Raw genomic sequence first — 61252 nt, forward strand, 5'->3', positions numbered from 1 at the left:
ATAATTAATTTTGAAAAATATATGGATTTTTGAATAGACCCAAAGTCCATATGGGTTTGGACCCAAATGGGTCGACCCAATTTAGAATTTTGATGGATTTTAAGATAAGTAAAGCGATTTCTAACTATTTCTAATTATGCTATTTTGAAAAATAAAATAAAATTTATATGTATAATGTAGTACATTAATGGGTATTGGTTTTACATATTTTAGAATAGAATTAGTTTTTTATTTATTTTGGATCCAAACCAAATCCCAATAAGACGAGAATGGTGTCTATTACATAACTTTATCATCAATATACGCTATCAATTTAATTTATAATATGACTACACATTACCCATACAACTATATCTATTACACACCACATCAAGAACTATACCCCATATTACATATAAACATATCTTATCCACATATACAATTTACAGTAACTATAACACAATTATATCACATACATACTTAACATACAACATTAACTTCACACCCTCTCTTTCTCACTTCTTATTTGCCTCAGCCTAAAACTCCCTTTCCACCTCTTTCTTCACCCTTTCTCTCCTTCTTTCGATTTTCTATTGCACAGTCTATTGCACAGAGAAGCACCATCAGACGGAGGCCATTGCCTGAAACGGTCGGCCTCACCCGAGCCCAACCCACTCTCCCTCTGTTTTCCATTGTTCATCTATTATGGTCGGAGGCCCAGCGAAAGTTGCCGCCCTCTTTTTTTCTTCTTACCAGAGTGAAGCTGATCCTCATGGTGGGAGTCGGTGAGTCTTCTTCCTACCCACTCCTCTATATGATGGATCTCTCTTTCTCCCTCTCCCGTGGTTTTCTTTTTTTTTTCTTTTTTTGATTCCTGATTTTGATTTTTTCCTCTTTCCTCTCCTCCACGATCCTCCGTTTGTCGAGCACCATCCTCTCATCTATCGCGCCCGTAGGAACAGTTTATCAACCGCTGGTGATGGGATTCTGAGCACGACCGCCGTTGAGCGATTGACCAGCTATTGTCTCTGTTACCGGCTGCTTTTTTTTTTAGAACCACTGAACGACCATTGTGAGCCGTTGCACTTCCGTTTGATTTTTTTCAGCGAAACAGGCCCTACCGACCGCCTATTTTTTTATGGTTTTTGTTGTTCTTGGCGGAACTCGAGCCACCGAGGTGGTCTGACTATTCCCTTGTCGGAAACAACCGCCACCCCCGTTGATTTCTTTCCTCTTCCTATTTTTTTTTTATATTATCGTTGATGTCTCCTTTTTATCTATCCTTCAGGATTTTGTCAGTAGGGAGCAGCAGCTCTCATCCAAACTCTTAGCCATGGTCAGACTGAGGCTGACTGCCACCAGTTGCCACTGATACACCAGCATTTCCGCAGCAGGCATTGTCACCACTGATGACCTCTGATTTCCTTAATCAGTAACTGCACATTTCTTGAATCCTCGTTAGCTATGCCACCTCACAGGACCAATCCACTTCCATCGCTGCGATCACACTTTCGACAAATGCTCGTACCTCACGAACTATGAGGTGAAAGGCTTCTTCTAAAAACTTGCTCTATCCACGATTTTGAAGCTTTAGGCATTTGCGATCGCACACTAAGTGTTCGTTGTATTGCTTGGGTAGTGGTCTTTGTGGTTTGCAAAACCTCAAGGATTTTTGGGTTTCGCTACACTCAATTTACCGTATCTATGAAGGTAAGATACCTTAACTAAACTTGTAGAGAACTTATGTATGTATTAATAGTGTAAGCAAATTATACCCACACACCGCACTTAGTCTTAGATATCTAGGACGGTATATATAAATTGCTTATGTTATGTTGCAACACCGTTATGTGTACACAACACACTTAGTTGTGAATATTTAGGACTGCTATGATTAAAGTTGGAGATCATGTTGAGCATGATTTGAATGTATAAGAATAAAAGTGTTTTTTGTTGAGGTTCAGGAGATTATGTTTGTCATGATTGTAGTTAGTGAAATATTGAATATATTTGCTGGAAGTACATGTTTAAGCATGCATGATTGATATGATAATATAACTAAATTGAATTGCTTGCAAGAAACAATATTTTTGTAAAACATGACATGTATGTTATGAACAAATCATGCACGAAAGCATATGTGATAGAATCATGTTATGATATGATTACGTAAGTATCATTATGCATGAACTAATATGTCTCGTACTCTCATGAATGAATCATGATTTAAGTGAATCATATGTGAATGCTATATATATATATATATATATATATATATATATATATATATATATATATATATATATATATATATATATATATATATATATATATATACTATGTGTGAGGTATATTATGTATGAGATGTTTGCTTTGCATATTCATGTGGTGAAACATGCATATATGACTTTTATTCTATGTGCAAATCTTGAAACACGTAGGAGTTGTATATGTTGAAGATTAGTTGCTTCGTATTATGAAATGTTCGTGTTCACGTACACATGCATGAAATTCATGTTTTATTTACGTATATTTCGATGTTCAATTTATGAAATACAATGCTCTTGTGGCGATGTTATGATGATATGTTTTTATATAATATGATTGAAATGTCACATTATGTGAAATAATGAATGCATCTAATAAATGTTTAAGCTCAAGATTAAGCTATGGTTCATAGAATCTTGTTGGTAAAATATGTGATTTTATGATTTAAATGTCATGATATATGATGTGATACATATTGATTGATGTATGAAATGAGATATGTGATAGAGCTTTTGAGATCAATTAAATATTTGAGTCTGGATAATGGCTCATGACCTTATGTTCGATCGATTGAATTGATATGTATAGTTGCTCTGAAGTGGTAACCTAAAATCTTGTGATTTGTCAATTGATTGTATACATGCTTATGCCCGTGTTTGTGGCTATCAACCCTAAAAGTGGTCAATTGTATTGATGCATATATAACAATAATATTCACTGGATAAGGTACCTATTGAGACAATTTTTTAGGGATTCTCTGTGAAGATATGCATGACCAGATCAGGTAATCCGGCTAGAGCAGTAAGTCTCTGTGATGAAGTGCATTGTCCAAGAGCAAGTAACCCGCGAAAACGGTATATTTCTGTGAGGAAGTGCATTATCCAAGACCAAGCAAGTCATTCGTCTAGGGCGATAACTTGTGAGGTCGTATGTTTCTCAGACTAGGTGATTCATCATGGATCTTGTAAATCTTTGTTATCATAAAATGAAATGCTATAATGATTTGTGATGATCTTGCGAGTTTGTTGAAATCGCTAGTATGAATCTATGAATTTGACTTTTCGGTTGTAGCATAATTATTACTGAACTCAGATGTAAGAATAATATCTTTATTGATTTTAGATCTTGATGTGAGGTTATAATTGAGACACTTATGTTAGCGTATAAGTGAATAACGCATTGCGCATATAAATGATTAGGTTGACTTATTAAGTGAATAACACATCACACCTATATAGTTATATTGCAAATAATTGTATTATGATTGTCTGATTTTGAATATCACACATGTATCATGATTGATGTATATCATGAATCTAACTAATTTACTTAGGAGGTATGTGCGTGTGTTTCACGCTGGAACGATCAAATATGATTTGACCTATTATTTATAAGAATTACGAATGCATGTGAAAATGATGCAATGACCTACATGTCTTAGATGCATATATATTCATGCAATGACTTGTATGTCTTGAATGCATATGAATTATGCTTTATGATGTGAGTTAAAGTTGAATAAAATATTAAATGATAGAATACTTTTAAATATCTTATGTTTAAATGCTTGAATGAATGACTTATGGGTCGTTGTCCCTTTATCGATCACTTGACGATTGATGAATAATACATCATGTTTTTACCTTTGAATACATGATATATTTTCTTCAAGTTTATGTTTATGTTGTCCTACCAAACTTATGGGAGTAGGTAATGCAGGTGAAGTATGATGAATAACTGAAGCGAAGGATTGGTCGAGTTGTATCCTCGAAGGTCCATTCTTAACTTACGATCTTGGTAGATATGATCTTTTTGTTTTAAGTACTTGATCATGTAGAGACTGAATTATCATTTTTATACTCTGATTTAAAATGAAATTAAAACTCTTTATATTTTAGTCTTATATTGTATACGGTTTGAAATATGTATATCCTGTACATTTTGATTTGATTGTTATCTTTAATGTAATCACGCCCAAAGTCTTAATCATTTTTTAAAATCATTTTCGCATTATAAGATTTGATTTACTTATACTTATAAAAACAAATTGATCTCAAAATTTTAATATTAAAAAAACAATTAAGGTTAAAATTTTAAGAACGTTACAAGATTGGTACAAGTGACTAGCATTTAAGGTCCAAAACTACGGCATAGCTGATTTATGATATTTAGGGATAAGGGAAAGAAAACTACATCTTCTGCAAGAGATGATACTTATGCATGAGACCAATTTTGCTGGGGCGATATCCGTGAAATGTTTTTTTTTAACTTCTTGGATAAGGAAAAAGTTCCATCACCAGTCCCCTTTTCTTTGGTTGCTTTTATTCATTTTTTATTTATTGGCATCATTTCCCTGAATATCGCCATTAAGTGTTTCACTATCTCGTTGTCGCTTGTTCTGTGAATCAAGGATGTTGGCAGGAAGTCATGACCAAGAGATCCTTCTATGCAAGCGTGCATGTACCACTCTGATCCATGATACTGTTTGATCAGGGCATTCGGAAATATGCACAAATTTGTAGCAACTTGTTTGTTCTAATCGGTGGTTGTGCATTATAAGATAAAATCAGGTGTCACATTTTTTTTGACATTTACACAGAAAAACTACCCCCAGGAATGGAGACCTACCCGTTCTGGCTCTGCCAATGTCCTGCAAAGTAAAACTCCGTGGGCTCACCCCTTGCCCCCCAAGGGAGTCGCCACTCTTTGGCTTGTGCAAAGAGTGACACCCATGAGATTTGAACCTAGACTGTCCAGTGTCCACCTAGCGGCCTAGGCTCCTTCCCACTGCGCCAAACCCCTTTGGGGCAAGTCTCAGGTGTCATATGATCGCAAAATTTTACAGTGAGTTAGATTGTGATGCGAGATATTGGGCCCATGATAGTCAGGACGTCTTGCCATTCAAATGGCCTGGCCCCTGTAGGATCTTCAAGGGACAAAGATGTGCTTATAAACTTTATATTGTAGAAATAACTTGATTTTCTGAAGGCTTCACTTGTGGAATGACACGCTACCCACACGCCAAAAAATACCTATAGTGACGGCTCCAAGTAGTCACTATAAATAGAAAAAACTGTCACTATAAGTTATAGTGACGACCTAGTATCCTACACTATAAGTCTTGTCGCTATTATTTATAGTGACTAATTGGATCAGTGTTATAAGCTTGTTTGGCCGTCACTATAGGTCCACACAAGTGACCTCTCCATCAGTATTGAAAACTAACAAGAAATCCACAAAATCAAATTAGGCATCTCAGTAACCAATAATATTGAAAAGAAAGGAAAAGCATACCATCTTCTGCAATAATCCTTTAAGGAAGAAGCGGGCGCCTTCTGAGTGCTCCATCACAAAACAATCCTTTCTATATATTAAATAGGAAAACACTGATACTCAACTTGGTAACCAAATAGGATTGGATAAAGAGGGAAGAAGGGAGAAAGGCACAAAAGGAATCTGCGATCGAAAAACAGGTTAGGATTGCAGAAAAATGGGGTTTGAGAGAGAGAAACCCATCGAAGGTTTTTGTTATGGAAGGAGTGAAAAAACAATACCATTGATGTAGCCTTTTTCACCTTCTAGTTAGCTTCTACTCTACTATAGATCGCCCTACTTGCCGCGTTGAAGAGAGAGAGAAATCCCTCACACCGGAGGCAATAGCCACTGTGCAGGGATTAGGCGCAACAACAAAACCCCAATGGTGAGGCAATGGTCACGGTTCAAGGATGAGGTATAACAGAACCCTAATGGGGAGGCAATGGCCGCGGTGCAGGGATGAGGTGAACGAAAGAGTAGGGGCCTTCACGGGGTTCCTGATTTTTTGCCTTATGTTACAAGAATTGTTGACAGCCAAAGCGGTCACTGTTAAATTTTTTTAAGTGACGACCCCATCAAGCCGTCACCAATAGTGTTTTTTGGTGTAGTGCCATTTGAGTAATTGTGTGGTGATTGCGGTTTGGGAGGGAGAAGATCTTGCCTAGGGATGTAAAAGGGTCAGATTCGGCCGGATGTAGCCAATACCAAATCTGACTAATCGGATTCTAATTAGGATGGGGAAAAAGCTAATACTGAATCCGAAAAGATACATGTAATCTGATTCGGATATCCATTGGGTTCGGTCATGGAATCCTTATACTGAATCCGAATCCAATTATCAATCAGATTCAGTTTTAGTTTCTTTAGCTGAATCCGACTAATCGGATTCAAAATTGGGTCTGATAGACTAATCGGATTCAAAATTGGGTCAGATATAGCCTGACCCATTGACCTTCTATTTTTGCACCGTTCGATAGCCTAAGGACAAACCCGCCAATTGTTGTGTGTAAAGGAATTCTAAAGGAACTTACTACAATTAGGGGTGTCAACAGGTTGGGTTTGATTCACACCCAGGTGGAACCAGACTTTGACCCAATTTTCAGGGTTGGTATTGAGTACAGATTCGGGTATAATCAGGTCCACTATAAGAAAAACATACCCAGATCCGATAAAAACTACATGAACCAGACCCGGTAAAGCCATATTTTTTATCATTTTTACATTGAAAATTTGGGGTCTTAATCAGAACTCGGGTCGGATCCGGGTCTGGTATAAAATTTCACAAACTATACCTGAGTCCATGTATTAATTGGACCTTCAGGTCTGAACCCCGGTCTTAATTGGATCTTATTATTTATCACCATACCCGGACCCTCTAGGGTTTGGTTCGGGTCTGATCCAGATAAACCGGACCCATTGACACCCCTAACTACAACTAAAGAGGCAAGGAGACTATCCAAACCTTGATATGAGACAAATTGACTCATACTGTGGGCCATTGTAGGTGGAAACAGGAGTCAAAGCAACTTCAAGGACTGATATTTTTGCTAACATGCACAAAACCGGGCTATCCAAATTAGCAGAACTAGGGATGTAAATGGTTCAGATTTGGATCAGATGTGGCCAATACCATATTGGACTAATCAGATGTTGGTTGAACGGTTTCAGATTTGGATGGTAAAAAGCACATACCAGTTCAGCATTTTTACATGTACACGAATTCGGATACCAGTCAAATTAGGATATTTGTTGGATTTAGTAGCAAAAAATCAAAAGCATATCCACATCCAATTATAATTAAATATGGTTTTGGCTTACCAAATGCAACTAAACAGAATCAAATTCAGTGTATCAGATAAAATCTGATTCATTGAAAATCCCTAAGCACAACCAAGATGAAAAGCATATAGAGAATGGACTGATCTTGTTCTGGTAATCTAAATTCCAACATAAAATTAAAAATTCTCCTTAATGAATGCCAGGAATTCCCCTAAATAGAGATTATTAGTTATTCTTTTAGCTTTGTTAATTTTTCAGCAGCAGGAAATGGCACACCCATCAGAAATACACATGGTTTTATTCCCTTTGCGTTTCTTTAAAAATAGTCATCTGTCACTCTAAAGGGCACAGTTAGAGCTTAGAACCAACAAGGGAGTTGGGAATTAAATTCTTGGATTTTAGCAAAAGGCTTGAGGCCACATAAGAAAATGATGGAGAAGTCTATTTTGACCTTCGAGATCAACCTTTTTCAGCCCAACTAAGGGAAGTACTAGATTATAAACATCAAAGTCTATGGAAGCAAATGGCCAGGGTAGAAATCGTTTGTCCTTCTGACATCAACAAAGGGTAGCACATGAGAACCTCATATAGTATGTCTCTTTATCACCAAGCAAGGCAGTGAAAAAAGTGTGAACTAGGATTCTAGAATTTAAAACTAAGCTCCATCTAGATATTTTCTTGGTCCTTTGGTACTATAACAAATGAAAACAAAGACTGCTGCTATTGGACATATAAATAAAATGTTAACATTCCAAATTCGTGAAAGAATGCAATAAAAAAGAACGACATGAAGTGCATGGTGGATGAGATTGCTGTTGCAACCACACTATAATAGGCAAACCAGTTGTCCCACAGTGTCTTCCCACAAGAACAAGCAAGCTGTTGCTACAATAGTTTTAGTGGTTACATTTTGGCTCTAGAATTCAATTGCTCATAGATGATCAATAGATCAGGCTGTTGATGTGTTTAAGTCTGATCATTTGAGTGGTTACCTTCGACAAGACATGTTGCTTCTGTCGAGTTTTTGAGCTAATTGCAAAGACTAGACATGGGTTGTCTGAAGGGGGGGAAGGGTTTATGGTAGAAAGAAGAGTCTCACACTGCCTCCCTCTCTCTCTCTCTCTCTCGGGTAGATTCAAAGAAGAAGAAGAGGTTGAAGAACCCCGGGTATGCTCTCTCTCTCTCTCTCTTGTTTCTGGGTTCCCTGGAGCGAGACCAGGTTGAGAGAGAGAGTCAAGGGTTTCGGGAGGGGTGATTTTGCTTTTTTTTTCTGAGGTTCGGGTCTAATGTTGAGAGAGAAAGAGAGAGAGAGTCCAGGGTTTCGGAAGGGGTGATTTTGCCTTTTTTTTGAGGTTTGGGTCTGCATTAAACCCGAACTGAACCGACCCAGCACAGTGCAGCATACCTGCACTGCGCCCGGTACCAGTACCCATGTCAACACATGTCGGGTTCGGCAGCTGATATGATGTGTCATAGAACATCACTTAACAGAGGAAGAGACCAGTTCCAACCAGTAAAGAAGCAATCCAGGGATAGTCTGTGTCAGACTATCTTAAGCAAGTATCATTGCAGATTTCTCTTGAATAGCCTGCCTAATAACATAATTCAAAATCATATGATGCCTGTAAACTCTAAATTTACCAAAAAGGGATCATATGAAGCCTGTAAACTCTAAATTTGCCACAAAGGGATCATATGATGCCTGCAAACTCTAAATATGCCCAAGAGAGTAGAAAGTTAAGTACAACCATGCTGTACAAGGAGAGTGATTTAGCAGAACCTCGCTTTTATTTTCTATGAAAGGTGGGCATTCCTCTGCCAAATGCAGCTATATCAGCAGACTAAATCCAGAATACCCCACAAATAATTATGAGCTCAATCCCAGTGCAGCCTTCATCAAATCCACGAATAATTTGCTGATCCATAAAGAAGGTTTTACCAGATAAAATTCTAAATCATTAAAAGTTCTAGATGAAACCAATAAATTTATGTGCCTCCTACATCAACACCAGAAACATATGAAAACCAAAATTTGCATCTGTAGAACTGCAAAATTGAGTTCACTCATGGATTTTAGACAGCTACATAAGCTTTCTCAATCAGAATCTAGATTTCCAGTTATTAGCTAAAATAGAACAGGATAAAGACTGATATCTTCCAATTTTTTATGCACTATCCTGTCCACTTCTCATCATGACATGATGAGGAATTTTCTGCATGCTACGAAAACATGGAACTTCAGACATGCATATGTTAACGACTAGGAGAGTGTCCATAGAGATGCTATTTCATGCAAGGTTAGAACGTCAACAATCAACAAGGCTTACAGGTAAATAACTTGCAACAGTTAAGTGTCATATCATGCAAATAACCTTTATATGATCATTCAATGCATTATCAACTCCACCACACATAGGACTAACTGTAGGTTGGTTCCAAAGTATGTACGAGCTGGCTCATCAGCAATATCCTGAAGCAGTTATAAACTACGCAATTTCTTCCGACACCCATAAGATATAGTGGTATTATAAGTAATGTCACATATCGAGAGATATGTCATGCAACTGTGGATTCTAAAATAAATACCTCCTTGTCCAAAGAGAGGAATGAAAATATACCTGATAGTTTCTGTCATGTCTCGTAGGACCTATGCATAAGTTAGATATGCATATATTAGGCTGCAAAACATGAAGCTTAACAGATATTCAACTTACCATGTTCATCCTTTAATCTTAATCCTTGGAGAAGTTTATATAGAACCACAACACTTGACATATGTCTACAGTGTTTCTTATTGTAATTTTGTTAAGTTGAAATGTCTCTCCTAATCAGTGAAAAAAAAAAACTTCCATCTCTATTCCCCTAAATCCTAAAATGATGGACCCCCCGGGGCCTATGCTAAGCGTTGGCTTCCGCAGAGGGGTGATGCCCATGGGAATCGAACCTTGACTGCCCCTTTAGCAGCCAAGGCCCAACCCCACTACGCCAAACCCCCCTTGGGGCACTCTCATTGTTCACTTGCTAGAAGCTAACTTTAGTCCGGAATAAGGCCAGGCTTCATCCAGTTTTTCACAAAAATCAGATGTTTGCTATGGGAATAAAATTGGCTGAACCATCAATCACATGGTCATAGCCCATCTCCAAACCATTTTGTAAGTAAAGAAAGTGAAGAAGAAAAAAAATAATGATAACATGTGGCAATCTTTTCAGCTGGTTCCAGTGCATAAAGAGGGTCAGCAATGTAACTCAACTCTCCATATCTCTGAGATTGGTCAGGAAAATGAAAAGGTGTTTTTTATGGTGAAATTCTGGCTACTACACTTCATGTATGTTCAGTGCAGTGCTGTAGTTGATCCCTAAATCGGCTTTTCAATCAAGACATAGGCCACGAGACCATCACATAACCAGCAGAGCATATAACATACCACCGTATTCTCAGATAAAATAAAGACAAACACTTCATGTTCTTCCATTGGAAGATATTCAATTTACTGAAACTGCTCAAGCATACCATTACGCAGGAGTTGAAATCTACTACATGGCAATGAACCCAATCGAAAGTCCTACATATGCAAACAAGCTCTCTCCAAAATTATGTGTCTTCAAAAGAAGAGGCAATACACCAAACACCATTTGCAGAAAAAAAAAACAGATTCTTTTATATACACAACCATTGATCATCCGACAAGTTCCAAATACTCAAAACCAATTGTAAAGGAAAACTATTTCACTGAAAATTATAATCAATATCATAAAACATGTCAATGGAAGCGGACCTAAAACACCAAACCATCAATCACAAATGACTAGTTGGTTCCCATATTAATCCTTGTCAAGAGAACCAACATACATCACGATGGCATACACTAAAAGGGAGAATTCGAAAAAAGTTTGCAATGTGGCCACCGTTTAATTCGTGTCATACGGGGCTCAATAGCTGAGAAATCTGGGGCTTAGGTTCGGAATTCATGCCGATGATGATTATGAGAGGGACGAAGCCGTAGTGGGTGATCACTTTGGCCTTCTTCATTGCCCACGTAGTCCATTCCTTCACGCACTTGGTCGTCGATCCGCCCTCCGATCCCTTCAGAAACTTCGCCGACTTCCCTTTGCCCTTCGAAGAAACCCTAGACGCCATTGCGCTCTCTCTCTCTCTCTCTCTCTCTCTAACCTATAATGTAGATCACAAGGGTCTCCCTCTTCCTGTACCGCCTGTCTTCCGTGAAAATTGCTTAATACATACTCTAGGGTTTGCAAACGGGTCGGATTCGGGCCAGATCTTTCCAGATTTGAACCCGAAATTTAAACAGTAGATCCAAATCTGAATCCAAATCAGATCCGAGGAGGTAAGGTTAAATTTGAATCCAAAATACTATGGTTGGTAATACTGGATGCAAAAAAATAGAACAAAAGCGTGCTATTTACATGTAAAAAAAATGCAATCGGTTTGGATTTTGTTTTAGATCAACTCTGGATCTGACTTAAAATGCAGATCCAAGTTTAACCTTAATCCAAAAGTAATCTGATTGAACGGATCTGAATATAATCAGAATGCATATTCAGTTTTTACTCAAAGGATTCATACCCAAAAATAACATATCAAACTCGGATCGCTTGTGTTAGTGTTTAGTCGAGCCCAGCTTGTGCCTGAAATAATCCATGTTAATTATATACACAGGGAAGGAAGTACTGCCGGTCACCAGAAATATCGAACAGCGTCTGACATGCAAATCACGCGTTTTTTTACTGAAATATCCTTTAGCGGCGGTTTCGACGCCATTTCAGCGAAAAAGAAATTTTTGCCGTTGATCGCGCATGCGATCAGCGGCAGGGTTCGTCTGACCCTTCTGTCCACAGTTGGGACATCCGACACTACTCCCTTTATATATATATATTAGCCCATGACAGTGGACTAGCAAATCGTCTATTGTTAATGGACTATTTTTTGGCGACTGATTGCACAAAGATCAACAGCGGAAAAAAATTCAAGTTAAAAGAGGCATGTTTTTAACTTGAATGCGCCTTGCACGTCCGACATGACTGTTACGGCCTTTTCCTATATATATATATATATATATATATATATATATATATAGAGAGAGAGAGAGAGAGAGAGAGAGAGAGAGAGAGAGAGAGAGAGAGACCCTATATGTTAATGGTGCTATTGAAGGCATCAAACTATTGAGTTGAAAATCATATGTTCAATCTTTATTGACTCAATTTTACTACATAAATGTGTCCAACATGGTTTGTTGTATAAGATCAAACTTTAAATCATGTTAGTTAGATTTGAAAATTTAATTTTTAAGTTGTGAAATTTTAGTGCATTGTGGGCTGATGATTTTTGAAGGCTTTAAAAAGCCTACTTACATGTCACAATAGCATTACTGGAAACTCATTTTCTACTAAACAAACATTGCAGATGACCATCCATCAGGTCTGATATGCAAAGAAAACTAAACATGAAAAAAAGGGGGAGATATGCTCAATAATTTTGTGCCTTAGAACCAAATATTGACCCGATATATATATATATATATATATATATATATATATATATATATATATATATATATATATATATATATATATATATATATATATATATATATATATATATATATAATCACTCAAACTCAATCGAATACGTGGTGTAACCCCAAGTGTTATTTTTTTTTCGAATAAACAAGAATTAGCGAGGTTTTGAACTATCGCTAATTCTCTATTTTCTGCCAAAGATTTAGTGGTCAAGACCGCCGCTAATAGTCACAAGAGCCCAAAAAAAAAAATACAACGAAGCATCGCTGTTTGATTGAGTGTGATCAACGACAATGTTTCGTCTGACGTATCATCAAACACTTTATATGTTTGATGATACGGGTTGCTATATACTTCATTCCAAGTGGGACTTTTGGAACCCATAACAGTGGATGGGCAAGACGTCGGATGGGCGTCCAACGTCCATCTATAGGAATTAGCGGTCCGCTAATGTTCTAGGTGGGAAAATGCCATTTAGTAGGTGATCAACCCGAGCTCAAGCGCGCTGACTGTCCATCGCTCTCATGATGGACGGTCAGCATGAAAAAAAATCATGCAAAAAATGCAAAAAGAACCCTTTAACGACGCTTTCAAAGCACCGCTAAAGGTCCCAGTTCCGCTGGGACCTTTAGTGGTGCTTTGAAACACCTTTAAAAGCACAAAAATAAAATCTGCATGTGCCCTTGCTTGGCTTTTAGCACCGTTTTGAAGCATAGCTAATGGTCAAACCGAAACTGGGACCTTTAGCAAGCATCGCTAAGGGGCTCAAAAAATGCGCAAAAAAGATGTTTTTTTTTGCTTTTCTGCTCATTTTTTGCGCATTGATCACCTATAGATTGCATGCACCAGTGAAATGATTTTCACTGGCGCTGAATCTGCGAGTGTGAAAACGATTGCAATTTTCGCCAGTGAAAGCCTTTACCAGCGGGGCTTTCACTAGCACGATTTCTGGTGCAGCGATTGGACCAATAAATGCGCAAACGCTGAGTCAGTAAAACCCTTTTTTCCTGTAGTGATGGTTTGGGTTTTTAGAGGGTATCCGACCTGATCAGAACCCAAATTCCTGACAATGGGCATAAAAAGTACCGACCTAAATATTAGTCGGGTTGACTCGAACCCGACCCCAGCAATATGCCACCTTGTTTGGGTTATGATTTTTTCCATATACCCAACCCGATCCGGCCTTTTTGTTGGATACTCGAACCAACTCGAGTGTTTCATGTGTATTCTTCATAAAAGTAAACTTTTGAAATTATAAGGATCCGGGATTGGGATTTCATTTTGGTGACCCGAAAAAACACGTACTCAAACCCGACAATTTGTTATTTAGGCTGGGTCCGGTATGCCCTGATGGGTCGGGTATCCAACCCATTGACAACCCTATTTCAGACGCGTAATATCATATTGTGGGTTTGAGAATGAGAAGCATTGGTTATATAATGCACTGTAGCAAGCAATTTGCAGCAACACACAATAAAAAAGATTGATGACAAAAACTGGCTACTGCATGTCTTATAATACAAGAGCTCCTGCCCTAAGGGGTTGCCCGCATGGCCTTGTGTATATGGAAGTCTCCCCTACCCCAAGTTCGAATCCTCTTGTGGGCACCCACAAGACCCTTCCTTTGATCCCCTAGTTTTGTTTTGTTTTTTTGCTTCTATGCCAGTCGATCTATGGATCCTACCATAACTTGCATGACTAATAAGGGCAACACCTATTCAATTTAACTATTTTTATATACTGCAAAAATGCAAAAATGTCTATAATACCAGGTATAAGGAATGCAAGGGGGCTTTGTGTTTTCCCTTGGATTATCCAATAAAAAATGCAATAGTAAGCAAGAAAAAACTTGATTGCAATAAGGAATGCAGCGATAAGTGGACCAAAACTTTCTTGGAAGGCTGTGACAGAAATAATGGAATGGCTTTGCAATTCTTTCTAGGGTTGAAAATGGATAAGGCATGAGCCAGACCATATTGATTAAAAATTAGATTTGAATTTAACCAGTTACTTCGAATGTGAATTAAAATAAAAAAATGATCGTACTGTACAAAAAATACGACCTGATTTCAGAAATGCTTTGCAATTTCCGCTATTCTTTCAATGTCCAAAATCGTAAATACCCAACTTCATTATTAGCTTTTTAGCTCTTGTAAGTGCAAAACTGTGAACTTCTAGCGATATATCGTTTTGCTCCTCAGGTAATGCAAACAACCACTTAAAAAGAGTTTTGCATGTTTTTCCTTTGAGAACATTACGAATGTCACATAAAATTTATGTGCGAACTTTATGTTAATCTTGAACTTTGAAATATCGCACATATGTCATGAAGTTCGCAAATAATTTTATACGAACCTCGTTTTACTCTCAATCTTCAAAACATCGCAAAAACGCATGAATTTCGCTCATATTTCATGAAGTTCGCATAAAATTTATGTGCAAACTTTGCTCAAACTTCGAAACATTGCAAAAAACTCATGAAGTTCGTAGATAATTTATGTGCGAATGTCATGAGTATAAAAATTGAAACACCGCAACCCATAATCTTTTCGCAGAATTTTTTAGGGTTATATGTAGTCCTCAACCTGCTTCTCGATGGTAAATTTTCTGGCAACTATTTTATAATTTTTTACTGCATTTTTTCGGTAAGCACAAATTTAACTGTTGAACCAATTATTCTTTTTTAAACACAATTTTTCTCCATTTGTTTTGACGATTCATATGCTTCTATTTCATTCTCTAGTTTTATTGTTTATGTTTTGTTGATCTAGGATAATAAACATGGTATGTTGGCACAATGATTGTCTTTTTTTGTTGTTTTCTTAACGATTTGGATTTTTTATCTACATGTTTGTTTACCTATATTTCATGTCTTGATATTATAGAAAATTCTTAATTTGTTTAACACAATATGCAAACTGAGAGGACTATGTCGGAGGGGTCTACACCTGTATCATCTTCTACTGTTAGTGCACAACAGAAAAAATAAAAATTGGCTCATGAATGATACTATAAAACAAGGAGCTTGCTTGACTCATGGATAGAGAGGGAACCACATCCAATGCCAAGAGTTTGGGTGTCCGACATTTTTTATAGAAAAGTACCCTTCATAAACTCAAAAAATTATGCTCAAACACTCAGCAAAAAAATAAAAAAAACAAGTTGGCCAAACAACAGCTAGTTGTTTCACAGTAGTCCATATCTAAGAAGGAATGTATGGAAAAAGTTGAAGGATTTGTGGTCACAATCTTGTCTTTCATCCTGAAAGTATCAAAAGAGCGAGAGGGTCACTCAGTGGCAAAGAAGAGTGGTCTATTGACTCACTTTGATGTTGCTGCAAACCTAAATGCCTGGATAGATAAGGCTAGAGATGCAGTTAGCTGTAGTGCCAGTGGCGAGATGAAGATAAAGGTACATCACCAAGTGGAAGATGAGAAACCTAAGGGTGAGTTTTAAAAAGTAAATGTATCCCAGGGTCTTGTGGCTATTTCTGATGTTGAGGAGGATGTTAAAGCTGAGATGGAAAGTGCATTGACCGATCATAAAAGGTATTAACCTCATGAGTTAGAGCATCTCATCTTAGATGAGAAAGTGTAAGCTCTGAAGAAGATGCTGCAGTGGGGGACAAGGTCTGTTGCTACTAGATAGGTATCAATCATATATTTATCTTCAAGTTTGATTCAATATTTAAAATGCTATATATATATATATATATATATATATATATATATATATATATATATATATATATATATATATATATATATATATATAAGGTTAATATTTGCTACTAATGAAGGTATGATACTAATGAGCTAGACATCATAGGTATAAGTTGTATCGACTCAATCTAACCACATAGATGTGATCTACATGATTTTTTTAGTAAAAACTAGTTTTGAATCATATAATTATGACAAGTAATTATGTTTTTAAAGGGGTTAAAAATCAATGGCCCACAATGTACCAAAATTTTAGAACTTAAAAGATCATATTTTTACATTAGAAAAACATGATTCAAGGCTTAATCCTTAGCAAACAAATCATGTTGAACACATCTATGTGGTTAGATTGAATCAATACAACTTGCATGGATGATTTCTAGCTCATTAGTATTGTACCTTCATTAGTAGCCAATATTAACCCACATGTGTATGCGTGAATCATGAACTATTATTTTTGTTACGACAACGAAGCCGTATATGACATTTCCAGAATTAGATTTTGATGATGAACAAGTGAATCAGCTGCATTTCAGCTAAGGCAATAAAGAAAGATGACAAGAATTGAAGAATTCAATGAAGAATCTTTGAAGACATATGTGCAAATGTAAATTTAGTTAAATGTCTTAGATTCTTGTAAGAGCCTTACTTAGAGTGCATATTTCAATTGCATTTTACCTAAAAAGTCTTTAGAAAAACTTTTCTAAAAGAACCCTTCATGAAAATCATTTTAGAAAACTCTTTACTTAATTTTTCATGTTTATTAGTTGACCAACAGACTCACCAGTCGACCAGCTTTTTTGTGCCAATTTTTTAAGGCAAAAATGTCAACTTTTTGAATTAGTCGACTAATCGACTCTTAGTCGACCAGACAGAATGTTTGTTTTCTGGAAAATTTAGCAGCAGTCGACTGAAGGTTTTTCTAGTCGACCGAACAAAATGTGTGTTTTCAGAAAAAATTAGCAGCAATTGACTGAAAGTTTTTCAGTCTACTGATGATTTTTATCAGTCGACTAACTTTTCTTCAGCCGACTAAGTTTTAAACTTCAGTTTTTTAAACGGCTTTGTTAAGCACATTAGTCGACCGACGATAACTGTCAGTCTGCTAATATTTGATTTCAGTCGACTAACTACTGTTCTAGTCGACTAATTTTGCTATTTTTTCTGTAACTTTTAAAAGGTGTGTCTTTACAATTTTCAAACGAATTGATCGTTCAAAAGTAACTGTTTTGACACCCTTTTATACCCTCAACATATGAAATCTTTCAACTATAAATATGAGTGCATTTCACACTCAAAAACATTAAATCCAATCGAATTACATTGAATTTACAAAGATCGAATTCTTTGCTTTTCACTCTTATTCATTTAAGTATTCGTTTTCTCACTCACTTGATATTTTCACTCCAATTTTTCACTCAAAATCCTTTGAGAGAGTGAATTCGCGAGTTGAGTATTTCAACGACCTTAAAAGCCAATTGCATTCCATTTGCATTCATAAGAAGAGCTCGTAAGTTGATTGTAAGTTGATTATTTTATTTTTATGTAAAAGGAAAGGACTCTTTGGTTTAAAAGAGTTGTTTGCTTTCAGTAGGGTTGTTACTAAAAGTGGTATCAGATTTGATTTGTATGCTCTTGTGGTTACACATGGTTGATAGTGGAAATCTCAAGCGGGTTTTGCTTGGGGACTGGATGTAGGTCTGGAAGACCGAACTAGGATAAATTTTTGTGTTCTTTGTGTGATTGCTTTGCGAATCTCAAAATCCTTCAAAATTCCAAAGACGTTATTTAAAAGCATTATTCACCCCCCTCTAGTGCTCGTTGCATCGATCCTACAACACTTTCATTTGGTGTCAGAGCAAGGTTTGCTATATCATGATTTTATCATCTCTAGCATGACAACAACATCGTCTTCTTAGTACAAAGAAGGATGCTCCTCAGTTCGTCCTTCTTTCTTCGATGGATCAAACTATGACTATTGAAAAGTGAGAATGACAATATTCTTACAATCTATGGATCTCAAAATTTGAAGAGTTGTTTCAAAAGAGTACGAAGCACCATCAATTGATTTCAGCCAATGGACCGATGAAGCAAAGAAGACTGCTTCACTAAACGCCAAAGCTATGAATGTGCTATATTGTGTCGTTGACAAGGTAGAATTCAATCGCATCTCTCAATGTTCTACAACAAATGAAATTTAGCATACGCTTCTCGTTACGCATGAAGGTATGTCAAAGGTAAAGGAATCTAAGATTGCTTCTTTAGTTCATAAATTTGAATTGTTTAAAATGAAGCAAAATAAGTCTATATTGGACATGATAACAAGAATGATCGATATTACTAACACTTTAAAATCCCTTGGAAAAGAATATTCGCAAGTGGATTTAGTTAAAAAAAATCTAAGGTGTTAACTCCTGAATGTGAGAGAAAAACCATAACAATAGAGGAAGCAAATGATTTAAACACCATTTCTCTTGAAGATTTGGTTGGCAACTTAATGGCATATGAAGTCCAACTTCATGATAGACAAGAACAAGAACCTAAGAAGAAATCTCTTGCTTTCAAGGCTATTTCTGACTCTGAAGATTCAAAAGAAGATGAAGATATTGTTCTCATCGCAACGCAATTCAAAAGATTCATAAAAAATGGAAGATTTCAAAGAAAGGTAAAGAAAACTGATTCTTCCAATCCTAATGAAGTCAAGTGCTTTAACTGCAAAAAGGCAGGACACATCAAGAAAGATTGTTCTCTTCTCAAAATCAAGCCCAAGGATCAATTCAAGAAGAAAAAGGCATTTTAAGCAAGTTGGGCTGATAGTGACTCCTCTTCTGATGAAGAATCAAATGAAAAAGTCACCAATATGTGCTTTGTAGCACAAGAAGACTTGGTAAGTCAATTTAAGTATGATGATTTATTAGAAGCATTTAATGATTTATATGCTAAATTTAAGAGTCTAAGTTCTAAAAACAAAGAGTTGAAAACAAAAAATTCAACTCTTGACTCTCAAAACAAAGTGTTACTTTAAGAGATAGAAGATCTCAAGAAGGAAAACTCTTGTCAAGCATCTGAGATAAAAGAAATTGGAATTAGAACCAAAATCTTACAAGAAGAAATATCAAATCTGAAAGAAAAATCAAATGATCTTCTTTCTATAGTGACCAAGTTTACTAATGGACAAGAAAATCTAGAAAGACTTATTGGTTCTCAAAGATGCTCTGTTAATAAAACCGGATTGAGATACAGTTTCTTTGATAATCAAAATAGACCAAATTATATAGTAAAGAATCAAAGTCAAAATTCTCAATCATTGGTTAAAAAAACTCAATTTTCTAGTCATAATAGAAATGCATTTAATCACGGTACTTATAAAACTTATAAGCCTAGACATGATTATTCTAGAAATGTTAAATCTTTTTATGGAAAGAATATTTATTCTCAAAGGAAACCAAAATTCAAATAGATATGGGTTCCTAAGACTAACGTTCATAGACCCGAAAATAAAAAGGGGTCAAATGCTTTATCTTCCAACTTTGTTATAGGTACACAAAATAAGGAGCAAATGAATCTTGGACAACAGTTGTTCCAAACATATGACTGAAAGGCCGGAGTTATTTTTTACCCTCTAAAGTAAGGATGGAGGAACCGTCACCTTTGGTGACAATAACAAGAGAAAAATAATCAGTATTGGTAACATTGGTAATCCAAAATTTCCCTTGATAGAAAATGTTCTTTTAGTAGATGGTTTAATGCATAATTTATTATCCATTAGTCAATTATGTGATAAAGGTTTTCTCATTTCTTTTGAACATGATTCATGCTTAATTTCTGATTTTCGTTCTAAAAAAAATCATTTATGTGATGCTTGTCAAATGGGTAAACAAATCAAGAGTTCTTTCAAAGCGAAAGATATAATTTCAACAAAGCGTCCTCTTGAACTTTTACATTTAGATCTATTTGGACCATCTAGAATTCAAAATTTGAATGGTAGTAAATATGCTCTTGTTATAGTAGATGATTATTCTCGATTTACTTGAGTGATTTTTTTTAAAAACAAAAATGATGCTTTTCTGAATTTTCTAAACTTTGTAGAAGAATTACAAATGAAAAATCTACATCTATTATTACAATTCGTAGTGATCATGGTGGTGAAATTGAAAATGAATATTTTCTAAAGTTTTGTGATTTACATGGTATATCTCATAACTTTACTTTTCCTAGAGCGGCTCCACAAAATGGAGTTATTGAAAGAAAGAATAGAACTTTGCAAGAATGTGCTAGAACCATGCTTCAAGATAAAAATTTACCAAAATACTTTTAGGCTGAAGTAGTAAATACAACATGTTATGTTCTAAACCGTGTTCTCATTCGACCATTTTTACATAAAACATGTTTTGAATTATATTATGATCGTATACCAAAGATCTCATATTTCAAAATTTTTGGTAGTAAATGTTTTTTGTTAAATACCAAAGATGATCTTGATAAGTTTGATTCAAAATCAGACGAAGCAATATTTCTTGGATATTCTTCTAGAAGCAAAGCTTATCATGTTTTTAATAAAAGAACATTTTGCATTGAAAAATCCTTACATATTGCATTTGATGAGAATTGTGAGCAGGTTATACCTCTAAGCGAAGGAGAAAAAGTCATACTTCAAGGAGAACCTTTGATAGAGAGCACTTCTCAAGAAAATATTTCTCTTCCACTGGTTTGGAAAGAAGTTCCTAATCATCCACATGAGCAGATTATTGGAGAAATAAAGAGTGGTGTCCAAACTAGAAGGCAATTGGAAAAACATATTGCAAATATTACTTTCATATAAAAAATAGAACCAAAGAATATCAATGAGGCTTGTGATGATGAATTTTGGCTTTTAGCCATGTCTGAGGAACTCAACCAATTTACTAGGAATGATGTATGGGATCTAGTTGATAGACCAAAGGATCATCCCGTAATTGGAACAAGATGGGTCTTCTGAAATAAGCTGAACGAAAATGATGAAGTCATTCAAAACAAAGCAAGGCTAGTAGCACAAGGCTATAATAAAGAAGAAGACATAGATTTTGATGAAACCTATGCACCAGTGGCTCGATTAGAGTCAATTCATATGATGCTTGCTTTTGCTAGTTACATGAATTTTAAGTTATATCAAATTGATGTTAAGAGTGGATTCTTAAATGGATACATCAATGAAGAAGTTTATGTAGAGCAACCTCTAGGCTTTGAAAATGATAAATATCCAGAAAAAGTCTATAAATTAAAAAGAGCTTTGTACAGACTCAAACAAGCACCAAGAGTGTGGTATGAAAGACTACGAAATTTTTTAGAACAATGTAGTTTTTCCATTGGTCGGGTAGACTCCACTTTATTTATTAAATATCTTAATTCAGACATTCTTATTGTGCAAATTTATATTGATGACATAATATTTGGTTCTACTAATGATTCTCTTTGTAAAGAATTTGCTAAAGCTATGTAGGAAGAGTTTGAAATGAGCTTGATGGGCGAATTGAACTACTTCCTTGGACTTCAAATAAAGCAAACTGAAGAAGAAATCTTCATCAACCAAGTCAAGTATACAAAAGAACTTCTTAAAAGATTTGGCATGGACTCATCGAAATCAAGAAGAAATCCTATGAGCACAACTACTTCTCTTGACAAAGATGAAAATGGTAAAACTGTAAATATTAAACTCTACAAAGGTATGATTGGATCTCCATTATACTTAACTGCTAGTCGACCTGATATAATGTTTAGTGTTTGTATGTGTGCTAGATTTCAAGTCAATCTGAAGGAATCTCACTTAATTGCAGTAAAACAAATTCTTCGATACTTGAAAGATACTTTAGATTTGGGTTTGTTTTACCCAAAATCATCTTCTTTCGATTTAGTTTCATATAGTGATGCAACTTTTGCTGGAACAAAATCTGATCGTAAGAGTACTAGTGGAACTTGTCATTTCTTAGGACATTCCTTAGTCTCTTGGTTTAGTAAAAAGCAAAATTCAGTGACACTTTCAACAACTAAAGTTGAATATATAGTGGCTAGTTTAATGTGTTCACAAGTTTTATGGATGAAATAAACCGTAAAAGATTTTGGTTTGAATTACTCCACAACAACTATTTATTGTGATAACACTAGTGCTAGAAATCTCTTAAAAAATCCTGTTCAGCACTAAAAAACTAAGCATATTGAAGTAAGACATCATTTCTTACGAGATCATGTGTTAAAAGGAGATATTTCTTTAAATTTTATACTCATTAATGCACAACATGCCGATATCTTCACTAAACCACTTAAAAATGAAGATTTTATTCGAATTAGGAGAGAACTTGGTATTTGCTCATTATTAGACTTATAATTTTTTTTGAAATTTTTGTTTTACTTGAAAATTTTTAAGACTAACATTTTTCTTGAACTTTGTTTACTGTTATTGCTTTGATAAAACAACATTACTTTTCATGAACTTTGATCATTTCTGGGTTGTAATATTTTGAACTTGAACTTGAATTTGCATTTTGCTTATGCTATGACTGCACTTACTCATTTTGATTATGACAAAGGGAGAGAAAAAGACAAACATGGAAATTGCATGAGAAAGTATTGAAAATTGCATAAGAACTTGATACCAATTTCATGAAAAAGAAATAGAAATGCATGAAGTAATGATGCAAATGCAAAATAATCAATATGTGATATATATGCATTGATTATGCTAACTTCTTATGTTTTGCAGCATATTGATAAGGGAGTAAAATCTCCATCTATGCATCTAAATACTCCATATTTGACTAGTTTTTCATCATAAAAAAAGGGGAGATTGTTACGACAACGAAGCCGTATATGACATTTTCAGAATTAGATTTTGATGATGAACAAGTGAATCAGCTGCATTTCAGCTAAGGCAATAAGGAAAGATGACAAGAATTGAATAATTCAATGAAGAATCTTTGAAGACATATGCGTAAATGTAAATTTAGTTAAATGTCTTAGATTCTTGTAAGAGCCTTACTTAGAGTGCATATTTCAATTGCATTTCACCTAAAAAGTCTTTAGAAAAACTTTTCTAAAAGAACCCTTCATGAAAATTGTTTTAGAAAACTCTTTACTTAATTTTTCATGTTTATTAGTTGACCAACAGACTCACCAGTCGACCAACTTTTTTGTGCCAATTTTTTAAGGCAAAATGTCAACTTTTTGAATTAGTCGACTAATCGACTCTTAGTCCACCAGACAGAATGCTTGTTTTCTGGAAAATTTAGCAGTAGTCGACTGAAGGTTTTCCTAGTCGACCGAACAGAATGTGTGTTTTCAGAAAAAATTAGCAGCAATTGACTGAAAGTTTTTCAGTCTACTGATGATTTTTATCAGTCGACTAACTTTTCTTTAGCCGACTAAGTTTCAAACTTAAGATTTTTAAATGGCTTTGTTAAACACATTAGTCGACCGATGATAACTGTCAGTCTGCTAATATTTGATTTCAGTCGACTAACTATTGTTCTAGTCGACTAATTTTGCTATTTTTTCTGTAACTTTTAAAAGGTGTGTCTTTACATTTTTCAAATGAATTGACCGTTCAAAAGTGACTGTTTTGACACCCTTTCATACCCTCAACGTATGGAATCTTTCAACTATAAATATGAGTGCATTCCACACTCAAAAACACCGAATCCAATCGAATTACATTGAATTTACAAAGATCGAATTATTTGTTTTTCACTCCTATTCATTCAAGTATTCGTTTTCTCACTCACTTGATATTTTCACTCTAATTTTTTACTCAAATTCCTTTGAGAGACAGTGAATTCATGAGTTGAGTATTTCAACGACCTTAAAAGTCAATTGCATTCCATTTGCATTCATAAGAAGGGCTCGTAGGTTGATTGTAAGTTGATTATTTCATTTTTCTATAAAAGGAAAGGACTCTTTGGTTTAAAGGAGTTGTTTGCTTTCAGTAGGGTTGTTACTGAAAGTGGGATCAGATTTGATCTGTATGCTTTTGTGGTTACACAAGGTTGATAGTAGAAATCTCAAGCGAGTTTTGCTTGGGGACTGGATGTAGGTCTGGAAGACCGAACCAGGATAAATTCTTGTGTTCTTTGTGTGATTGTTTTGTGAATCTCAAAATCCTTCAAAATTCCAAAGACGTTATTTAAAAGCACTATTCACCCCCCCTATGGTGCTTGTTGCATCGATCCTACAACACTTTCAATTTTCTTATTGATTCATGTATGTATGAAACATGTTAGGATAACTAGTTTGATTCTTATAGTACAATATGTAAACTGTTATATATATTCTGCAAAATGATTCATTTGACTAATTCTAACAAAATTAATTATGATTGCAGGATTCACGGTAAAAAGATTCAAAAGATCCATCATCCCACTCTCACCGGTTCTACTGGTTCCAAGCACACCAGTGGTATATAAGACTAACAGAGGAAAAGAAGGAATTGTTGTATGGAATGCATTTTTGACAATTCTTCAAGATTTCACTATGAAACATCTGTCATTCTTAGAGGCCATTGTGCAGTTATGGAATCTAGCAACCAACATATTTTATTTTGAAGATTTTAAGATGACCATCACGTTGAAAGACGTGACATGAATTACTAGATTAAAGTGCCATGGGGATCCAATGAATAAACATCAGTGGGGATATTTCAAGCATTTATGTGATATTCATTTTAGAGCAAAAGATGATGCATTCGACCAAGAAATGATCAAGTTGCCATAGCTAAGGGACCTTTTTATCCCCAAGAAGGGGGGGGGGGGGGGGAGGGGCAAGATGGAGAAGTGACCGTATATGGGAGGGAAGACCAATAGTTGGGTGGAGAATAAAGTGAGAGCGTTATTGTCCTAGTTCTTTGAGATATGCTTATTTATCAACACTAGTGAAAAGTTGATTCATGCATCATACATGCAATTTTTACATGACATAAATAGCGTCAATCAATATGCATGAGGCACAACCTCACTTGTACACTTAAATGTAAGTTTGAATAGCGTGAGTGAAAGAAAAAACATGACAAAAATATTGGTATTGTTGGAGATATTTATTTCTATGTATTAATCAAATATTATTTTAATTTATTGATTACTATATTGTGTATTAATCCTTACAGGTTTGGATATGGGAGCACATAACCACTATAAGGTCTTCAATGTGTGATTGTGTACGTGAATTTTCATGTGTTGTTATATTTTATCGATCGCGTAGCGAAGAGATGATTGGTAGAAGATTGATGAGTCATCATGTCACATGGCTAATTTATAAAATAGATAGAAGTTTCTAAAACATGATTCTAACATATGAATAAATTCAGAGATGTAAGCCGAGCAAGGTAGATATGAGTTTATTGATGTTTTTTCATACTTTCTGAAACATAATGTGATATATGACTAACCATGAATTATCTGACCTTCTATAGGTAAAGTGGTGCACATATGAAGATGCGATGGTGGAGGAGGAGAATGCCGATGTGGTTGAGGGAGCGAAGGACATCACGAGGATGGATATTTGGTTGCACAACATAATGAAGTTGAGCGTCAAATGTCTAGCCGAGTGGTCTGACAATTTGGGTTTGTTCAGCAACCTCATTTTCTTTGCATCGTATCCAAATCCGTTTTGTTGCAAACAAAGAATCAGACAAAAGATTACCTCACTTTATTCATATTCGAAACTGAAGAGTGACACAACGGTGACAAAGACATCGGCTTGTCATCTATGGTACGTGTCACCGATGATGGGGATATACTTGTTGTATTCCAACAGGTTCCAGTCAGTCCCTCCGCAAAGAGGTTCATTGAAGAGGAGGAGGACAGAGCCGGACCTGTAAAGAGGCCAATGAGGCTTGGGCCTCAGGGCCCCTGGGCCCAAAAAAATTTTAGGGGCCCATTTTTAAGGCCAATAAGTATTGTTTAGGTAGTTTATATAAATATTTTATACATTTTTATTTAATATAATATAAATATTTGGAATATTATATTTGTTTAATGTGAATGCAAACTTTATTGTTATTTTGATTCTTTAAAAAAAATTTTGTGGCGCCGCCCCCGAACTCCTACTATTAATAGGGGGGCCATTTTTTCCCTCCGACTCAGGCCCCATAAAACACAGGTACGACTCTGAAGGAGGAGAATGTTGTGAAGTAGAGAATGACTAATTTCACAGTAGAATCTTAGTTAGCTCTTGTACTAGACAAAATATGTATGTTGAAAGAGATGTTATAGAATCAAGGTGGCCTTCTCGATAACACAAATAAGGTCAACGAGGAACTATGAGTGCATATAAGGCATCTACAACAACCGTGACTGTGGATTTTTGTCTGAAGGATACCCATCATTCCATTCATTAACTGCTTCTTGTTCAACTCCCAAAGCAATAACTTTTTCTTTAATTTTGCAAGCAACTACGTAAACGTTACCACTAAATAACATGGATTCTACGGCATCATCATCTAAGAAATCTATCCATAAATACTAGCCATCTAATTTGGCATCTCCTCTATACTGAAGGTTAATTGACTCTTTCATATATCTGAGTTACAAATTCCTTATAACTATAGTTTTTGGAAACCAGTATAGACCTCCAAGTAGGGTGATCATTGCTACAGTAGTATATTTTAACCTTTTCAGAAGCCATCGTTATGTGTGTATAACAACCACACAACATATATCATTTACCTTCATAAAATAGCATATGAGAAAAAGACATCCATATATACATATATATACATCTATGAAAAACCCTTAAACATAGTCAACCCTAAATGGTAAACAAAGGGAAACAGACAAAAAAGATCAACAACAACCTAACACAAATAAATATATACATATAAACATCCATAATATGTCATCGTTAAACGTGTTTCAAACAAATTGTATTTAAAAAAAAATAATTGGTTCAACAGTTAAATATATGCTTACCAGAAAAGTAAAATATCATCGAAGATTTCAAAATACTTGAGGATGAAGTCCCATGAAAATAGTTAATGGTATAGTTGCTGGAAAATTCTTCGCCGAGAAGCAGGATGGGGACTACTAGTTGGAGACCACAATTAACTCTAAAAATTTTGGATTATGGAGTTCTGTTTTTTATACTCATGAAGTTCGCACATAAATTTTATGCGAACTTCATGAGTTTTTTTATTTGTTTCGAAGATTGAGAGTAAAATGAGCTTCACATAAAATTATTTGCGAACTTCGTGACATATGTGTGAACTTCATGACATATGTGCGATATTCTGAAGTTCAAGATTAACAGAAAGTTTGCATATAAATTTTATGCGACCTTCGTGATGTTCACAAGAAAAAAATGTGCAGAACTCCTTTTAAGTAGTTGTTTGCATTACTCAAAGAACAGAGCGATATATCATGCAAAGTTTGCCAGTTTTGCACATGCAAGGATTAAAAAGGCCACAATGATATTGGGTATTTGCGATTTTGGACATTGGGGGAATAACATCTGGGCATTTATGAAAACATGTCATATTTTTCATACAATACACTCATTTTTCAAATTAAAATAAAAAATAGATATGAATCAGACAAGCTGGATTTTATATAGCATTGTCTATTCAGGCAAAAATAGGCCGAAACATGTAGTTTACATATAAAACCACAGTTTTTGGATTTCATCTGAACACAAATATAGATTGGGAAGAAAATATGAAACACAAATATAGATTGGGAAGAAAATATGAAACAAGATTAGATTCGGAATCCAAAAAGAGTATGACCACGTAAGTCCTAACCTTATCTAAAAACACAGTTTGATTCTCATTTGGAGATCCAAATTCAAAAAATAATATATTTGGTTACGATTTGCGATCCAAACAAATCCAATCCTTTTGCTCCTAAATCTCTGTTTATGCTATAAAGAAAGTGCTTAAAGTGCATGCTTGCTAAAAATGACATTGGCTAGGATGAATGGAACTGATGTAGTAAGGGTGTGTTTGAGAACCTCCACTCTGAGGACCAAGGGACCTGCTTTGAGATTGAGAACTGAGGATCTCTGCTCTGACCTTTCCAGGTCAAGCTGAAGAACCCTGAGTTCAATGAGATTCTCAAAAAGTGAGACCTCAGATCAAACATTTGAGAACTGAGGAACCTACTTTGAGTTTGACAACTAGGGATGCAAAAGTGAAGCAGGTTATATGCCCCCCCCCCAAAGATGCATTGTTTGCTACAGTGCGTGTTTGAGGGTCCCAATAAGCACCACGTATATAAGCATGTGTGGCTCGTATCCCCATGTTTGTCAGCATCAGTTAGCGTCGGAGTTCAGTGCAGTTGCAAAGACTTAAGTACCCTTTCTGCCATTGGTGCCATAAAACAATGATTCTAGAAAAGGAGTTGTTGCAAAGACTTAAGTACCCCAGAGATGGTTATTTAAGACCCAGTCCCTGCACTACAGGATTATCCTAGAAAGGAATCCCCCTTGAAGAAGGCCATGAACATCAACCCTCTCTCTCTCCCTTCTCTTTCTGCCTCTGTGCACATCCAGCAGACAATCCTATACAGCTCCATCAAGCACCGACTGACCTGCCCACTGACTGTAGCATGGTTCAACTTGATGAGTTATGGAGCCTGATTCATAGTTTTTGCCCTTACAGGAGGGGGGTCCGGGGGGTCCTCCCGACGCTGGTCCAATTGCGCGTTCAGCGGGCGGGGGTCCATGGGGGCAGCGCCCCCTAGAAGAAATTTTTCTTGGGGCTTGTATAAATTCTTTCTTTTCTTTCCCTCTTGTAACTATCGAAAAAGAGCAATAAAGTTTTTCCTCTGGGCGACCATGGTTTTTTACTCCCTCTCAGATTTGAGGGGAGGTTTTTCTACGTAAATCTGTGTGTCATTGTGTTTTGTTTTATCATTCTTGTTTATTGTTTCCTTCAGTTGTTTCTTGCTCGTGGTTTTTGTAACACCCTTTCCCGCCATTGGTGTCATGAAATGACGATTCTAGAAAAGGATAAAATTTCTTCTTTTTTTTTTTGCTACGCGATTTACAAAAATCTCGTTGCAATTTTCTTTTCTTTTTTTTGCAACACGATTTAGCGATTTGTGAACATCGCGTAGCGATTTGTGGTTTTTTTTTCTATGTGATTTTCGTAAATCGCTACTCGATTTAGTGATTTTTCATTTTTTTTTTCACTATGCAAATTTTTTTTCTATGTGGTTTTCGTAACACCCTTTACGTAAATCACTGTGATTGGAGGAGAAGGATTCATGTGGAAGACCCAGAATGGTTTTCTTTTTTGGTTCATATTGCCGACCCCAATTGTTTTGGGATGAAGGCGTAGTTGTAGTTGTAGTTGTTGTTGTTGCATGCGATTTTCGTAAATCGCTACTCGATTTAGTGATTTTCTATTTTTTTACTACGTGATCTTTGTAAATCGCTACTCGATTTAGCGATTTGCCATTTTTTTTTTTACCCGATTTTCGTAAATCGCTACTCGATATAGTGATTTACGAAAATAGCATAGCGATTTGCCATTTTTTTGCTACACGATTTTCATAAATCGCTACTCGATTTAGTGATTTTCCATTTACGTGATTTTCATAAATCGCTACTCGATTTAGCGATTTGCCATTTTTTTTTTGCTACACGATTTTCGTAAATCGCTACTGTGTGTAAATCGTAAATCGCGATGCCGAACTTTGCCCCCTTGAGCACGATCTTCTCCATGATCAGGTTGTAGTCGCCAGCCGTCCCGATGGTAGTCTTGAGGTCCGTGACGAGGAAGCCGAAGAGGAATGTGCCATTCCTGATGTTGGCAGGGAGGTGGGTCCTATCGGAGAGCACGACACTAGAGGTCGAGATGAGGACCTCGCGGTGCCAGAACCATACGAATGCTCGCCAGGACTTGAGGGTGCGAACACCCGTGTTGAGCAGCGTCAGAGTGGCCTGGAAGGCATAGCTCTGATCAAAAGTATTATCGATGTAGGGGTAGATGGATTGTACTTTGAAAAAGACTTTGTTGTAGGTGTACTGGAGGAAGATTCTGTTGTAGGTGTCCCTCGAAGGCGACGGAGGGGCCGCCACAGTCGGTTACCCGCTGGACAAGGGCAGCATTCTGGTCACTGCTAGCAGGAAGAGGACGATGATCGCCATTGGATCGCTGACACTTTGCCTCCCTTAATTTCTTCTCTAGAAAGAGAGGGGGTTTTACAGTGTTTCGCGGAGAAGGAAGAAGAAGAAGATGACGACGAAAAGTTCAAACGGAAAAGAAAGAGAGAGCGCTTCAGGTTCGTTTCGCTGTTTGGATTTTGAAGAGTTAACATCATCCTCGACTTTCTGGATTAAAGATATTTTTGTTCTTTTCTCGAACCATCATTTTTTTTTTAATAAAGGACAATTTTGTTATTTTCTCTAACCGTCTTTCATGGCAAGCATAGCAAGAAAGGGTACTTAAGTCTTTGCAACTGCACCGGACTTCGATGCTAAGTGATGCCGACATACACGGGAATACAAGCCCCACGTGCTTATATACGTGGCGCTCATTCGGAACCCGAACACTAGCAAACAAGGTCATATCCAGGATGAAGGTTTTGCAAATTTTTTGGCTGTTCTTAATCCTATATCCTGCACCCCTACTGTGAACCAAGGATACTTGGCTTAACCCCTCCCTGAATTAAGGCCTCTATGTGTATTTGAGATTCTCAAAAAGCGAGGATCTCAAACCAAACAATCGGGAATCTCATATTTGGCATGGGCCCGCGTCACATCAACACCCTCCATGCCACATTAAACCCTAGAATACGAGATCTGAGGTTCTCAAACGCCCCTAAGCGTTTGATTGCGCAGACAGCAGTATCCGTGGGTAGCTGCTGTTCATGCTGCTGCATGTGCCCAACACAAACGACCGATGCGTGATGCCTGGAACACTGTGTTCCCCACGTCCAACAAGACACCTTTTAGGTATTCTGCAGTGTTCCACTCCTCCCTCTGTAGCAAGTGCTGGAGGCACTTGGTATAAACACTAAAAAAATTAAAATTAAAAAAACTATTTAAAAGGCTGTGGCAGACAACCTTTATGAAAGGGTTGATTGATAAAACTGACTTGGAATCACAGGCTGTTTTTTATTTGCCTAACCATGATCAGTCTTATGAGAGAGGGAATGTTTAATTTAAAGTTTAAACCCAAAGAACAAGGAATGCCAACACAACACATGCTGCGTAGAGGAGGAAAATAAAAGAAAGAAAAGGCAAAGACATGCTACAAAAACAAAAAGAATCGTTGGATCCAGTTCACTGGCTTTTGGATGTTGGGATATCACACTTAAAACGCCCCTTGCCGTTGGAGAAACATGAGGGGCAGTTGCATTTGCATCAACGGAGAGAGAGAGAGAGAGAGAGAGAGAGAGAGAGAGAGAGAGAGAGAGAGAGAGAGAGAGAGAGAGAGAGAGAGCCAATTTTAGTTGGTGGTGGTGGAGCTATATTTTTGAGGAGGAAGCCTTGGACCAACCGAAATGTGCGCCAATCCACAGGAATTCTGGACGCACTACCACCTCTGATCTCTCTCTCTCTCTTGAAATGGACGACGGTGTCAAATGGGGTAAGCGGTTCCTTACTTGTACCCTTCCTCGAAATTTCAGGAGACGTTCATCAACACCTGCTCCCCATCAGTTCTTAATCCCAACCCAATCTTTTCCTTTCCCTCTCCATCCATCTCTCTCGCTCTTTCTCTCTCCATTCCTGCCCACATTGCCCAATTTCTCCAGACTTCTGTCCAGGTACTTTCTGTATTGCTGTGGGTTTTATAGCCTTCTTCTTGTTCTTCTGTGTGTAGGTAGGTGTGTGACGTTTGATGATATCACATTTTTCTTTTTCGGCATTCGGTTGTTTCTGTCGCTTTTGGGAAACTTGGAATAGTCTTCTGCTTCATATCAGAGTTCTAACTTGGCACATTCTTTCTGTTTCAGGAGAAATTACCACTGTAATCTAAACCCAACGGAAATGTTAGGGGTTCCCTTCATTTTTATCAAATTCTAATATTATTCAGGAATTTTCTTTGTCGTGATTATCAGATTGAACCTGTCAATGATCATAGTTTTTCTCAATATTTATAACATATGGTCATCCCCTGATAATCGGGGTACAAGTTGTTTATTTCTTATTCTGGAGCTCTTATCATTCAAATCTTGTTAATTTTCAAGTGTCTTATCTTATCTCCTTCTCTGTTCGATTTACAATTTTACCATGAACAAGAATTTAGATTATTATAAGCAGTAGTTTATTTGCGGGTGTGTATTCCTTTAAATGTGAGACTAGTTTTCTTAGGAAAAAAGCAAGCTGAATACTCATGGGTATATATGGTTCTTATGGGGAAATGCAGGAACCCTTTGGATGCTTGATGAGTTTTTGAATCTGCTACCATTTGCTTGAGCTCACGTGAAGTCATCATGAGCGAAGCAACAATGTCCGGACCTCTTGGTAAACTCACTAGACCCGGTAACTAGCCAGATATGCATGTAATATGTTTTTCTTTTTTGAGGACGAGGAACCCTCTCGCCTCCCTGTATGGTGAACCTTGGGTGGGGCCGATCACCCATATCCAAACCCTAATGGAGCCACCGGTTAAAGGCAATGTTATCAGTATCGGTATGAGCCTTGTATCGTTGGCCGGATACCGATACTCAAGTGAATCAGCCAAAAAATAATTAAAAATATTACGTGTTGAAGCCAAAAGTATTACTGTTGTAGATGTATGTAATATGTTTTGATGTCTTGCTCTTAAATCTGCTGCTTGGGATTAGTGTCCTGCAAACCAAAAGTAAAAGCAAAAGGAACCAGTAGTGTTTGGATTTATTTTTATTTACTGTTTACACATATAAATTTAAACACATTTTTTTAAAGAAGGTTATTGCCTTTACTCTTAATTAACTGAATGTTTGGATTACCCACTGTTTAAATTATAATGAAAAAGAAAAGAAGATTAGTGGGTAGTGGTGATGATGATGATGGTGGTGGTAATGATGGCAGTGGTGGTGTTAATAGTAGTAATGGTGGTAGTGGTAACAACGGTGATGATGGTGATGAGACGAAGGGGTGGAATGGAAGTAAGTGGTTGTAAAAAAAAATGTGTGCACAAGTAACTTTTTATCTTTTTTTTCTTTTATGTTTTCTGTATTATTCATAGGTCTTGAAGCGTCCTCCAACAATGATGAAAGGCGAGAGAGAAGATCAGATATTGAAAACTTAGAGGATGAGAGGAAGGCAAGGGTTGGATCTTTTACAAAGAAAGCCATCAATGCATCCACCAAGCTCAGGAGTTCTTGGAAAAGGAGTAGGAGAAGCAGCAGAGTCCATTCTATTTCCATTGAAGATGTGCGTGATGCGGAGGAGTCGCAAGCTGTTGATGCGCTCCGCCAAGCGCTTATCCTGGAGGAATTGTTACCCATAAAGCATGATGATTATCATCTGATGTTGAGGTACAAATCCCCACCCATGTTTGGTTTCTTGCTGAGAAAACAAATCTCTGGCTTCTACTTTCTCAGATCAGGACATTTGGTTTGCTTTCTTTTACCTTTTTCCCTATATTGTTTCTTTGTATTTAATCTCGACTGACTATGAAACAGAGTCATCTTCCCCTATACAACTCGACCCAAACCTGAATTCTTTGGTATGGGCATGGAAAGTGTCAACCGAATAAAATTTGGGTCCACCTGCACCTCACCCAAGCAATATGGGGTCAAGTTTGGGTCATGATTTTTGCTGAGTACCTGACCCAACCCAGCTTTTTTGCCGGGTGTGATTACATAACTGTCGATGGATCCGGTAAGTGTCCAACCTGACCCAAACCCGAATTCTCGGGTATGGGCATGGAAAGTGCCAACCAAATAAAATCCAGGTCGACCTGAACCTGACTCGAGCAATATGCAGCCGGGTTTGATCATGATTTTTGCCGAGTACTCGACACAACTCGAGTATTATATATATATATATATATATATATATATATATATATATATATATATATATATATAAAATTATGCGGGTCCGAGTTTAATTAGGATTATATTTTCTTGACCCGACAAAACCCAAACCGACTATTAGTTATATGGGCAGGTTCGAGTCGACCCTGACCTGACCCGTTGACAACCTACTTAACCGAACGGCCCAAGTTCTTTGGCTGCATTTTGCAGCTTAAGCCCAAGTTGTTACAGGGTGAGTACCCAGCAACCCGCCAGGCACCTAGCCCAATTGTCACCCCTTCGTTACTCTTATGGGCATTATAAAAGTCAAACAACTTTTTCAAGAAGTAAAAAGTATACTTTACAAGTTTAAATATGAAGAAGTTAAAAATTATTTTTTTTTGCCCCAAAAAATAACTGTATATTTTTCTAAAATGCTTTTATTTTTAAAGGCATTTTGGTTATTTTAATAAGTTGAATGGATATAATGTTAAACTCAACTAGTTTAATATTAGATAAACTATATATATTTATATTTACAATTGATTGTAAAAAGTGACAAAACCTTTTTTTGTTTTTGTTTTTGTTTTTGTTTTTCTCATATCTAACACCATGGATGTGATCTACATGTTTTATTTAGTCAGAACGTGCTTTTGGATCACCAGAATCCAACCTCTATATAGGTTTTTCCTGCAATCAAAAAATCAATGGCTATGAATGTTTAGACAAATTTTATAAAATAATTAATATATTTTTAGGTAAGAGAGAGAGGGTAATCAAATTTAATGTCTCCATTAGGGCGTAATTGGGTTGGGTGTGCCCGAACTGAACCAATATCCCAAACCTATTAGATCTGAACTGACCTGATTTTGATAGATCCATGGGTTCGGGTTGGGTATACAACTTGGAACCGTTTAAAAAATGGGTCAGTTCTGGGCATGTAAACTACAAATCTGACCCAAGGTTTATACCCGAACCCACTATGTACCCAAAACAGTTTTATATCCGACCCATTTTCAGTCCCAAATGAACATAATATATGTCAATCATGAGAAATTTAAATATAATTATCATTAATCCAATGGGTTTCCTTTATGATAACAACTTTTCTAACTCTAAAAGGTTAAAAATACTAATAGAACTTGTATTAAAACAAACCCACTTCGACATAATTTACACCTGAAATGATTAACTCTTACAAGTCTGAATCTTAGTAATATTTAGACCTGACCCATTCATAACTGACCTGTTTTTTAATTAAACATCTTAACTCATATGTGTCCAATAATTTGCAGTCATACTCGGACTTAGAATTCATACGCAAAATTGAAACCGGACCAGAATCAAACTGGGTTTGGATTGGGTCTATCTGTAGACCTGATTAAAAAACAAGTAAACTTTAGACCTGAAACGTTTGGACCCGAACTAATTTACACTTGAACCCATTAAATCATATGGGTCCTCAAATTTACCATACCCAAACCCTAATAAAATTAGGTCAACTTTAGGTCTAATTGCTAGACTTGATTAAGAATCCTAACTGAACCCGCTCTGGTTACACCCCTAGTCTCCATGTTGGTAACCTGGTCTCTCTCTCTCTTTCTCTCTCTCTCGTCGTGGTAAGATCCCCATTTTAATTAACTTTCCTAATTTCTCTCTCCCATAGGATTCCACGTAAATAGTTTCCTAATCTCCCTAACTTCTCCATATGATAGCTTTCCTAATTTCACTCTTTCTACTAAAATACACTTAAGCACATTAAATTTAGTAAATTACCATAAAAACTACACCACTCACCATGTCATTTTGCAAAATGTTGTGTGATGTGGTTGTCTCCTACAAAAATAAAAAAAAGGTTAACAATTTAATAAATGGCATTCAACCTAAGACACTCTCTTTATCATTTTTAAAATGTTACAATACAACAGACTTTTGACTCCCTAATGCCCCCCATTTCTCCTTTAAAAGTAGTATAGCTATATATAATGTTTGTATGTATGTATGTATGCGGCCTTATCTCTAAAGACATCTTAAAATGGCTTTAAAAATCATATATGTAGGTGTTTGCTTAATCAGAACTTATAGATGTATTCTACATACATAGCAGAAAACATGCTTTAGATGAAGTACTTTAAATGTTTAAATGTGTTTTTAGAGCGATAAAAAATCAATGGTTAATGTCACACTAAAACTTGATGATGTGAAAAGAAAATCAAATTGTCTGGTTAAATTGATTCGATTCAAAGCACAATTTTGAGTGAGTAACAATGATAAGCACATCTAGATTAAGCAAAAAATATCTATAACTTGTTTGAAGTGCTTAGGATGTTTAGGAGCTATTATTTTTTCTGTGTGTGTATATATATATATACATGTTTTTATCTATGTATTTGTGAATGTATAGACATATAAAGATCACACGCATCTTGTTTCTTGATTACTTTCAAGGTGAATTCTTGATACAGGTTGGTGTTACTATGCTTTAACAAATTTATCCAAATGCATTGCTTTCATGATGTAGGTTTTTGAAGGCAAGGAAATTTGATATTGAGAAGACAAAACAAATGTGGTCTGATATGCTCCAATGGAGGAAGGAGTTCGGTACTGACACGATTATGGAGGTAATATTGGCAAATTGAAAGTCGAGTTTTTTTTTCTGTCCTTTTCTTGCTCTTGTATGTCGCTCATGCTTTGGTATTATTTGTGGGATATTTAACCAAGAGATGTGTTTATCACCTAGTTGTTTTATTAGTCACTATAATATGTATTAATATATCTCTGTGTTTATTATGGAGGTAATATTTATATTTTGAAAAGTTTTTTTCTTTCCTTTTCTTGTTCTTGTATGTTGCTCATGCTTGGTAGCATTAGTGAGACATTAACAAAGAGATGTGTTTATCACATTGTTGTTTCTTTAGTCATGTGAGTCTTGTCTTCTTGAACTAATGGATATGGCTTTTAGCCAGCATTTATGCATTTGTGTATAAGGTATATTGATATATCTTGGTGTTTCAGACACTCATTTGTTTCTGAGCTCATTTTCATTTTTGGAGGCCATTTGCTCTCTCCTTTTGGTTTTTAGTTAGGTCTTTCGAGTATTTGAAAATCAATAATAAATTTTGGATGCCAAGAAAAAAGAAATAAGCACAGAAAAAAAAACTATGTGAGGAAGCAATACAGAATGACAAATCTGTAACATGGAACAAATAACACAAGGTCATGATATTAAGATTAAAGGTAATCAAAATCAATAAGCAATAACAATGATGTAGTCACAGGAATAATTATCTGCAAGAAATAAACAAAACTGAAGGCTGGCCACATGATAATAATAAACATTAAATATCAGATTTGAGAGTGTAGTAAATGAAGGGACACCTACCCCCACCTAGTAGAAACCACACGTGTAAGTTGCATCTTCTTAATCAGACCTCATAGATGTAATCAGCATTGTTTATTTGATCGGAATCATGCCCAGGATCACCTGGATCATGCTTTTTGGACATAAAAATAGGTTTTCTATGCAGTGAAAATTTGGAACATTATATGCTGTTCATTTTGAAGATCTCAAAAAATCTGCGTTTATGTCACAGTCGCATGATCAAAAGCTTGTTTTCAGCTAAAAAATGCATATAGATCATACATGTAATGTCTGATTAACAAAAAAAAACCAAGAATTTTGAAAATTTATAAAATTATAGCTTCTACTAGATGATGTAGATGCTTTTATATATATATATATATATATATATATATATATATATGGGAAAGTATTTGATACCCTCGTGGGTAAGGAACCCCTTAGTTGGAACTCATAGTGGGAGGTTGTTTTAACCAAATCTAATCCCATGATGCGCTCACATGGTCAAAATAGTAGGAATTGACTCTTGGAACGTATTTTTGGATGTAAAAAATGATTTTACGTGTTAAAATTTTGATATACTGTAGGCCATTGATTTTTCAAGCCCTACAGAATTTTATATACATGTTGGAATAACATTATCCGAGCTCTGATTTCTACTAACCCAAATATGTAGATCACATCTGGACGGTCAGATGTGTAAAAAATATTTAAAAATTATAAATAATTAGTCTTTTACTCGGGGGTTCCTGACCCACGAGGGTATATATATATATGGTACTAATGAAAGTGCAGAACTATTGAGCTGGAAATCATAAGTTCAAGTTGTATTGACTCAATCTAACCATATAGATGTGTTCAGCATGCTAAGATGAAACCCTGGATCATGTTTGTTGATCTAAAAATTATGATGTTTTTGAGTGGTAAAATTTTTGAAGCCCTTAGAGAACCTGCTTAGATGTCACAATCACATGATTCAAAAACTTATTTTATACTAAACAAACCTTGTAGATTACAACTATACGATCTGATCTACGGAAAAAAATCTAAAAAATATTAAAGAAAGTTATTTCTAATCAATAGTTTCATACCTTCATTAGCACCAAAAATTTATCCTATACATATAGTGACTTTATTTTATATGTATGTATATTATATATCATTTATAACACATGGTTATATGTGGAATATATAATATGTGTACATATACATATTTATTTATTTGGTTATACATGTATGTATGTATATTATATATCATTTATAACACATGGTTATATATGGAATATCTAATATGTGTACATATACATATTTATTTATTTGGTTATACATGTATGTATGTACATAATATGTGTTTGTCTGTGTGTATGAAAAATATGTGTATGATTGAGCCAAGTCGTGTATTAAATCTGGGATATTCACTAGGCTGAACCAGTAAATGACTAATCTGGGTTGACTCTGTGGAGTCACCGAGACAAGCACAATGCATATTAAGATCCTTTAGAATGTCTTAGTATAAAGCATCACTTTTGCAAGAGGTCCTCTCCCCCAGCTCCTCTTATTGAAAAAAGCATCACTTTTGCAGGCTATTAATTTTGTATATTTGTTTCACTGCACATAAGAGCACATGCATAGTGGCACAATATGTATAAGGAAAATACATGCACAATGCATATTAATATCCTTTACAATGTTTGATACTGGAACTGAAATTCTAGAAGAAAGTCAAAACATTACCTTATTTTATTTAAACTGCAGCATTTGCAAGCATGTCCGCCATGAAACCATTAAAATTGAAACCCTTATCAACTTGCAGCACTCCATGTGAAATGCAAGCAGCCACATTTGCATAAATGTGAGATTGTGGTGTATCTTGGCTGCAGTCTCTTTCATGCCAATCACAGTGTTTAGAGCCTCGTATTCAAAAGAAAATTTTAATCTGGGGTTATACATTTGTTGATTTCTTGCATAAGCTTATTTCTATATGCTGCTTGACTAGACTCTTAGGAGCATTTTCTTTGATTGTCATATTATTCTTATAGCTTTTGATTGTCCCTTCTTTGATAGGATTTTGATTTCAAAGAAATTGAAGAGGTTCGGAAGTACTACCCCCAAGGTCATCATGGGGTTGATAAAGAAGGGAGGCCTGTTTACATAGAGCAATTGGGAAAAGTTGATCCTAATAAACTGATGCAAGTTACAACCATGGAGCGGTACGTGAAATACCATGTGCAGGAATTTGAGAAGATCTTTGCCATCAAGTTCCCAGCTTGCTCTATTGCAGCAAAAAAGCACATTGATTCAAGCACAACAATCCTGGACGTGCAGGGTGTCGTATGTGGCTCTCAGTTTCCTTTAAATTCTTTGAAATGTTCACCTATTCTGCTTATTTCTATCTGTAAACTGTGACGTGTTGCTCAGGGCCTTAAAAATTTTAACAAGACAGCAAGGGATCTAATTACGAGGCTCCAGAAAATTGATGGTGATAACTACCCTGAGGTATTGCTTTTTATTACTTGCTTGTAGATATAGGACTTAGTTTGTCTTTCGGCATGGACTAAGGGAACTTTGATTTCAATCACTTTTTCCATGCTGCTGCAGACCTTGCATCGCATGTTCATCATTAATGCAGGTTCTGGATTCAGAATGCTCTGGAACACCATAAAATCTTTTCTTGATCCCAAAACAACTGCTAAGATCCACGTACGTTGAAATATATTTTATATAATTGCTTTGCAGCATAATTATGTTATAGTTTTTAATACATTCATTGCTATTGATGTATTCCTTCTTGTCAGGTTCTTGGAAACAAGTATGAGAGCAAGTTGCTTGAAATAATTGATGCCAGGTACGGTTTTAATTTTGCTTCTATAAGGATTTCAGATTCTTTTCTTGGTTGTGGCTCTGAATAATATGCTAGAATCTCAGTTATTTTCAGCACTTGCATTTACATACTAAGATTTGATGCTTAATCTGAATAAGTTTTGAATGAAGAGATTTTCATTTGAGTACTATGTTTCATCTTGCTGTTACCTACTTGAATAAATAGATACTATCCACAACATTTAGTTTTAATCTTCAAAGGAGATTTTCTTCATGCTCCTTTTATTCTGTGTGTGTCTGCTATGTGCATGTGTGTTTCTGTGGATGTGTTCCATGTCTGCATGTAGTGTTTATTCTTTCTTTGTCAAATGACATGGAGACCTGTTCATGCACCCTTTTGAATGTTACATTATTATTCTTAGAAATCATTCCAATGGCTGATCTTCTATTCTTCCATTCACCACGTTACTGCATTGGTCTTATACTAGTGAATTGCCCGAGTTTCTGGGAGGGACCTGTACGTGTGCAGATCAAGGAGGTTGCCTAAATTCAGACAAAGGCCCATGGAATGATCCTGAACTATTGAAGGTTTTGATTGCTTCTTTATCCATATTTGAGAGCATTCTAATTACTAGCATTTTTTTTAACTGATATTTCAAGGAATTCTCATTGACTGCTTTTATTATTTAACAGGTGATTCATGGAGAGGGCAAGTGCTCCAAGAAAATCGTTTCTGTTTCAGACAGTGAGGAAAAGATTATTTCTCAAACTGATATAGTGTGCCCCAAGGTGGATATTGTCTATGAATATTTTCAGTATCTCCCTTGTAGTATCTAAATTTTCCTATGTTGTCAATTTTTCAGCACAAGTACTGTTTATATAGTTATACTACTCATCATTTACTTGCTCCCTTATCATTCTAAGAAGGGTTTTGATACCTTTAGCGAGGAGCCTCTACACAAAGCTGAAAGTATGCAGTCTCCAGGTCCAAGGGATTTTGAGCATCCTCATCTATCTCCTGTCCACGAAAAAGTAAGCAAATGTGATTCCTATCTATTTTAACTTTTCTTTAGTTTGAGATTAGCCATATTTGTCGCTTTGGCCATAAACAGATTGTTTTCGTTGGTTATTTTTATTGCCGCTCTTTTGAAGCTCATATAGCATTTCATACAGGTTGTGAAGCAATTTATACCCTGCCTGGATTGTGGCCTTTGTCAAACTGATTAGACTGGTTGTGGACAACCAGGAAATGATCTTGAAAATTCACTTCTGAAATTTAAAAAAAAATGGATTAGTAAAAACCATATTAATTCTCTGTCCCACCCTTTTGAAAATAAGGAACATAAAGGATTATACTTCATGTTCCTTGAGTTATGTTATCTTTGAAGGTGTTGTTTCATCATTTTGCCGTGAAAGTATATAAATACCAACAAACAGAATGTGCATATCCTCAAACTTCACGTTCCTTGAGTTACGTTATCTTTTAAGGTGTTTCAGCATTTTGCTATGAAAGTACGTAAATGCCAACAAAACATTAGGTGCATGCGACTATTGTAACAATAAGTTTAATTTAGGAAAGCATTCTAGCCTTTGGAAACTGTGTTCTCATCATTTTGAAATATACAATACTGCTTTCATTTTAGGAACCATCTATTTTGTTAGTTTTCTTCCAGCCATGAGCTTGATACTGTTTGTGATTTTCCTCTTTTTTCTTTTTCCTTCTCTTTGTTTAATATCTAAACTTTTTGTTTATCTGTTCCTATTGTTTGACATTCTATAGGCTCAACTAGAGAAAGGGAATGTCCAAAAAGATAGTGAATATGCTGATTATTTCCCGATGGTTGATAAGACTGTAGATGGCAACTGGAAGAAAGAAGCACAAAAATATGAGAAATGTGTGCTCTCTAAGGGTAAGGAAACGTATCTCTGTTGATTATCAAGCTGTATACAAGCAGGGAATGCTGAAGTGGGTTTGGGTGGTTGGAATCTCATTCACTTAATCCCATAGGTCAGCCACATTTAACTCTGGCTGCAATTACTTTCTGGACTGCATCAACGTTTTTGTCCTTGGTGCATTTATAAATTTGTAGAGGTCAAACTTCATTGCATAGGTGTAAAGTAGACTGAATGTTTAGCTGATGCTGTTTTGATTCTCCAAGATTCTATGTTTGGTGTTAGATTGAGTTTCGAGAGTGTAGAGCATTTTTTAATTTAACATGCTGGAAGAACTTGACGGCTAAAAAAAATGTTCTTGCTTTCAAGTTTTGACTTGGAGAAATATGATTTTGTTTGTCTTCTACCTGCATTATATTTGGTGTTCTAGTTTGATACATTTCCTCCTTTTCTTTCATTTTTCCAAACTAAACTTTTAATTAGATCATCACTCTGAACCTAACCTGGCCTCAGAGTAACTTCCATATTATAGCTCCCTTGCCACTGAAAATAGCTGTTTTACAATTTGCCAAATTGGAGCACATGAAGTCAAGGGTGTACTGGATTAACACAATTACTAGTATTGACAACATGGCATCAGGTCTTCTTGCATTGTTGTCTTTGACTTGTTTTTCTTTAACCATATGGGGATGGATGTCATTTTACTGAAAGCAGTGAACTGTTTCATGCAGCATGCATCCTCTTGCCTTTTGCTTACAGATTTCGTTAAATTTTTTATTTAGTAAAAGGTGATTTCTATCCGGTGGATGCTCCTGTGGCTCCTGAAGGATTCAGCAAACAAATCTTTACTGGAGTCGTGACCTTTGCTATGGGTGTTGCTGCTGTTGTTCGTTTTACTAATGCAATGCCAAAGATGATCACAGAGGCAGCACTTGATTATGCTAATCCTGCTTTTGGTGTCGACTCAATGAAGAAAGATCAGAAAGTACCTTGCGCTTTTCCTGGTGCTGAGTATGCATCTGTTACAAGACGCTTGAGCGAGTTGGAAGATCAGGTTAGCAGTCTTAACATGAAGCCTGCAGCAATGCCATCTGAGAAAGAGGAATTACTAAACACAGCTGTGAAACGAGTTGATGCCCTGGAAGCTGAACTCATGGAAACCAAGAAGGTTAGCATACGAGTTCTTGCTCATCAGTGATAATGAAAAGCTAGTTAGAACAAGAGACTTTTTGTGCCTTGGGTAGTACCTATGTAACATGGACACTTCTAAAAGGGTAAGCCCTCATTGCACCGAGTCGGTGCTGGTGCGACCCCTGGACATGGCTTCTGCAATGTCGCAGCTGCAGTCAACCACACCAGGGTCCATTTCTGCTCTAAACTGGACTCAGTTAACCCTAATCAAGTCCAGTTTCATCTATATTATATACATAAATATGTGCATATGTACACACAGCAAACACACACAGACTATATATATATATATATATATATATATATATATATATATATATATATATATATATATATATATATATATATATTTTGCACCCCGCACTCAATTTTTTTGAAATTGCTGTCTCACCCTTCACACCCGACCTTCGTCTGCATCCACACCTTTGTAACATAGGGTAGTACTCATTTTTGTGCATGCATATTCGGTGTATATCGCCTCACATACTTTTTGACTTGCTCACTTTTGTATGTTCTTTAACGTCTATCTTTGTTGATGCCTTATTCCTTTCTGAATTTGATGCTTGGTTTCAGGCTCTTCAAGAAGCTCTTGCAAAACAGGAGGAGTTGCTTGCATATGTTGAGAAGAAGAAGAAGAAATCAAAGGTATGTATGTGCTACACATTCCAGAACTGATAGTACATTGCTAGAATTTGCAAGAGGAAATATGCTCATTAATTTTCAACTTATGCTAAATTGGAATTCTCAGAGATACATGTATGTTCCATTTAGTAGCTTCTTGTCAGTTTTCCATTTATTGTGGGAGCAAGTTAGGTTGCCAAATGACCTGGGTTCTCAGACATACATATATTTAGCAGCCTCTTGGTTCTCAGACATACATATATTTAGCAGCCTCTTGTCAGTTTTTCACGTGTTAATGGAGCAAATTGGATTGTTAAAATAACTGTAATCTCCAATTGGTTGGACTACTAGTCTTTTTCAGATTAAGTACTTTCATATTCTAAAAGTTTTCTTGCTTTCAAAAGTAAAAAAGGGAACATCTTTTTGTTTGTTCTATGAGAAACCATTTGTTTTTTTATGTACAATATTACATATAAGAAAATATTTTCTGTTCTTTTTTGTTGCGCAATTTATTGAATCCTCTCCATGTTCAAGATCATAAATTGCTGTCATGGTTAACTGACACCTTAAGCTTTCTTCATTTGGTTAAAGCTTGAAAAAAAAAACAGTGACAAAATTCTACTTTTGTTTTCGTTGTTCACTTGTTCCTTTTGTTGTTGTGCTGCTTATCTAGTCAAATCCGCACATATTCCTCTCTTCAAACTAATAGTGTAGCATTCTCTTTGTTGAAAATTTGGTCCCCATCTGAGTGTCTCGGGTATTTCTCTTCATAATGTGTACTGCCTCCTGCTAGTAACTTCTTGTTTTTTTGTCTTTTGAGAAATTGTATCAATGTTGTGTTCCATGGTTCATACTTGCAGAATCTGTTCTGGTAAGCTGCATATATTGCTTGCGGGATGAATAAGGCAGAAGCTCAGTCATATGAGAGATACCTGGTTGTTGCAACCCTCTTGATTTTTGTATCATGCCTTGATGATCATCTCATTGCACTATGGAAACGGCTCTTCTTTTGTTACATTTGAATTCTCTCATTGCTTCAAAGGCTTCAATAAAATGAAACATTATACTTTGGCAGAGTTTGAAAAACTTCTATACATTCGGAATGTGTGCTTCTGGTCACATTGCTTTGCTATTTCATCCTTTGTTCCTTTGCCATTCACATCCTTTGTGCTAGGATACCTCTCATGCTGTTGCAAGCAATGTTGTCAAAATCAGTTTCCTAAACAAAACGTTTTCCAGAATGATTCAGAGAATCAGCCGATTCACAATTATTGTTTTGAATTGCCCTTTTTAAATTTTCCATTTTATGAAAAAATACTAATAATTAAAAAAAATTAAAAATGATGAAAGTACAGAGGTAAAGTACATGATGACTTACAGGGTCCAATCAAATTCCACAATATGCATGTAATGTCTGAACAGTCAAATAGCCAATAAATATTATAAGTATCATAAAAAATAAAAAGAAAACCAATTTAGCCGATTTTCAAGAAAATCAATGAATGACCGATTCAATTCAAATCTGTCAATTCGGTTCTATTCTGACAACATTGGTTGAAACTTGCAAGCAGCATAGGTGTTCTGGTTTTATGTTGGTATCCTGTAATAGTTGCATAATTTGGCACTGGTGATTAACTTAAGCTCAGGTCAGATTGCTGGCTGTTGATAATTGGCAACTAGCTCGAGCTCGCACTAAGCAACCAATCAGGTTCGGGTACCCGACCCAGATTATGTGAGGTGGAGAAACTGGATTCCAAACCCGGCCCATATGATTTAAATTATATTTAAAATGCACCGGATCAGATCAGATCAGATCCAGGCAAGATTAAATCCCAAACACAACCCACAGGTTAATTTAGTCAACCTGAATAGTATTCAGGTCCACGTACACGGATATTCAGGTTTGGATCGGGTTGGTTATGCTACACAAACCCAACCTGTTGACAGCCCTTATTGGGCTCAAACATGGTGCAGTCTGGTCTAAATGTTAGACCAAGAACTAGGCCTGTCCACTGGCTGGGTCCCAACCACACGTGACTCCTACCTGATAGAGGGTCTATGATTAATTAGTTACTAAGGTGGGTCAGATTAGTTAATAGGGTCTCAATAGTTAGTTTGTGGGCTTGACCTTGGTTTGGCCTGAATAGGATTTGATATCTGATTTAAAATCTAAAATATTTTTTAAAGCATAAACCTTACTAGGTTTGGTTCTTGCTATCGGAACCGGGCCCAGATCTACTCTTGTTGAAGAGACGTTTGGATCAAACCTGGACCTGGTATCGACACCTAAAAGTTGGATCAGGGTAAGACCTGTTTGACAGCACTACTGTAGGAACCCTAAAAGTAGGTCTGTGTCTATGGTAGTCATGTCTGGCCCGGTTAGAACCCAAACGTCAAAGCTCAGTCATTTTAAGCTGCCAGGTGTACAAAATTAAGAGTCTCTTTTGGTAATTAGTAGAGATTATGGACGTAAACGGACCGGATCCTTATTTGGCCGACCTGGTCTACTAAAATGAGGTCAGTCTTATAAAGAGGTCCAGTTCGGAACAATCAATGCCAGAATCACCGGATCCAAGTTGGAATAGGAAAAACAAATGGGGTCAGATCCAGATCAGAACTAAGTCTGACCCAACCAGTTTTATATATTATATAGGAAAAACCAATACAGTTCACAAGTTTTCTGTGGAACCAGTGTCGATTGGGTCACTCTACCATGTACCCTGAGTCGGATACTGATCCAATAAGGGTCCACTCATAAAAAGTTGGAACCAGTATCAATTCAGCCTAGATCCGACCCCTTTGAAACCCTAGAAATGATGAGGCCATGCTCGGAAAGGACTTTAAATTAATTCCAATTCAACATGGCAGAAGCAGCTGTGAAGAATTTTTTCTTTTTCTCAATAAATCATTAATCTTTTTTTTTAGTCTAAGTAAAAAAAACCTCATCACTGATAATGGGATCGAGTTGGTAAAATCCTTGAGGTTCGTTAACGGATCCAATTGAAAAGGAAAAGCAATTATCCAAGTTGGAATGATTTCAAAATCCAATTCTTCTTTCTATCCCATAGTTTTCCATGAAAGAGAATTTCATTTATTTGTGAATGAAGTTACACGACAGGGTTCGTATTACTGTACGAGTTGTCCAATCAATTTGTTGGTTCGGAATCACGAGATCAGCAAATGGCACAGATGATGAATTTATAGTAAGGTAAATTTACTATTGTCCCTGTCCGGGAGTACACGTTTGCAGCAAGGGATGCCACCTGTGAGTTTCGAACTTGTGATGCCCTGTCAACTTGGTGACATTCACAAGTCGCCTCATTTGGAACTCTATTCAGTTTGCATTTTATGGGTTTGAAAACCACAATTTACCTAAACATTTAACATTTAGGGACACAATGAGTCCAGTTAACCGGGTCAGATCAGTCTAACTTCGGAGCCGGATCGACAGTTGACAGTCTTGTTTTTAATGGTGATGAATGTTTGGTTAAGACAGAAAGGGAATAATGGGGTTGTCTTGGGTACTTTAGGGATGTCAACAAGCCGGAATTAGTTAAGATATCCAATCGAATAAAAAATCTAACTAATCGGATTTGGTAAAGTAGGTACCACCCGATTAATAATTGGATTAGGATTCAGTACACAGCTTTGCATCTGATTAGATTGAATATGGTAATGACTAGATCTGAACCAAATCCAACCCAATTAGATCCCTACTTGGGTTGGAAGTTGGAACTTGGAACTTGGAAGGACCAATTAAGAAGGAAAGGACATGCAGCAGCAACACAGCCCGGGTGCAAAGGTCCCCGCCCCCAAAACACTAGGGATGTCAACGGGGTCGGATTTGGGTTAGATCTAGGCATTAGCAAATCTGACCTAATTGGATTCGAACTCGGAGTCAGACGAAAAAAAGATAGAACTGAATCCGAATCCGATTAGTCCAAAACCAGATATTTACACTTAACTGGATTTGGATCTTAGTCGGATTTGGGTTTTAATCAGATTCAAATTTTAATAAAAAAATATAGAATCCCAATCAGATTTCTAATGGGATTTGGATTCGATTTACATCTGACCCGTTGACATCCCTACCAAACACCAAGGAAACGTAATGTGTCTCCTTGTTTGAGCTGTCTTCCTTCTCTCCTTATTTATGTCTCGTCTGTTTGCTCTCTCGTGTCCTTCCTTTTTGTTTCCTTTCTCTTTCTTGTTTTAGGTTTCTTTGTAGGAGGATATACCAAGGGGTGCCATGTGAGACTAAAATTGTGGACGATTGCTTAAGTTTCTCTCTTTTATGGAACCTTATTTTTTCATTTTGATGATAAGGAACCTCCTAGGTTTGATAGTTACTTAACGGGAGCAAACCTTGGATAGTCCATGGACCCATATAATGTTGGATGTAGGAAAAGGAGAAGAGGGAATTCAAATAAAGAAAAACAATAGGGGACCACTTCTTTATGGAGTGTGTTTGAACTTTTATGATGTGGAATAGTCTCATATTGAAGGATTTCAAAATAGTTGTAGGCTTTATAACCTACAAGAAAATTCTTATACTTGTTTCAAAGAACAAGGGAGTGGGATGGCTACCACATACACGCGCACGTGCGCGCCTGCCCACCGTGTCGAGCTGGGTTTAGGTTCGGGTAATTGGCCCTTTAAGGCCATATCCATTCTAAGACCAATGATCTTTTTATCCTGGATTACTGTTGTTTTTATTTGATGAATCTTGCAAATTGCACAAGACCGGGTATTTTGTTATCCATGACAAAATTAAGTAGATACACAAGTTGTCTAAATCGCACTCATTGAAAGGCATTAGACAGGATACTTAGATACCTGAAAGAAACTATTTCCTTGAGTTTGCATTACAAGAGATTTCTTATCGTACTTGAGGGATATAATGATGCGAGCTGGATAGCCATGAACTCTGAGAGTTATATGGCGTAACAGGATATGTATTTACCTTGGGTGATGGCGCAGTCGCCTAGAGATTAGTAAAGCAGACCATCTTGTCACGGTCTACTTTTGAGATTGAGCATTGTGCTTTAGATATCACGGGAATTGAAGCTGAGTGGTTAAAGGGACTTCTTGAGAAACTTTCTTTAATGAGCAAACCAATTTTTGCTATATCTGTGCATTGTGACAATATGGTCACAATTGCAAAAATCAAAAGCATAAAATATAATCAAAAGCAGAGAAGACACATCCAAGTCAAAATAAAATTTGTAAGGGAATTGTTGTCTCAGTTAGTGGTTACTGTGGACTATGTTGGATTCAAAGAGAACACAGTTGATTCATTAATGAAAGAACTAGATAAGTCATTAGTCCTAAAATTCAGAGAGAGGATGAGACTGAAACCTATCAGTAGTTCATCTATAGTGGCAACACAAACTATCTGAGTGGAGAACCCACTTTTCAATGTGGTAATAACAAGTTGCAGGGTGAACTCGATAGCACCTACTTAATGTGATATTATGTATCTGTGTTTTTTTCCATGATTACTCTGGAAATGTGTTGTAGCTGTAAGTTAAGGAAGAGTTAAAATTCTGAATGGGTTCAAAGCCTCCTAAGCGAAATGTTAGCAGTGCATCTCTGAAAAAACCCACCTATGTGAGTGTGATTGTGTGACCGCAGTTTAAGAAATTGGGTTATTCCTGAAGTCACTCATGAAACAGGATTCGGGTGCATGGTCATTAATGTGTTGCCCCTAAAGATTACAACTAGAACCATTATCGTGTTGTTGCTAATACACATTCCTACATCAAAAGTTCAAGTTCAAGACTTTAGTTCACTTCGTTCCTGTGGGGGTAAAGTTAGTCAACTAAGGTAGTGGTTCAAAACGGAAGGTACCATTACTGAAAGCATGATATGTCCTACTGCAGATTACTCCATCTTGCATCTTTGTTTCATCATGTTTTCATTCTTTGAATTTGTGGGGGGATGTTGGATGTAGGAAGAGGAGAAGAGGAAATTCAAATAAAGAAAAACAATGGGGACCACTCCTTTATGGAGTGTGTTTGGACTTTGATGAGGTGGAATAGTCCCATATTGAAGGATTTCAAAATAGTTGTGGGTTTTATAACCTACAAGGACATTCTTACACTTGTTACAAAGAACAAGAGAGTGGGTTGGCTACCACACACACACGTGAGTCTGCCCGTCGTGCTGTGTCGTACCAAGCCGGGTCTGGCTCGGGTTCGGATAATTGGCCCTTTAGGGCCATATCCATTCTAAGTCCAATGATCTTTTTGTCTTGGATTGCTGTTTTTATTTGGATTAAATAATGTGTTAAGAGAAATGGATAACTGATAGATCCGTTATCGGGTCATGACCCCTCGTATTCTGTAACAGGTCTCTTCCACGTTTTATAATCGTTCATGGGTTATAAAATGTGGTTAGGGCTGGGGTTACAGATACACGAAGTCGCTTGACTCCTATGACCTCGTTTTCTCTCTCTCTCTCCTACATTTTCGAGAAAGGGGTTTTCTGCAATAACGGTTTTGAGAGGTTGTCTTCAAAGGACAATCTACTGTCGGACTGCACCAATCCGGATTGTCGAGGATATTGTATCATAGGGGAAGGACGTTGAACCCTATTTACACTGTATAGGGGGGTGAATCTTCTCTAAGGGGAGTACTTTTATACGCCTTAGCCTGTTACATAATATTAACATGTTACTGTTGTTTTTATTATGTTCTATGCATCTGTTTGGTCATTTGCATTTGTCTAGATTTTGGTATAATGAGGAAATTGACATGTTTGCTCCCTGTTTATATTTTGATCGACTGTCAATCATGATTTTCATGTTGATATCTATTCTTTCTTCTATCACGATGTTGATTGTGAAACGATTTGATCTGAAATTCGATCTAATAGTCTTAGAGAATATTCTAAGCATGTCGATTGCATCAAATTTTATACCGAAAGTAGACATGTCTGGTATGCCTGAAAAATTTGCTGGTCAGAATTTCAAGCGCTGGCAACAATGCATGAAATTCTGGTTCACGACTATAGGTCAGTTATCTGTTCTAGAACTCGAATGCCCTTTGATTTCTGAGACTGACTCTGATCCTGGTACGGTTAATGTGGTTGTAGAGTGGAAAGAGAAGGATGGTATATGTCGTGGTTGCATTCAGTTGGCTCTGTCCAACACTTTGTTCGATGTATACTATTCTTCATCTACCACTGTTAAAGCTTTATGGGATCACCTTGACAAAAAGTACAATACCAAAGACCAAGGTCTTAAGAAGTACTCGGTTGCCAAGTTTCTGAAATATTATATGGTAGAGGGCAAGCCGGTCACTAAACAGGCACATGAGTTTTTGTTGTTGCTCCACAGTTTGGCTGAGGCTGATATGAAACTTCCTAAGAAGTTTCAAGTTATGACCATCGTGGAAAAAAATTTTAAGTCTTGGGTAGGCTTTGGTATATCTCTCAAGCACCATAGAGAAAAGATCTCCCTGAATGATCTTATGGTAGCCATAGCCATTGAAGAAGAGCATAGGAGTCAGAAACAAGTTGTTGTGCCAACTAAACAGCCTAAAGTCAATATGATGACCAAATCTTTTAAAGTCAAGGGACAAAAACCGAAACCTACAATGAAAAACCAAATTAAACCTAAGGCCAAAATCCAGAATAAGGCCAAGAACAAACCGTACTGAAACTGTAGACAGGTTGGGCACTGGGCTAAAGAATGTGCTTCCAAGAAGGCCAAAGCTCATGGAACCACAGATGGCACGCCTCAAGTCAATATGGTGATTGAGGTCGTTGGGACCAGTACTAGGTATGTTTTTGTTAACCTGCAAATCTATTATGTTTATGAGCCAACTGAGTGGCTGGTTGACACTGGAGCTAATGTGCACGTTTGTGCTAATAACTTTGTCTTTGTCTCATACCAGGTTGTTGCAGACAGATTCATGACTATGGGCAATTCAATGGTTGCAAAAGTGTTAGAGATTGGACGTGTGGATCTGAAGTTTCCTTCAGAATGAGTTCTATCTCTAGACAGAGTGCACCATGTGCTTGTAGTTAGAAGAAATATTTTAAGTGGTTCATGTCTAGTTAGAGAGGGTTATGAATTTAACTTTAAATGTAATAAAGTTGTTATTTTACATTCTGAAACCTTTATTGGCAAAGGGTATTTAAATGATGGTTTGTTTAAACTTCGAGTTGAACATGTTTGCAGTAATAAATTAGAGAATAATATTTTTTTTATTCATTGTCTAATATTGCTTATAATATAAAATCATTTGAGTTGTGGCATAATAGATTGGGTTATGTGAATTTTAATTTTGTAAAACGCATATTGAACTTGAAGATGATTCCTGATCACTTCATAGACAAAACTAAAAAATGTGAAATTTGTGTGCAAGCAAAACAATGTAGGAAACCATTACATACGATTGTTAGAGATTCTGAAATATTGGATTTGGTGCATATAGATATTTGCGAGTTTAATGGAGTGTTAACTAGAAATCATAAAAGTATTTTATCACTTTTGTAGATGATGACATTAAATACTGTAATGTATATCTGCTAAAATCAAAAGATAAAACTTTTGATAAATTTCTTATTTTTAAGAATGAAACAAAAACACAAACTGGTAGAAAACTTAAAAGATTGAGGTCTGATAGAGGGGAAGAATATACCTCTAACAAACTTGATAAATATTACAAATCTGTTAGAATAGTTCATGAGTTTACCGCTCCATATTTTCATCAATCTAATGGGATAGCAGAAATGAAGAATAAAACCCTAACTAACATGATAAATGCTCTACTTGGGAGTTTTAGATTACCTACCTATATGTGGGGGTTGCTCTGAATGCAACTTGTCATATTCAGAATAGAGTTCCTCAAAAACATAAAGATGGTAGCCCTTTTGAACTCTGAAGAAATAGAAAATTTAGCTTGAAATACCTTAAAGTGTGAGGGTGCCTTGCAAAGGTACTTGTCTCAGAGCACACAAAAAGAAGCTGGTCCTAAAACCGTAGATGTTGTCTTTTTGGATTATATAGAGAACAGTTATGCCTACAAGTTCTTACTAATTAAGTCTGAGATATTTGGCATAGATGTAAACTCTATTGTTGAGCTTCGACAAGCAACATTCTTTAAGGATGTATTGCCTATGAAAATTGGTGTACCTCATAATCTTTTTTCTTTAGATATACCTTCAACTTCTAGTTTCATTCTCGAACATGTGAAAAGGATGATATATGTGAGGGTTGTGCCATCTTGTTCCCACCCTAGACCAATTGAGTATGAGAAAGTGGTTGAACAAAGAAGGAGCAAGAGACCACGGATTACCAAGGATTTGAGAAAAAATTATATCACTTATCTTATCGAGGATGATCCTTCTACTTTTCGAGATGCAATGGCTTCACCTGAAACAAATCATTGAAAAGAAACCATAAAGAGTGAAATGGACTAAAACAAGCCCCTAAACAATGGCATGAGAAGTTTGATAATGTTATTTTATCATTTGACTTTGTTGTCAATAAATCTGATAAATATATTTATTGCAAAGTTAAAAGTGATGCATGTATTATTTTATGCTTGTATGTACATGATATTTTATTGTTTAGTTTCAATATGAAAATTGTGAATGAGACGAAGTCATTTCTTAGTAGTAAATTTGATATGAAAGATATGGGTGTTGCAAATGTGATCTTAGGCTTAAAGCTGACTCCTTCAGCTAATGGTATAGTTATTTCTTAATCTCATTATGTTGAGAAAGTACTTGAGAAATTTGGCTATAACCAAGGAAGATTTGTAGCAACTCTATATGACCCTGCTACTCCTCTTTATAAGAATATGACTGGTGTTCCTATGTCTCAATTAAGGTATTCTCAGATTATTAGAAGTTTGATGTATCTTGCAAATTGCATGAGACCGGATATTTTGTTCTCCGTGACAAAATTAAGTAGATACACAAGTTATTCAAATCGCACTCATTAGAAGACATTAGACATGATACTTAGATACCTGAAATGAACTATTTCCTTGAGTTTGCATTACAAGAGATTTCATGTCGTACTTGAGGGATATAGTGATGCGAGCTGGATAGCCATGAACTCTGAGAGTTATGGCGTAATAAGGTATGTATTTACCTTGAGTGGTGGCGCAGTCGCTTGGAGATCAATAAAGCAGATCATCTTGTCACGGTCTACTTTTGAGGCTGAGCTCTGTGCTTTAGATATCATAAGAATGAAAGCTAAGTGGTTAAAGGGACTTCTTGAGGAACTTTCTTTAATGAGCAAACCAATTCTTGCTATATCATTGCATTATAACAATATGGTCACAATTGCAAAAATTAAAAGCATAAAATATAATCAAAAGCAGAGAAGACACATCCAAGTCAGAATAAAATCTGTAAGGGAACTGGTGTCTCAGTTAGTGGTTGTTGTGGATTATATTGGATCCAAAGATAACACAGCTGATCCATTAATAAAAGGACTAGATAAGTCATTAGTCCTGAAATCCAAAGAGATGATGGGACTGAAACTCATTAGTAGTTCATCTACAGTAGCAACCCAACCTATCTAAGTGGAGATCCCGCAAAGTAGGTTCAATGTGGTAATAACAAACTATAGGGTGAACTAGATAACACATTCTTAATGTGATATTATGTATCTATGTTTTTTCTCCTAATTACTCTGGAAAGGTATTGTAGCTACAAGTTAAGGAAGAGTTAAAACTCTGAATGAATTCAAAGCCTCCTAAGCGAGATGTTAGCAGTGAATCTCTGGAAAAGCCCACCTATGTGAGTGTGATTGTGTGGCCGCAGTTTAAGGAATTGGGTTATTCTTGAAGTTACTCATAAAACAGGATTCGGGCGCATGACCATTAACGCGTGTTACCCCTAAAGATTACAACCAGAACCATTATCGTGTTGTTGCTAAGGGACACTCCTACACCAAAGGTTCAAGTTCAAGACTTTAGTTCAATTCATTCCTGTGGGGGTAAAGTTAGTCAACTATGGTAGTGGTTCAAATTGGAAGGTACCTTTACTGAAAGCATGATATGTCATGCTGCAGATTACTTCATCTTGCATCTTGGTTTCCTTATGTTTTCATTCTTTGAATTTGTGGGGGAATGTTGGATGTAGGAAGAGGAGCAGAGAGAATTCAAATAAAGAAAAACAATGGAGACCACTCCTTTATGTTGTGTGTTTGGACTTTGATGATGTGAAATAGTCTCATATTGAAGGATTTCAAAATAGTTGTGGGCTTTATAACCTACAAAGAGATTCTTACACTTGTACTAAAGAACAAGGGAGTGGGATGGCTACCACACACACGCGTGCGGGCCCGTTGTATCGTGTCGGGCTCAGGCTCGGGTAATTGGCCCTTTAGGGCCATATCCAATCTAAGTCCAATGATCTTTTTGTCCCGAATTATTATTTTTATTTAGATGAAATAATGGGTTAAGAGAAATAAATAACAGATAGATCCGTTATCGGGTCACAACCCCTCGTATTCTATAACGGGTCTCTTCCACGTTTTGTAACCATTCATGGATTATAAAACGTAGTTAGGGCCGGGGTTATAGATACACGAAGTCACCCGACTCTTGTGACCTCTCTCTCTCTCTCTCTCTCTCTCTCTTGCGTTTCTCAGAAAAAGATTTTCTGCAACAGCGGTTCTAAGAGGTTGTCTTCGAAGGATGATCTACTGTCGGAGTGCACCGATCTGGATCGTCGAGGCTATTGTATCTTGGGGGAAGGACGCCGGACCCTATTTGCACCGTATGTGGGGGCGAATCTTCTCTAAGGGGAGTACTTTCATACAACTTAGCCTGTTATATTATATTAACATATTACTATTGTTTTTATTATGTTCTAATGATCTGTTTGGTCATTTGCATTTGTCGAAATTTTGGTATAATATGGAAATCGACATGTTTGCTCCTTGTTTATGTTTTGATCGACTGTCAATCATGATTATTATGTTGATACCTATTCTGCCTTCTATCACGATGTTGATTGTGAAACGATTTGATCTGAAATTTGATCTAACATATAAGGCTGGCAAACGAGCTAAACGAGTTGAGCTTAAGCTTGGTTCATTCTTGTGGCAAGCGCAAGGCTTGCAAACGAGTTAGATTTAGGATGGGAAAATTGCAAAATTTAGTTGTCTCAAATCCAAATCAATATAACTCCCTAATGTATTTTGACATTCGAAATCCGAACCGTTTACATCCCTAGAGAGTATCGAGCCAAGCCGAGTTTGATCTTGCTCATAATGAGCCCAAGTTAAACAAGTTGAGTTCGAACAGGCTTATCTATTAAAAAAAAACAAATTCTTTTAGATCTAGGAAAAATAGATTACAAAGAAATACACGTAAAATATATCTAAAATATATTTCTTACTACCTATCAAGCTTATAATCTGATCATTATAGGGAGATTAACTGAGCCTTGTACCTTTTGTTCATATGCAGCTTGCTGAGTTTATTTTACGACTTTGAACAAGCTCTTTATAAGTTGAATATTAGGAGCCACGACTTGTTTCCCAGCCCTACCCTGATGCCTTGAGGAAACTAACCGACAAATTCTCTTTTATGGGACTTGTTTGATCAGTTTGTGTAAACACTCACCTTTCCTTTATCTTTCTTCTCTCCCTCTCAAGGCATGGGTATGAATGTGTATACGATGGGCTCAGGGCGTTGCAAACCAGGTCTTCTGCTCTTTAAATTCAACCAGGCTGCTAAACCAATTTTAGGCATGTTGGTTGTGTATGTTGGGCTTTAATTAGTTGGTGAACAATATTATGTTGGGCCCATATCACCTGGGTCAGGTGGGGACTCACTGAAAAACTTAGGCCCAACCTAGGTCAAAGAGAGAGTCGAAACAGGATTTCAACATAGCCACAAAAAGGGTCAATAGAGTTGAACCCAAAGAGAACAAAAGTAGAAAAACAAAAACAAGTAGGAGCCAAACAAACAAAAAAAAAAGGGCTCAAGCAGGAGCCACAAAACCAATACAGTTTGGAGAGAACGAAGCGACACCAGGAGGAAACGTTAGATCGGGAAGATGAATACGCAGAATTGCGTAAATGTTCACTAGGATTTTTTGAGCAAGATCATTAATGTTGACCAAAGATTCCCGAAAAAGGGATTCGTTGCACGCCATCCAAACGAACCACCAAGTGATAAATAACCACAACCTCTAGATTAATCGCCACTACTTACTGCGTCGAAGGCATACCAAACCCAAGATGAGGTCTAGCGCAAGGGACTCCTCCATAACCAGGACCTCTGGGTGCCTCCAAGTTTTACGAAAGATCTCCACAAAAGTAGGGCAAGACCAAAAGAGGTGGAACAAAGATTCTTCAGCAGCATGACAAAGCACACACCAGCTCGGAAGCTGAAAGCCCCACCTCTTTAAGGTAGAGTGAGTTTGGATCATATCGTGTAAGATTAACCAAGTGAGGATCCGAGAACGGGGTGAAGGGTCCTTCATCCAGAACGCAAATTCGAGAAACCAGGCTGCCCCTAGGAGAAGCAACGATCTATAGACTTTGCTGGTCAGAAACTTCCTGATAGGAGCAATAGCTCAATGCGCTCTGTTACCAAAATTGATGGGATCATCAAAATTGTCGTTGAAGAAAGCTAAAGCCGACAACCATGACTTACACAGATGAAAAAACACTCCACATCATGAGTGAAGGAAAACTGGAATGAGATAAGGAGGCTCATACTTAGAGAGAAGAAAAGTAGCGTAAGGATTATCCGATTGATGAGCAAGCCAACATTGCTTAGAGACCAGGGCAATACTTTTGAGTTTGGGCACAGGAACACCTAAACCGGCCATAGAATGCGGCAAGACTACCGAACGCCAGCCAACTAGGTGGCTCTTACCCTTGAGGTGACACCCAAACCAAAGGAAGTTTGTCAGCAAACGTGTCAGCTGCTTCTCCATACTCACAGGCATAAAAAACATGGACATGAAGAATTTTGAAATGGTCGAGAGAACGTGCTTCACTAAAGTTAGGCGGCCAGCATACGAGAGATAAGAAGCTTGCCGCGAGAGTAATTTGTGCTTAACTTTAAGAAGCGTCGAAGCTCAGGCTACATAGGAAAGATGCTTAACTTGTAACGGCAAACCCAAGTACAACATTGGCAGCTCAGATATAACACAATTAAAAAACTTCATCTCAGCAGCTAACATAGAGGGTTGGACGTGAAACATAGAAAGAGAATACTTTTGCTCAAAGAGAGAAAGTCCGAAAAGAGAGAGAAAAGTGAAGAATAAGCTTGAACCAAAGCATATGTTGAACACTAGCGCAACAAAAAATGATCATATCATCCACATAAATAAGAGCATGAGCATGGAAGTTCTGGACCAGTAAGGAATCAATGAAACTGCAGGCAGCGTCCCGCTTAAGCAGCACAACAAGACCCTCAGCGACCACATTGAATAATAAAGGCAAAAGAGGGCAACCTTGAAGCAGACCCTGCTCCAACTTAAACTGTTACCCAACAGTGTCATTGATATTCAGCATAGCCTGGGCTTTCAAGACTAGTTCCCTAACCCAATCAGAGAACCGATGATCAAACCCAAAGTTCAATAACATTTGAAAAAAAAGGGTCATTGTATAGAGTCAAAGGCCTTATAAAAATCTAATTTAAGAACGAAAGAAGGCTGACCACAAAGATGCAAAGAGTACACAACCTCAGTTGCCATGATAAAAGAATAATGATCTCTCTTATTATTGATAGAGGCGAACTGAGAGTCTGAGAAGATCTGTTGAGCTATCGATTTCATCCTGTTTGCCAAAACCTTGGCAATCATACGATAAAGAGCACCCATCACCGAAATCGGGCAGAACCGAGAGATATCTAAAGCATCAACGTCTTTAAGAATAAGCAAAATAATGGCTAAATGAAAAGGGTAAGGCAGCCTGGAATTGCGATAAAACTCATCGAAGAGGCTAACCACGTCCGATTTGACAAAATTCTAAAAAATCCTAAAAAAGTCAACATGGAATCTATCAAAGCCAAGTGCTTTCCAACCAGACAGATCCTTGATAGCATGAAAGATCTCAACATCCGAGAATCTTCTTTGTAAAGCACAGGCTTTGTCATGAGAGATCGCCTGTAGCATGACAATCTCAATATTCCCCTCCACAACCACTGAAAAGGCATAAATAGACTTGAAATAGCATGTGATGGCTTGGTTGACAAGTTGATCAGAGAAAGAGACACCCTCAATGGAGATAAAAGGGGTGGTCTTCCTCCGATGGCAATGGGATGCACAGGAGTGAAAAAATTTAGTGTTGTCATCACTGGCTTTGAGCCAATTCACCCTGGATCGTTGCTTTCAACGGATTTCATCCCTGACTCTCCAGTTATTCAACAACATTGCTAACTCAATGGACCTGACCTGGAAACTCAAAAGTTGAGGTTCAAAAAAAGCGTCAGGGAAAGACATAAGCTGGTATAATTCAGAAACCTCATGCTCCCAAGCATCTAAATGTTGAAATTTTACAATGTTGCAATTATGGATCCAGACCTTAATATCCTTAGCAAGACACAAAAGCTTGCTAATAAGCCGAAGAGGAGTACAATGCTCGGCAAAAGGCTTAGACCAAGAAGCTGAAATAACCGAATTAAAATCTAGCTCCTGAAGCCACTATTGCTAAAAAAAAAATAAAGCGCATGGTGAAGGAGAAGTCATCCCCCCCAAAAAGTGATGAGTTGACCATGGTCAAAGATAGAGGGCGCAAGCAAAACACATTTAATGTCAGGGATGGGGTCCAACAAAGAAGGGGTGACAAATACCCTGTCCAGAACCCGACAGCACGGGTGTGACTGCCTATTCGATCAAGAGAAACGCTCACCAGTAAGAAGAAGAGGATAACGAAGATGTCAGTGAACAAAGTCTTGAAAGCCTCAAATAAAAGGATTAGGAAGGACGATAAAATTGGAATCATGAGGAGAAAACAAACAATTGAAATCGCCGATAATAAGGCAACATTGATCATTAGAAGTAACAACCCTATCAAGGTCATCCCAAAACGCAGGCCTCCTATTAGCGAGGTTGAGTTCATAAACCATGGACACCACTGCTCTTCGACCAACCTGCTATAAGCTGAAGGCAACAGATAAAGAGTAGAGACTGCGATAAATTTAAAGACTTCTTACCGAAGAGGAGAATACCACCGGCATGGTTGATCGTTGGCTTAAAGAAACAATCTCCACCCTGCCAAATGAAAGAAGCGACCGCAAGCGGGATTTTCTTCATTTTAGTTTTACAAATGGCAAACATATTAGGATTAGCCTGTCTAATCCACCTCGCCAAAAATAAGCGCTTATAAGCATAATTGAGGCCCTTAATATTCCAACAAGCAAACTTCATGGCACAAAAACTGAAAAGACCCATAACTAGAGGGATGATGTATTCGTTGGTGGCTTTGAGAACTCGTTTGATGTTGCAGGTGCATTCAGTATATTAGTCAAGTCTAGGAACTTTCAAAACGGTGGTTAGATACGTTGACATGGATATGTGGATAAATTCAAAATATGGACATATGCTGATCAAGGATTCTTTAAAAAGAAAAATGTGGAAGGGAGAACAAAGATTCCTTTCGTATTGAGTTGGCAAAATAAATGAAAAAACAGAATGTTTTCTTTAACACTAACCATGGCATGTGAGGGTAACTGACACATGGGGACTGAGTCAGTCCAAGCACAACCTTAAGGGGTGTGGGGAAGCACCTGCTATACAAAGAAAACTGAGATGAGTTGGAAGATTGTCTGAGTATTCCAACTTATCTCAATCTTTTCGACTGGTGGGACATTGAAACTCTGCCTTAATGTACCAGGTTGGACCGTCCCCAGTCTAAGGAGATC

General features: G+C 36.7%; 2 protein-coding genes and 1 pseudogene across 3 annotated transcripts in view; 2 read left to right on the forward strand and 1 right to left on the reverse strand.

The window, feature by feature from the left end:
- LOC149815474 (TIM-barrel signal transduction protein) overlaps positions 1-4154 on the forward strand; it is a 20871-nt gene extending 16717 nt beyond the window's left edge. Inside the window, exon 10 of the mRNA XM_089989088.1 lies at positions 3967-4154. The gene's annotated coding sequence lies outside the window, so the exon portion shown is untranslated. The remainder of the gene's footprint in view (positions 1-3966) is intronic.
- Positions 4155-11066: 6912 nt separating this feature from the next.
- Positions 11067-11535, reverse strand: LOC149815475 (mitochondrial import receptor subunit TOM7-1 pseudogene; annotated as a pseudogene). The gene has a single exon (XR_016427922.1). The product of XR_016427922.1 is annotated as a mitochondrial import receptor subunit TOM7-1 pseudogene (transcript).
- Positions 11536-32975: 21440 nt separating this feature from the next.
- On the forward strand, positions 32976-52390 carry LOC149815476 (phosphatidylinositol/phosphatidylcholine transfer protein SFH12-like). Its single transcript, XM_089990552.1, has 15 exons — positions 32976-33032; positions 33739-34030; positions 37035-37134; positions 39939-40205; positions 40293-40370; positions 40473-40574; positions 40670-40719; positions 41183-41282; positions 41388-41509; positions 41558-41726; positions 42475-42604; positions 43370-43755; positions 44352-44423; positions 52073-52153; positions 52298-52390. Exons 1-15 carry the CDS (start codon positions 33002-33004, stop codon positions 52388-52390), a joined length of 2073 nt encoding a protein of 690 aa, XP_089846678.1. The 5' UTR covers positions 32976-33001.
- Positions 52391-61252: the final 8862 nt, after the last annotated feature.

This window comes from Nuphar pumila, chromosome 15, assembly GCF_984573655.1.
Source record: "Nuphar pumila chromosome 15, dmNupPumi1.hap1.1, whole genome shotgun sequence".
NCBI lineage: Eukaryota > Viridiplantae > Streptophyta > Magnoliopsida > Nymphaeales > Nymphaeaceae > Nuphar > Nuphar pumila.

What these genes read in the sequence shown, in the direction of transcription:
- LOC149815476 (XM_089990552.1), top strand. Translation starts at nt 33,002, where the DNA reads ATGAGCGAAGCAACAATGTCCGGACCTCTTG. An exon ending in GTACTGACACGATTATGGAG is followed by an intron (nt 37,135 to 39,938) that starts GTAATATTGGCA and finishes CTTCTTTGATAG; the next exon opens with GATTTTGATTTCAAAGAAAT. An exon ending in GAAATGTGTGCTCTCTAAGG is followed by an intron (nt 42,605 to 43,369) that starts GTAAGGAAACGT and finishes TTTTTTATTTAG; the next exon opens with TAAAAGGTGATTTCTATCCG.